Here is a 72,089-nt window from a genome sequence, read left to right as displayed (position 1 = left end):
ATGATCCTTGCTGGTAGAGATAACGTCCTTCATGGGAGCCGCTCTTTGAAAGTCTGTTTGACAAGGGGGTTAGAGTGCCCACTACCATTCATTGACAACAACAAACACCTCTCAAAACTATACTTTTATGCCCTCTATATGATTTCAAAACTTAAAAAGCTCTAGCACATGATTTAATCCCTGCTTCCCTCTGCGAAGGGCCTATCTTTACTTTATGTTGAGTCAGTAAACCTATTTCCCTCTATCTTAAGCAAGCAATTGAGTTGTTGTGATCCAACCATTTATATTGTGATCTATTTCATCATGTCTTTTATTCTTCCTTGTTTAGTACAAATTTTATCTGAATGAATATGACTTTGAAGGTTATCAATGATTATGAGGAGATTGTCATGATTTGGCGCGTAAGTTCTGCCATATAAGCTCTAATATAAAGGCTCTACTCGAAAGATAAGTACAATCTATTAATTGTTCTTTGATCTAGAACGAAATTTGCCATCACCAATTACGATTTCCTATGCACCTATATTTGTGATTTCCCTCTACTTGTTTCAAGTTGAGTTATATGAGGAAGTTGTTCACTAGAATGTCTTGTGTGAATTAATGTGATGCTTCTTGTCCGTATTTCATTTATCGACTCTTCACTCCATAAACATGTGGTCTTGTTTACTGAGTTCAGTTTCGCTTGGGGACAAGCGAGGTCTAAGCTTGGGGGCAGTTGATACGTCCATTTTGCATCACTATTTTATATCATAATTTACTGTTATTCATTGATATATTTCATATTTAGAGATGATACTTATGTTATTTCACCTATTTTGCATGTTTCATGATTATTGGAGAATTAGTCACCGGAGTCAGGATTCTGCTGGAAAAAGCACCGTCAGGTTACAATATTTCTGAAGATCAACAATTGACGGAAAATATACTAAAGCTCTTATTTTTCCAGAAGAAAGAGCCAGCCAAAAGGGGAGGCCGAGGAGGGCCGCCATGGGCCCTCCCCATAGGCCGGCGCGGCCACCAGGCCAGGCGCGCCGTCACGTGGGGAGGGGGCCCATGACCCCCCTCGGCCATCTCCCTTTCGCGTACTTCATCTACCTGAAACCCTAAGGTGCGGAGGAGCATCAAGAATAGACACAGCCGCCTCAGCGGGGCGGAAAACACCAGAGAGAAAAGAGCTCTCCGGCAGGCTGAAATCTGCCGGGGAAATTCCCTCCCGGAGGGGGAAATCGTCGCCATCATCACCGTCATCGAGCTGGACTTCATTGGGATCATCATCATCATCTCCATCACCGACACCGTCATCTCCACCGCTGCACATCGTCTCCGCTGTAACATCTAGGGTTGAATCTTGATTATTTCATAGGGGAAACTCTCCCGGTGTTGATTACTCCTTGTTATTGATGCTATTGAATGAAACCGTTGAACCAAGGTTTATGTTCAGATTGTTATTCATCATCATATCACGTCTGATCATGTTCCATATGATGTCTTGTGAGTAGTTCATTTAGTTCTTGAGGACATGGGTGAAGTCTAAATGTTAGTAGTGAACTATGTTGAGTAATATTTAATGGTTTGATATTTAAGTTGTGGTGTTATTCTTCTAGTGGTGTCATGTGAACGTCAACTACATGATACTTCACCTTTATGGGCCTAGGGGAGTGCATCTTGTATTTGTTTGCTAATTGTGGGGTTGCCGGAGTGACAGCAACCTGAACCCCCGTTGGTATATCGATGCATGAGGGACAGCAGGATCTCAGAGTTTAAGGCTGTGATTAGATTTATCTTAATTACTTTCTTGTATTTGCGGATGCTTGCAAGGGGTTTAATCACAAGTATGTATTAGTCCTAGGAAGGGTGGTGCATTAGCATAGGTTCACTCACACAACACTTATCAAAACAACGAAGATTAATCAACTATATGAAGCGAAAGCACTAGACTAAATCCCTGTGTGTCCTCAAGAACGTTTGGTCATCATAAGTAAACAAACCGGCTTGTCCTTTGTGCTAAAAAGGATTGGGCCACTCGCTGCAATTATTACTCTCGCATTTTACTTACTTGTATTTTATTTATCTGCTATATCAAAACCCCCTGAATACTTGTCTGTGAGCATTTACAGTGAATCCTTCATCGAAACTGCTTGTCAACACCTTCTTCTCCTCGTTGGGTTCGACACTCTTATTTATCGAAAGTACTACGATACACCCCCTATACTTGTGGGTCATCAGTAGCGGTTTGAAAAACTGTAAGACTCTTGTCCGAGCAGGGGAGTAACCCGGAGACGTATTGTAACAATATTGTCGATGGATGAAGTCCCGCGGGATAAAAGTATTCTCCGACTAAAAGTTGGGAAAGATGATAATGTGAAGTTGGTGTTCTTCAAGTTTCTCCATGTTGCCAAGATTGTCGGAAGCCATGAAGTTTTAGCAAGGCGGAAACAAGGGGTGAATCTCGGAGAACTCTGGGGGCTACTGTTGTGGGTATACTTCATGGGTGTACCATCGACAGTGCCTAGATCCGACAAGCCCAGGTGGCCCACAGACGGTGGTGTGGCATGTGGCCCATCGGGCGGCCCAGTTGCTGTTGATCATGAAGGATGAAGTCCAGCCCATCGGGAAGCCGGATCCTAACCAACCTCCGGAGGAGGCCGGATCCGTGAAGGCCCATGAGGAACCCCGATCCAGCACGACGTAGATGGAAGTCGGATCCTTGACGTACACGGCAAGATATTGTACCGTAGTTAGGCAACCTGTAATCTAGCTAGGACTCTCCATGTAAACTCTAGATCTGTGCGTCTTTATAAGCCGGATCCTGGGAGCCCTAGAGGCACAACCACAACTCATTGTAACAACGCGAAAGCGCCCAGATAATTCCAGACAAGCAATAGTAGATCCTGTCATCGAGCAGGTGTTCCGAAGCTGGGTAAATCGCGTATCACCGTCCCGAGGACTCTCCGCCCAATGGCCCCTACTTCTTCTCCCCTCCATGAGGATCCCTCCTCTGGAGTACCGTCGAATAGGCAACGACAATAAGAGTTGCACATTCTCAAGAAATATGCAACTCTAACCATGTATTAATCGGAGGGATAAATTACACTCAGAACACCTTCCGGCCGAGGCTGGCGCAATGGTGAACCTCACATCATCTCCAATCGCGTCCCCCAAGTTTTCGATTTGGGCGCGCCGGACGAAAAAACGGTTCTACCCACGTCTCCCAAAGCCGAACTTTGTCCGGCGCGGCCCGCTACGGTGTCCGGCGCTCCGAGCCCATCCCCGTCCCACAGGGGATGCACCGGACACGCCGGACACAACGAAAAGAGAGGCGAAGCGACGCGGGTCCGACGCGTCAGCAACTCGGATGCTCAACCGCCGCCTACATAGCGACGGTGCAGTTGCCGGGAAGCGGAACCGTCGCATTGGCAACCGCGTCGACCGACGCGCCAACTGCTGGAATGGAGCGTGGACTCCTCGAAAGAGCAACCGCCGCTCTCTTCGACTTCTCCGCCGCCGTTCATCCGCGCTCAATAAGACCCGTACGTAGGCTCTTTCGGATCTTCAACCGGCCGCCATTCATCCAAGCTTCCATCCGACACCTGCAGCGACGATGAGCTACACCTCACAGCTTCCATCCGACACCTCCAGCGAGGGCAAGTCTGCTGGATTTTGCCATTGGTGGGACATAACCCGGATGCTCAGCAGCGGCGACGATTCCCTGCCGGTACTTGACAGCGAGGAGGAATGGCTGGGCGTGGAGGAGGACGCGGAGGAGGAAGGTTCAGAGGAGGCGGCGGCGGCGGCCCGTGCGAAGGCAGAGGCGGACGCGAAAGCGAAGGCCAAGGCCAACGCCAAGGCGCAGCCGGTGAGCACCGGCGACAACGAGGAGGACACTAGTTCCTCCGACGAGTCGGCCGACACCACCTCTTCGGAAGAGGTGACGAGCAGGAAGCGCTACCGTGATGACGACGACGAGGTGTGGCCATCATCGAAGAAGAAGACGAAATAGTTTAAAATAATTTATATGTAATTTAATTATGTTTTTTCGAAGTTTTATATGTAATTTGTTCATGTTGAACCGATTTGAATATTAGTAAAGTGTTTTCTTCTATCTATTTAAATTATTTTTAATGTTTGGTGGCGGCGTTTGGAGGACGCGACTGGGGAGCGACGTCCCCCAAACGCACCACTAACAAAACACGTCCCCAAACGCTTGATTCGGCGAGCTTTGCGAGACGGTTTGGGAGAGTGACCGGAGATGCTCTCAGCACGGCGGCGTCATTCCTAGTGTCTGTGGTGGCCCTCTACTTCGCGCCGGTGGCCTCTTGTTGTCGACGCGGTCGCTATGGACGCGAGCCGCCAGCTGGGTGTTTGATCGATGGCGCCGCCACCAGGGAAAACGCGACACGGAGGCGGCGAAGCAAATCGATCGAGGCCACACGCGTGTGTACCATACAGTGATTGCGATACGGTGATGTATTTGAGGACAGGCTGCCTATTGGATTTGACATTTGAGCCAGACTCTGCTTTCAGGACAGGCTCGTATCGTTTTGGATACTAGCTAGCCGGGCTCTGTTTGCCGGTTCATCTGTACACATCGGCATTGCAGTAGTCGAAGGACGAAACATATGACGGACAACGATATAGTGACACCTTGTACGTGGTAGACGTATGACCTTAAATGCTTGTAGAGAGCAGCCGGACCTAAAGGAGACACGGTCGAGAAGAAACGAGCCAAAGGCGGGAGAAGACCAAATTGGTTCTGTTTGTGTTCGATGTCCATCACGCTACTGCTAATCCTTTCATTCATAAATAAATGACTCAATATTATGTAGATATGGTTGTATCTAGACACGTTTTTAGCTTGGATGGAACTTGGAAAACATTAGCAGTGCAAAGCAGTAGGGAAAACCAAATACTACATCACTTTTATACTGGAATTGAGAGGCATGCATAGAAAACGCTAGTCTCAGGTTCGGCAGCTTCCGCTTTACTTCTGCCAGGGAGTCATCAAGATCGACGGCTGCGTGCAGTCACGCAGAGACAAACAAACGTGAGGCTAATGAATTCTGGTACTAAATTGCTTCCTCCTGCAAGGCTGAAAAGAATAACATGATGCCAAGCTAGCTAGCTAGTTGCTGCCTTGATCAATTTCTTACACCAGACAATAGTTTTGCCCCAAAACAATACACCCTTGCCTGATGACGAATTCCGGACAAATACAGTGACCAACGAAGCCAGACTGCTAGAGAAAACAACCAGACGTTAGCATCGAATATTCTTTTTTTTTTTTTGCGAAGGTGCATCGAAGATTCGATCAGTACCAGCGACGCAGCGTCGGTCTTGAATGGCGGCGGACAATCAGATCTAACTTTCACCTGAAGAGCCACGAAAAAAACTCATGAGTAGGGACATGGAGATTGAAAGGTTCTGAAATTAGTAGAGGGAGAAGATTGTACCACTACAGGAATGGGCCGAGGTGCCGACGGCCTGGCCCTGCGCCGAGGGCCAAATGTTGGGGCCGTTGACGTACGGGTCGGCCAGGCCAGCCCATCGTAAAACCCCTCGGCGTATGCCGGGCTATGCCGATGGCTGCTCTCGACGTCTCTGTGGCCATCCGTAGGCCTGAGCACACAGCCCACACCTGCCAGGCCATGAGGGCCCTATAACGGCGTTAGGTCTATGTCGAGGGCTGCCGTCGGTATAGCATACCCCCCCTTTTTTTTTCTTTTTACTCCCGCTAGGTGACGTCACTGCCAAGGTCTATGCCGAGGGACACCGTCGGCATAACCTAACGCTATTTTTTCTTTTTCCCACCCGATTTCCCACCAAACTTTTCCGCTCTTTCTCTCCCGCTATTTTCTCCCGCCAAGTTTTTCTTACCGTTTCTCTCCCGCCAAACTTTCCCGCCCTTTCTCTCCCGCCCTTTTCTCACGGCAAGTTTTCGTTGTTTCTCTCCCGCCAAGTTTTCCTGCCATTTTCTCCCGCCCATTCTCTCCCGCCAAGTTTTCCCGCCGTTTCAGCCCCTCGCCTCCCTACATATAGCCATGTCTTCTCCTCCAACACAACACCACAAGCAGCACTTCTCTCCTCCAACACCACCACATAATTCTCTGAGCTTTGCTGCTGTTGAGATGGCTCCTCGTCGCCGTAGCAACACGGGCTTCATCGGAGTTCGCAAGCGGCATGCCGGCCATTTCGCGGCTGAAATCACCGCCGATGGTGTGCGTGTGTGGCTCGGCACCTTCTACATGAAGGAGGCTGCTTCCCGCGCATACGACGTTGCGGCATGGAGGTTTGCCCAACCGCGCAACGAAATGAACTTCCCGTAGGTCAAATCTCTGACGGAAGCCCAGAGTCTCGCTCCTGAGCCGCTACTTCGCTCAGAGGGGTAAGCGCGGCGGTACATTGATGGTCAACGGTGGATTGATGTCACCGAAGCGTACGAGCAGTTCATGGCGCAGTGGCGCAGAGACCACCCCGAAGACGTCTAGGCCACGCGCGCATTCTGGAAGGAGAAGCAGTCGGTGAGGAGAGAGAAGAGGGCGGGAAAGCGGCGGAGGAGGGCCGAATATGAAACGGAGTAAGCCAAGGGAGAGGCGTCGGCATGGTCACATGATGATGAACGGTGGTTGTACAACCTCTCAAGTATCGCTTCAGAGGACACCCCTGGCGAGGAGGAACATTTCGACAACTGATAAGTATGTGTGTGTCCAGTAATGGCAGTGTCGAGTCCGGGTGTCTAACCCATCGTGCGTCGACCGAGTGTTGAGTGTTTTGTTCGTGTGTGGGTCGCCCGAGTGATGTTGTGCCGAGGCGGGGGGGGGGGGGGGGGGCATCAGCGTAGAGGAAGGGCAGGGCTTGCCCGAGTGCATCTGCGCGTGGCACGTGGAAGTCTATGCCGAGGGGGGGCGTCGGCGTAGATGGTAACGTCCTTCAAACTTATGGCGCTGCTAGCCAGCCTACGCCGAGGGCCCATACGCCGAGGGGTAGATCCTGTCGTCGGCCTCTCGCATCTACGCTGAGGGCCACACTTACACCGAGGGCCGCGTGGTCTCTGCCGAGACCGACCTTTGCGGATGGTCTACGCTGACGGCTTCTCGCGTCTATGCCAAGGGCCCGCGGGCGTCAGCACCTTCAGCGATTCCTGTAGTGTACCGGAAAATAGAAGATCGAAGAGGAAAGACGATGGTAGAAAATAGTGTTGAATGTAGATGGGCTGCAGTCCAGTAAAGGCAGCCCATGTAATCTACAATTCTTGAAATCTCAAGGCCCATCACGTTGGCAGCTTGGGACAGCCTTGGGGGACAAAGTTTAGTCCCACATTGCTAGTTGCGAGTGAGTTGGAGTGGTATATAAGGGTTGTTGTTCTACTCCTTCCAAGTGAGTGAGACTAGAAGGAGCCCTCGCGCACTCCTCCTCCTCCGCCCGCCCCGCCTCGGCTCGGCACGTCACGTCACGATACGTCACGCACGTCGTGTTTCGTGACTCGAGTTCGAGTTCGAGACACACTCAAGGAAGCCTAAATTTTTGCTGGGTGCACCAACTGAGTTGGGTACGTGTCGACCTGCATGTGCATGCTCGCCGCGTGTCCCTAGCATCCTACACGTGGCAACGCGGTTCAGGGCGGCTCTCCTCCCAGGCTATACAAGGAGACCGATCAGATCTGGAGAACATTGCTCTTAGATCTCTCTCGCGAAGTTCCTTTTGCTGCGCTACTCTCTAGTCTTCCTCATCCCGGCGACTGCGTGCACGGCCGTCCGGGAGAGCAGGCCTCCGAAACCCCGTCCGTTGAGATCCTGCACCGGGAGACGGGCGATAAGGTTTTTGGAGAGAGTTTCGGCGTGACTGCTCGCTGCTGTTCGTGTTCATCTTCGTTGATTCGGCTGCTTCATCGACAGATCCGACTACACCATGGGCGACATCAACAACTCCCATGGTGGTGCTGGTGCGACCTTCCCGGTCGCGATGTACGTGGTTTTCCTCTTCTACCTTGCACTGCTACTTGTTCCATGTTCAGATCTGATGCATGTGCTTAGTCTGATGTGTATGGTTAAGTATGCTTGTGCATCTGTAATGTTGCTTTCGTTAATTAAACTCACACGGAAATTTCCTAATAATCCAACAATCCAAAAACCTTATTTGCTTAGGCAATTTTCACCGTATGGTTTTGCTGTTGCGCTCAAACCGAGCCCGTTTACGGGTTCTCATTTCAAGAGATGGCAGATTAAGACCCTCTTGTGGCTCACTTCTATGGGCGTGCACCGAGTTGCGGAAGGTACTCCCAGAGGTCCGCTTACTCCTGAAGAGGATAAAGCGTTCGGGGATGCCACCGTAATCTTTGTGGGTGCCGTCCTAAGTGTGCTTGGAGACAAGTTGGTTGATGCTTATCTGCACATCCAAAATGGGAAGGAACTGTGGGATGCACTGGACGCTAAGTTTGGTGTTGCCGATGCCGGAGGTGAACTGTATGCTATGGAGCAGTTCAATGACTACAGAATGGTTGAGAACCGATTTGTGGTAGAACAGGCTCATGAGATATAGATCATGGCAAAGGAACTTGAGCTCCTCAAGTGTGTGCTACCGGACAAGTTTGTCGCGGGATGCATTGTCGCTAAGCTTCCCCCTTCATGGAGGAACTTTGCCACTTCTCTGAAACATCAGAGGCATGAGTTCTCTATTGAGAATATCATGGGCTCTCTGGATGTTGAGGAAAAGGCGAGGGCAAAAGACAAACACACTAGAGGAACCGAGGGACGTTCTGCTGCCAATATGGTACAGAAAAACTCCCACAAGTCCAAGGGAAAGAACAAGGGAGTCTCCCAGACTACCAACTTCAAGAAGAAGGGGAAAACGGAGAAGAAAGATCCTTGCTGGGTGTGTGGCGAGATAGGCCATTGGGCTAATCGTTGTCCATGACGCAAATGAAAGAAATGTCAGGCTGGACAGAACTCAAACTCTGTCAGCATGGTCATTGGCAACACAGAGGAAGGAACTACAGGGTATGGTAATATATTACCTACTGTTCGTTCGGTGTTTCAGCCTACAGAATGGTGGGTTGATACAGGTGCCAATGTTCATGTGTGTGCTGACATCTCCATGTTTACCTCTTATCAGGCCCGAGGTTCCTCAGTAATGATGGGGAATGGGTTGCATGCTACTGTTCGTGGTGTTGGCACGGTAGATCTGAAGTTTACTTCGGGAAAGATCGTGCAACTGAAGAACGTGCTGCATGTCCCTTCTATCAAGAAGAATCTCGTTAGTGGCTCCCATCTTATGAAAGATGGGTTTAAGTTGGTGTTTGAGTCCAATAAAGTTGTACTGTCTAAGTATGGAACTTTTGTTGGCAAGGGCTATGAATGTGAGGGAATATTTCGCTTCTCTCTAGAAGACTTCTGTGATAATGTTGTGAACCATGTAAGCACTAGTGTTAATGAAACTAATGTTTGGCATTCACGACTTTGTCATGTTAATTTCGGTTGTATGACGCGGCTTGCTGATATGAGTTTAATTCCGAAATTCACTTTTGTCAAAGGCTCTAAGTGTCATGCTTGTGTGCAAGCAAAGCAGCCTCGCAAGCCTCACAAGCCTGCGAAGGAAAGAAACTTGGCACCACTAGAGCTCATACATTCAGATCTATGTGAGATGAATGGTGAGTTGACAAGAGGTGGAAAGAAATATTTCATGACTTTGATTGATGATTCCACTAGGTACTGTTATGTGTATCTACTGAAAACTAAAGATGAGACTCTTGATTTCTTTAAAATCTATAAGGCTGAAGTTGAGAATCAACTTGAAAGAAAGATAAAAAGGGTTCGGTCCGATCATGGTGGAGAGTACTTTTCTAATGAGTTCAATTTATTCTATGCGGAACATGGTATAATCCATGAGAGGACGCCACCCAATTCCCTGCAATCCAATGGGATTGCTGAAAGGAAAAACCGTACTCTAACAGATTTGGTTAACGCCATGTTAGATGTTTCGGGCTTATCCAAGGAATGGTGGGGGGAGGCTATATTGACTTCGTGTCATGTCCTAAACCGTGTTCCAACCAAGAATAAAGAGATTACCCCTTATGAGGAATGGGAAAAGAAAAGACCAACACTCTCCTACCTACGAACTTGGGGTTGTTTGGCTAAAGTGAATTCCTGAAATCTCAAGGCCCATCACGTTGGCAGCTTGGGACAGCATTGGGGGACAAAGTTTAGTCCCACATTGCTAGTTGGGAGTGAGTTGGAGTGGTATATAAGGGCTGCTGTTCTACTCCTTCCAAGTGAGTGAGACTAGAAGGAGCCCTCGCGCACTCCTCCTCCTCCACCCGCCCCGCCTCTGCTCGGCACGGCACGGCACGTCACGATACGTTACGCACACACGTCGTGTTTCGTGACTCGAGTTCGAGTTCGAGACACACTCAAGGAAGCCTAAATTTTTGCTGGGTGCACCAACTGAGTTGGGTACGTGTCGACCTGCATGTGCATGCTTGCTGCGTGTCCCTGGCTTCCTACGCGTGGCAACGCGGTTTGGGGCGGCTCTCCTCCCAGGCTATACAAGGAGACCGATCAGATGTGGAGAACAGTGCTCTTAGATCTCTCTCGTGAAGTTCCTTTTGCTGCGCTACTCTCTAGTCTTCCCCATCCCGGTGACTACGTGCACGACCGTCCGGGAGAGCAGGCCTCCGAAACCCCGTCCATTGAGATCATGCACCGAGAGACGGGCGATAAGGTTTTTGGGGAGCGTTTTGGCGCGACTGCTCGCTGCTGTTCGTGTTCATCTTTGTCGATTCGGCTGCTTCATCGACAGATCCGACTACACCATGGGCGACATCAACAACTCCCATGGTGGTGCTGGTGCGACCTTCCCGGTCGCGATGTACGTGGTTTTCCTCTTCTACCTTGCACTTCTACTTGTTCCATGTTCAGATCTGATGCATGTGCTTAGTCTGATGTGTGTGGTTAAGTATGCTTGTCCATCTGTAATGTTGCTTTCGTTAATTAAACTCACACGGAAATTGCCTAATAATCCAACAATCCAAAAACCTTATTTGCTTAGGCAATTTTCACCGTCTGGTTTTGCTGCTGCGTGATACGTCCAAAACGTATCTACTTTCCCGAACACTTTTGCTATTGTTTTGCCTCTAATTTGTGTATTTTGGAGGCAACTAACACGGACTAACGATGTTTTCAGCAGAACTATTTTGGTGTCTCGTTTTTGTGCAGAAATCTAACTTTCAGGAAAATCCTCGGAATTTATGCGAAAGGTCCTATTTTTCCAGAAGACTGACGGAGCCAGAAGGGCAAGCCAGGTGGAGGCCCGAGGGCCCCACACCCTAGGACGGCGCGGCCCAGGAGGGGGGCGCGCGGCCCTAGCGTGTGGCCCCCTCGGCCGGCCTCCGACGCCCTCCTTTGGACTACTTAACGCCTTCGACCTAAAAACGCACGAGGAGAAGTCGAAGTCGCCAGAAACCTCCCAGAACGCCGCCACATCGCGAAACTCCGTCTCGGGGACCAGAAGTCTCTGTTCTGGCACTCCGCCGGGACGGGGAATTGGAGGAGATCATCGCCGCCATCACCACCGACGCCTCTCCATCGACCAGCAATGTTTCCCCCATCCATGTGTGAGTAATTCCCCCGCTGTAGGCTGAAGGGGATGGTAGGGATTGGATGAGATTGGTCATGTAATAGCATAAGATTGTTAGGTCATAGTGCCTAGTGTCCGTAATTGGTACTTTGATGATATTGTTGCAACTTGTTATGCTTAATGCTTGTCACTAGGGCCCGAGTGCCATGATCTCAGATCTGAACATGTTATTATTTCATCATGATATGCATTGTTTTATGATCTTACCTGCAAGTTGTATACACATGTCGCTGTCCGGAACCAAAGGCCCCGAAGTGACAGAAATCGGGACAACCGGAGGGGATGGCGGTGATGTGAGGATCACATGTGTTCACGGAGTGTTAATGCTTTGCTCCGGTACTCTATTAAAAGGAGTACCTTAATTTCCAGTAGATTCCCTAGAGGCCCGGCTGCCACCGGCTGGTAGGACAAAAGATGTTGTGCAAGTTTCTCATTGCGAGCACGTACGACTAAATATGGAACACATGCCTATGGATTGCTTTGTACTTGGACACCGTTTTATTATTATCTGCAAATGCCCTGCTTTGATTGTTACATGAGTTTCTCTCATCCATGCAACGCCCGTCATCCATCCCTGTGCCTACAGTATTTTAATCCTGCTGTTTACTAAAATCACTACTGTTGTCTCTGTTACTCTCTTCTTTGTTATTTCACTACGCTCTTGCTATAAAAGCTGTTACTCTTGATAAACTCTTGCGAGCAAGTCTGTTTCCAGGTGCAGCTGAATTGACAACTCCGCTGTTAAGGCTTTCAAGTATTCTTTGTCTCCCCTTGTGTCGAATCAATAAATTGGGTTTTACTTCCCGCGAAGACTGTTGCGATCCCCTATACTTGTGGGTCATCAAGACTATTTTCTGGCGCCGTTGCCGGGGAGCATAGCTTTATTTGGAAGTTCACTTGGATTGATATTGTTCGCTGCAAATTCTCCATCATGGGTAAATCTCGCGATCCTAAAGTCGCCATATTACCATCCACTACAAGAAAAGGTACAACTCTGAGTACCTCTGCTGCTCTTGATTCACCATCTGTGATAAGTCAACTTGTTTCACCACCGCAAGCTTCACTTGCTGGTACTTCTGCTGAATCTGAAAACTCTTATAATATTGATAATGTTTCTGCTGTGCTAGATGATAGTGGTTCATTGGGATCTTTTCTAGATGCTACAATTGCTAGGTCTAGACAAATTGAAAATACTGAAACTCCTAATGCTACTACACCTGTTAGTTCACCTGAGTCTGTTGATTATTCTAGTGATGATCCTGATGAGGATTATGTGGAGCTTAATGATGATTTTATTGATAAATGCAATGCTATTACTGATGCAAGAAAAATTAAAAAGTTTCTCGCGCAACATACTGTTAGATATAAGATATCTCCTGATCCTAAATTTGCCACATCTCCTATAAACATTAAGGATAAAGATTATGATTTTTCTCTGGATCTATCTCATATAGCTATTGTGGAGAAAACACCCTTTTGTGGTACTGAAGAAGAAATTGCTGTAGAACACATGATTGAGCTGTCTACTCTGAGTAGCCTATTTTCTGATGATATCAAGATGCGTACTTATTTTGTTGCTAAAATTTTTCCTTTATCATTAAAGGATGATGCTAAAACTTGGTATAATAATTTGCCTCCTGGTAAAAGTCCAACTGATTTGCGTGATGTTTTCTTTCAAAAATATTTTCCTGCTAGTGCTCAACATATTGCTTTGCAGAGAATTTATAGATTTGACCAGGAAGATGGAGAGAAATTGCCTGAAGCTTGGGCAAGATTTTGCTCTCTTATCAGAGCTCGACCTGAACATGATCTGGAAAAGAATGATCTACTTGATATATTTTATAGTGGACTAACCATTGAGTCTAGAGCATATTTGGATAGTTGTGCTGGTTGTGTTTTCAGGAAAAGAACTCCAGACGAAGCTGAAGAATTATTGGCTAAAATAGGCCGGAATCATGATGATTGGACTACACCTGAACCAACTCCGACACCAATATTGAAGAAGAGGGGTTTGATTAAATTAAATGATGAAGATATGAGGGAAGCCAAGAAGTCTCTTAAGGAGAAAGGTATTAAATCCGAAGATGTGAAAAACTTACCTCCCATAGAAGATTTATGCGAGACAATTCCCCCTTCATCCATGATTGAGGTAAACTCCCTTCAACGCTTTACTAGGGAAGATATCCCGTATTCAAAACCTCCTGCTCAATGCTTAGATGAGTTTGATAATTATATTGTTAAGCAAAAAAAATTTAATATGAGAGTAGAGAATCATTTAATGGAAAATTCTCAAGCTATTAGTGAATTGCATGATATTGTGGAGAGAACCTCCAATGATGTTAAGATGGTTGTTAAACATTTTCATATGATTCAAACTCAAATTGATCAACTCACTAAAGTGCAAAATGACTTGTTAAAAAATAATTCTAAAGAAAAACATGCTTATGAAGTAACAACTAGAGGCGGTGTTTCTACCCAGGATCCTCTATATCCTGAAGGGCACCCCAAAAGAGTTGAACAAGATTCTCAACGAATTAAAGAAATTAGTGAACCTTCAAAGAAAAAGAAGAAGAAACATAAAAATGTTGTAGAATCCTCTGAACCTATTAATGATCCTAATAGTATTTCTATTTCTGATGCTGAAACTGAAAGTGGTAATGAACATGATAAAGATAATGATAAAAATGATACTTCTGATAAAGAAGAAGTTGAAGATGAACCTGAAAAGCATGCTAAAAATAAAAAGTATACTAAAGAAGATTTTATTGCTAAGAAACATGGTAATGAAAGAGAACCGTGGGTTCAAAAGCAAATGCCTTTTCCTGCTAAGAAACTAAAATCAAAGGAAGAAGAACATTATAATAAATTTTGCGATTGGATGAAACCTTTATTCTTGCAAATCCCTTTGACTGATGCTATTAAATTGTCTCCTTATTCAAAGTATATGAAAGATATTGTTACTAACAAAAGGAAAATTCCTAATGAGGAGATTTCCACTATGCTTGCTAATTACTCTTTCAATGGCAAAGTTCCAAAGAAGTTGGGCGACCCAGGTATACCTACTATTCCTTGTTCTATTAAGAATAATTATGTTAGAACTGCTCTATGTGATTTGGGAGCCGGTGTTAGTGTTATGCCTTTTTCTCTCTACAAGAGACTTTATTTAGATAAGTTGATACCTACTGATATATCTTTGCAAATGGCTGATAAATCTACTGCTATTCCTGTTGGTATATGTGAGGATGTTACTGTTCAAGTTACTACTAACTGCTTGATATTAACTGATTTTGTTGTGTTGGAAATGCCTGAAGATGATAATATGTCTATTATTCTTGGGAGACCTTTTCTCAACACCGCAGGGGCTGTTATTGATTGCAATAAAGGAAAGGTTACTTTCAATGTCGATGATAAGGAACATACCGTTTATTTTCCCAAGACGATTGAGAAAGCATGTGGAGTTAATACTATCTCTAATGTGAGAACTATCAAAGTTGGAACTATTGATTGTCCTATATATGAGCCTAAAGAAGAATATCAAACTCTTATGATTGGATCCATATCAATTCAATACAAGGTAACATGATTGATTTGAGGTTTATTTCTTCATATGTTATGTAAAATTTATTTGGTGACAAGACTTGGTCAACCTTGTTAACAAATACTTTTTATATGCATAGAGGAGTTAAACAACATCTCTTTCTTCCTCCATTTGCTCTACTTGTTGTAGCGCTTTTGTTTTGCAAAGTTCTTAGTTGCATAGAGATTTAAAAATCTTTTCCTGCCCAGTAATAATAAAATTAACACCCAGAAATGTGCATTTTTCAAAGTTTTCAAAAATTCACAAAAATTATACCGTTGGTCCTATTTTTCGAAGAGGCACCTGGGAACACCTGGGGATGACCAGTGGGGCACCCCAGGGTGGCACACACCTGGCTGGCGAGGCCAGCAAGGGGGGCGCGCCACCCTGGTGTGTGGGCCCCCCTTTGCCCCACCACTTCATCTCTTCCTCCCATTCTCTTCTCTCTCCCGAAAAAGCTCGCACCAGTTTCCTCCCACTCACGTTTCTGCTCAAGAACTCCAGATTTCTCGATCTCTTTGCTCAGCCCAGATTTCTTGCTGAAATTTGGCACATTTGCTCCTTGGTATGTGACTCCTCCGATTATCCAAGTAGAATTTTGTTTGGTTGAGTATATCTTGAATATTTTGCTGCTGTAGGTAACATGTTTAGTGAGCTTGCATGCTTGTTCTATGATGTAAAAACTAGTTTTGATGCATGATTAGTACTCTAGCAAGTTCCTATAGTAGTTTCCTTCAATTATATGTCACCAAATCAAATTTTATATTGCTTGTTGAAAATTTCAGAAAATGGAGTGGAATAGACATCAACTAAACCAACAAGAATTGGAGGTGCAACAAGTCATGAGAGTTCACCGGGAAGAAGGAGTATACCCCTCTTACTATCCGTGCACTGACTTCATGAGAAGTGCAGGAATCTTGGGAGATGTTCAGAATCTAATTTCGCGTGCAGGGTTGGATGATTTTGTTGTTGATGAACCATGCCAATATGCCAAACTGACTATGTCTGTAGTGCAGGACTTTGAATTCAATTGGTCTCAATCTAACCCCATGGTTCGGTACAAAATCTATAACAAAACTGTCAACTTGCCCTTCAGTGATTTTTGTGCAGCCATTAGAGTGCCTCAATGGGGATCGTGCGAGAAGATGAGGGGATCGCCGCAAGAGCTCTTGAATCTCTACAAGATGATTTGTCATGGAAGAAGCTTCTCAGAGGATAGTGGTAAAATCAGTAGTATTCAACTCCCAGCTATTCGTTACTTTGCTTATTTTATCACCAAGTGCGTTCTTGCCAGAAAGAATGGAAGTAAGTTATCTATCCAGGATATTGCCTTTCTAGCTGCTGCATTACAAGGTGATAGGACTTATAATTTGGGAGCTTTGATAGTCTATAGACTTGCTACTAACCGTGAGAAGGGAGGAATTTGTGGAGGTCTCATCGCCTCCCGTTTATTAGCTATGCATGGTGTAGAACCTCACCATCTTGATATTCCGCTCTCCATAGAGAAACTTGACATAGTCTCCATGATTAAGCATGAATTTGTTTCTGATACATCTAATTTGAATAACCTGTCTTACAAGATAACATTTTACAAGAAAACTTGGAGAACAACTAAGAAAACTGAAAGACTAGTAGGATTGCCTGCACCTGTTCTGTTTAACTTTGATTCCAGGAAGGATTGGTCAGTCACAGAAGGTGAACTGAATGCATACTTGGAGGGAGATGGCCATCATGCAAGAGGCGGCACGGAGGAGGCCGAGGAACACCTCGACTCGTCATCCGATGCAGCAAGTTCTTCGCATCAACATATTGGGCATGTGGAGCCTTCATCCTTTTCTTCTGCACCGGGACCATATTATGACTACGCCATATATGATCCACCGGCGTGGAACCCTGACCCTCGCTGGGGTTGATCTCCACTTAGGCCAAAAGCCTAAGCTTGGGGGGAGGTATACCGGCATCACTCATTCTTTGCATATTATGATTGCTGGATACTTGTATATACTTGTTTTGCTTCTTTGAGTGGTTTTCTAATGAGAGGGAGATGATATTTGGGGAAGTGCTGATTGAAAACAGATTCTGGACTGTTACCATAAAAATTCTCAAAAATAGCCAGAACGTTATTTTGCGAAGCCAATTTTTTAGCATGTTCCCCAGGTTGTTATCTAACTTTCATTAGTTGAACACTTTTCTATCTGAGCAGCGGAAGAATTTCTTAAAAATCGATTACTGTACTGCTGTCAAGTTTGACGAATTCCTGCTGCTTTGTGTTTATGTGACTTTTCTAGTTTTCATTTTCTTGTTTTTGCTTTGTTTCTTTCCTAAAACACAAAAAGACCAAAAATATTTCTGTTGTTTCTCTTCACCATTTGTTTATTTTGGTTTCTTGCTTTTATTTTGCTTTATTTGCTATCGTTGGTTTGCTATAAGAAAATCCAAAAAGATTTTGCTTTGTTTGCTTGTTTCCTTTTGTTCTTGTTCCCAATTCGAAAACACCAAAAATATTTGATGTTCTTCTTTGGTTTTATAAAGTTCATCATGAGTTCAATGGTATTCGGTGGCTGGAGCGTGGCTTTCATTTCATATTATCCAAGCTACACAAGTGAAAGGCAATAATGACGATCTACGACAATTCGACTGTGGTGAGAGGCTGGTATGAACTCTATTTGTTTTCATTTTTGTACATATACTCATCCATGTGAGCATGCTTAGTTGGTTCATGTGAGGTATATGTCATTTAAGAAAGTCTAGTAGTTCATGATCTCTCATGATTAGCTCCAATTTATTAATATGAGTAGCATGTCATGGATGTTTGCTTGCATTGTTTTATTCATAAATAGGTATGACATTGTGGTATCCTCCTCTGAATAATTCATTTGAATCGACTTGGCACATGCTCACGCATGCATATGACTGAACAAAAGTCAACTAAGCCTCGATGATTTAATTTGCTTCAGAGTTCTTGTATCACTTTTATGCTTCAGTTAATTTATTTTGCCGCAAGCGTGATTATGATAGTGACTGCTCTCTTGATTGTCACTCCCCAGTCTATTGCTAGCCTTCACTTGTACTGAGCGGGAACGCCGCTCGTGCTTCCAAACCCCTGAAAACCAAGTTGTTCCAAAGTGTCCACCATAAATACCTATGCATGGCATTTCAAACCATTCCAAGTAAATTCTCATGCGCTACCTTTAAACCTTCAAAATGCTTCTCAATTTGTGTTAACGTTTTATAGCTCATGAGGAAGTATGTGGTGTTTATCTTTCAACCTTGTCATTTACTCTTGACGGACTTTCATAATGGACTAGTGGCACATCCGCTTATCCAATAATTTTGCAAAAAGAGCTGGCAACGGGGTTCCCAGCCCCGATTAATCAAACTTCATTAATAATTCTCTTCACATGTTTTGCTCTGATTCATCAGTAAGCAACTTAATTTTGCAAACCTCCATGGTATGAGATTGATGGAAGGCACCCGAGGATTCGGTTAGCCATGGCTTGTGTAAGCAAAGGTTGGGGGGAGTGTCACCCATAATAAAACTAAAATACGTGTGTAAACAAAAAAGAAGAGGCATGATCTACCTTGCTGGCAGAAATAACGTCCTTCATGGGAGCCGCTCTTGAAAGTATGGTTGGCGAGGTAGTTGGTGTACCCATTACCATTCGTTGACAACAGCAAACACCTCTCAAAATAATTTTACTCCTGTTTAAAAAATGAAAAGCTCTAGCGCATGTTAATCCCTGCTTCCCTCTGCGAAGGGTCAATCTTTTATTTTTATGTTGTATCTCCATCCTTTCTTTGAGCACTTTCTTGAGAGCACAACTGTCATTCTTAGTATAATATGCTTGTCTCAAAATATGATTGATTGTGGTATAACTTTGATGCTTTTATCTTTGACAATCTCTATTTCTAGTCTTTCTATGAACTTCAGAGGTGCCTGAGCATTTATGTTTTGCTATTCAAATACAGGCAAGCGAGATACCACTCTATCATATCCTTTTATGAACATTGCAATCCTGCTTGTAGACATGATTCATGATGCTTATTATTAATTGTTGGTACCTTTTCATGATTGACATAGCTATTAGATGATTTTATTTGCATGTATCTTATTATGAACTGCCTAAGTGTTAGCCATATCATGAGAATATTTACATCATATGAACAAATGTGTTCATGAAAGTTCTTTTATCGCGTCAGTTGTTAACTGAATTGCTTGAGGACAAGCAATAAGCTAAGCTTGGGGGGAGTTGATACGTCCAAAACGTATCTACTTTCCCGAACACTTTTGCTATTGTTTTGCCTCTAATTTGTGTATTTTTGGATGCAACTAACACGGACTAGCGCTGTTTTCAGCAGAACTATTCTGGTGTCTCGTTTTTGTGCAGAAATCCAACTTTCAGGAAAATCCTCGGAATTTATGCGAAAGGTCCTATTTTTCCAGAAGACTGACGGAGCCAGAAGGGCAAGCCAGGTGGAGGCACAAGGGCCCCACACCCTAGGGCGGCGCGACCCAGGAGGGGGGCGCGCGGCCCTAACGTGTGGCCCCCTCGGCCGGCCTCCGACGCCCTCGTTTGGACTACTTAACGCCTTCGACCTAAAAACGCACGAGGAGAAGTCGAAGTCGCCAGAAACCTCCCAGAACGCCGCCACATCGTGAAACTCCGTCTCGGGGACCAGAAGTCTCTGTTCTGGCACTTCGCCGGGACGGGGAATTGGAGGAGATCATCACCGCCATCACCACCGACGCCTCTCCATCGACCAGCAATGTTTCCCCCATCAATGTGTGAGTAATTCCCCCGCTGTAGGCTGAAGGGGATGGTAGGGATTGGATGAGATTGGTCATGTAATAGCATAAGATTGTTAGGGCATAGTGCCTAGTGTCCGTAATTGGTACTTTGATGATATTGTTGCAACTTGTTATGCTTAATGCTTGTCACTAGGGCCCGAGTGCCATGATCTCAGATCTGAGCATGTTATTATTTCATCATGATATGCATTGTTTTATGATCTTACCTGCAAGTTGTATACACATGTCGCTGTCCGGAACCAAAGGCCCCGAAGTGACAGAAATCGGGACAACCGGAGGGGATGGCGGTGATGTGAGGATCACATGTGTTCACGGAGTGTTAATGCTTTGCTCCGGTACTCTATTAAAAGGAGTACCTTAATTTCCAGTAGATTCCCTAGAGGCCCGGCTGCCACCGGCTGGTAGGACAAAAGATGTTGTGCAAGTTTCTCATTGCGAGCACGTACGACTAAATATGGAACACATGCCTATGGATTGCTTTGTACTTGGACACCGTTTTATTATTATCTGCAAATTTCCTGCTTTGATTGTTACATGAGTTTCTCTCATCCATGCAACGCCCGTCATCCATCCCTGTGCCTATAGTATTTTAATCCTGCTGTTTACTAAAATCACTACTGCTGTCTCTGTTACTCTGCTGCTGTTATTTCACTACTGCTACTGCTATAAAACTGTTACTACTGATAAACTCTTGCGAGCAAGTCTGTTTCCAGGTGCAGCTGAATTGACAACTCCGCTGTTAAGGCTTTCAAGTATTCTTTGTCTCCCCTTGTGTCGAATCAATAAATTGGGTTTTACTTCCCGCGAAGACTGTTGCGATCCCCTATACTTGTGGGTCATCACTGCGCTCAAACCGAGCTCGTTTACGGGTTCTCATTTCAAGAGATGGTAGAGTAAGACCCTCTTGTGGCTCACTTCTATGGGCGTGCACCGAGTTGCGGAAGGTACTCCCAGAGGTCCGCTTACTCCTGAAGAGGATAAAGCGTTCGGGGATGCCACCGTAATCTTTGTGGGTGTCGTCCTAAGTGTACTTGGAGACAAGTTGGTTGATGCTTATCTGCACATCCGGAATGGGAAGGAACTGTGGGATGCACTGGATGCTAAGTTTGGTGCTGCCGATGCCGGAGGTGAACTGTATGCTATGGAGCAGTTCAATGACTACAGAATGGTTGAGAACCGATCTGTGGTAGAACAGGCTCATGAGATACAGACCATGGCAAAGGAACTTGAGCTCCTCAAGTGTGTGCTACCGGACAAGTTTGTCGCGGGATGCATTGTCGCTAAGCTTCCCCCTTCATGGAGGAACTTTGCCACTTCTCTGAAACATCAGAGGCATGAGTTCTCTGTTGAGAATATCATGGGCTCTCTGGATGTTGAGGAAAAGGCGAGGGCAAAAGACAAACACACTGGAGGAACCGAGGGACGTTCTGCTGCCAATATGGTACAGAAAAACGCCCACAAGTCCAAGGGAAAGAACAAGGGAGTCTCCCAGACTACCAACTTCAAGAAGAAGGGGAAAACGGAGAAGAAAGATCCTTGCTGGGTGTGTGGCGAGATAGGCCATTGGGCTAATCGTTGTCCACAACGCAAAGGAAAGAAATGTCAGGCTGGACAAAACTCAAACTCTGTCAGCATGGTCATTGGCAACATAGAGGAAGGAACTACATGGTATGTTAATATATTACCTACTGTTCTTTCGGTGTTTCATCCCAGAGAATGGTGGGTTGATACAGGTGCCAATATTCATGTGTGTGCTGGCATCTCCATGTTTACCTCTTATCAGGCCGAAGGTTCCTCAGTAATGATGGGGAATGGGTTGCATGCTACTGTTCGTGGTGTTGGCACGGTAGATCTGAAGTTTACTTCGGGAAAAATCGTGCAACTGAAGAACATGCTGCATGTCCCTTCTATCAAGAAGAATCTCGTTAGTGGCTCCCATCTTATGAAAGATGGGTTTAAATTGGTGTTTGAGTCCAATAAAGTTGTACTGTCTAAGTATGGAACTTTTGTTGTAAAGGGCTATGAATGTGAGGGAATGTTTCGCTTCTCTCTAGAAGTCTTCTGTGATAATGTTGTGAACCATGTAAGCACTAGTGTTAATGAAACTAATGTTTGGCATTCACGACTTTGTCATGTTAATTTCGGTTGTATGACGCGGCTTGCTGATATGATTTTAATTCCGAAATTCACTTTTGTCAAAGGCTCTAAGTGTCATGCTTGTATGCAAGCAAAGCTGCCTCGTAAGCCTCACAAGCCTGCGAAGGAAAGAAACTTGGCACCACTAGAGCTCATACATTCAGATCTATGTGAGATGAATGGTGAGTTGACAAGAGGTGGAAAGAAATATTTCATGAATTTGATTGATGATTCCACTAGGTACTGTTATGTGTATCTACTGAAAACTAAAGATGAGGCTCTTGATTTCTTTAAAATCTATAAGGCTGAAGTTGAGAATCAACTTAATAGAAAGATAAAAAGGGTTCGGTCCGATCGTGGTGGAGAGTACTTTTCTAATGAGTTCAATTTATTCTGTGCGGAACATGGTATAATCCATGAGAGGACGTCTCCCAATTCCCCGCAATCCAATGGGATTGCTGAAAGGAAAAACCGTACTCTAACAGATTTGGTTAACGCCATGTTAGATGTTTCAGGCTTATCCAAGGAATGGTGGGGGGAGGCTATATGGACTTCGTGTCATGTCCTAAACCGTGTTCCAACCAAGAATAAAGAGATTACCCCTTATGAGGAATGGGAAAACAAAAGACCAACACTCTCCTACCTACGAACTTGGGGTTGTTTGGCTAAAGTGAATTCCTGAAATCTCAAGGCCCATCACGTTGGCAACTTGGGACAGCCTTGGGGGACAAAGTTTAGTCCCACATTGCTAGTTGCGATTGAGTTGGAGTGGTATATAAGGGCTGCTGTTCTACTCCTTCCAAGTGAGTGAGACTAGAAGGAGCCCTCGCGCACTCCTCCTCCTCCGCCCGCCCCGCCTCTGCTCGGCACGGCACGGCACGTCACGATACGTCACGCACGCACGTCGCGTTTCGTGACTCGAGTTCGAGTTCGAGACACACTCAAGGAAGTCTAAATTTTTGTTGGGTGCACCAACTGAGTTGGGTACGTGTCGACCTGCATGTGCATGCTTGCCGCGTGTCCCTGGCTTCCTACGCGTGGCAACGCAGTTTGGGGCGGCTCTCCTCCCAGGCTATACAAGGAGACCGATCAGATGTGGAGAACAGTGCTCTTAGATCTCTCTCGCGAAGTTCCTTTTGCTGCGCTACTCTCTAGTCTTCCCCATCCCGACGACTGTGTGCACGGCCGTCCGGGAGAGCAGGCCTCCGAAACCCCGTCCGTTGAGATCCTGCACCGGGAGACAGGCGATAAGGTTTTTGGGGAGCGTTTCGGCGCGACTGCTCGCTGCTGTTCGTGTTCATCTTCGTCGATTCGGCTGCTTCATCGACAGATCCGACTACACCATGGGCGACATCAACAACTCCCATGGTGGTGCTGGTGCGACCTTCCCGGTCGCGATGTACGTGGTTTTTCTCTTCTACCTTGCACTGCCACTTGTTCCATGTTCAGATCTGATGCATGTGCTTAGTCTGATGTGTGTGGTTAAGTATGCTTGTGCATCTGTAATGTTGCTTTCGTTAATTAAACTTACACGGAAATTGCCTAATAATCCAACAATCCAAAAACCTTATTTGCTTAGGCAATTTTCACCGTCTGGTTTTGCTGCTGCGCTCAAACCGAGCCCGTTTACGGGTTCTCATTTCAAGAGATGGTAGAGTAAGACCCTCTTGTGGCTCACTTCTATGGGCGTGCACCGAGTTGCGGAAGGTACTCCCAGAGGTCCGCTTACTCCTGAAGAGGATAAAGCGTTCGGGGATGCCACCGTAATCTTTGTGGGTGCCGTCCTAAGTGTGCTTGGAGACAAGTTGGTTGATGCTTATCTGCACATCCGAAATGGGAAGGAACTGTGGGATGGACGCTAAGTTTGGTGCTGCCGATGCCGGAGGTGAACTGTATGCTATGGAGCAGTTCAATGACTACAGAATGGTTGAGAACCGATCTGTGGTAGAACAGGCTCATGAGATACAGATCATGGCAAAGGAACTTGAGCTCCTCAAGTGTGTGCTACAAGACAAGTTTGTCGCGGGATGCATTGTCGCTAAGCTTCCCCCTTCATGGAAGAACTTTGCCACTTCTCTGAAACATCAGAGGCATGAGTTCTCTGTTGAGAATATCATGGGCTCTCTGGATGTTGAGGAAAAGGCGAGGGCAAAAGACAAACACACTGGAGGAACCGAGGGACGTTCTGCTGCCAATATGGTACAGAAAAACGCCCACAAGTCCAAGGGAAAGAACAAGGGAGTCTCCCAGACTACCAACTTCAAGAAGAAGGGGAAAACGGAGAAGAAAGATCCTTGCTGGGTGTGTGGCGAGATAGGCCATTGGGCTAATCGCTGTCCACAACGCAAAGGAAAGAAATGTCAGGCTGGACAAAACTCAAACTCTGTTAGCATGGTCATTGGCAACACAGAGGAAGGAACTACAGGGTATGGTAATATATTACCTACTGTTCTTTCAGTGTTTCATCCCACAGAATGGTGGGTTGATACAGGTGCCAATGTTCATGTGTGTGCTGACATCTCCATGTTTACCTCTTATCAGGCCCAAGGTTCCTTAGTAATGATGGGGAATGGGTTGCATGCTACTGTTCTTGGTGTTGGCACGGTAGATGTGAAGTTTACTTCGGGAAAGATCGTGCAACTGAAGAACGTGTTGCATGTCCCTTCTATCAAGAAGAATCTCGTTAGTGGCTCCCATCTTATGAAAGATGGGTTTAAGTTGGTGTTTGAGTCCAATAAAGTTGTATTGTCTAAGTATGGAACTTTTGTTGGAAAGGGCTATGAATGTGAGGGAATGTTTCGCTTCTCTCTAGAAGACTTCTGTGATAATGTTGTGAACCATGTAAGCACTAGTGTTAATGAAACTAATGTTTGGCATTCACGACTTTGTCATGTTAATTTCGATTGTATGACGCGGCTTTCTGATATGAGTTTAATTCCGAAATTCACTTTTGTCAAAGGCTCTAAGTGTCATGCTTGTGTGCAAGCAAAGCAGCCTCGCAAGCCTCACAAGCCTGCGAAGGAAAGAAACTTGGCACCACTAGAGCTCATACATTTAGATCTATGTGAGATGAATGGTGAGTTGACAAGAGGTGGAAAGAAATATTTCATGACTTTGATTGATGATTCCACTAGGTACTGTTATGTGTATCTACTGAAAACTAAAGATGAGGCTCTTGATTTCTTTAAAATCTATAAGGCTGAAGTTGAGAATCAACTTGAAAGAAAGATAAAAAAGGGTTCGGTCTGATCGTGGTGGAGAGTACTTTTCTAATGAGTTCAATTTATTCTGGGCGGAACATGGTATAATCCATGAGAGGATGCCTCCCAATTCCCCGCAATCCAATGGGATTGCTGAAAGGAAAAACCGTACTCTAACAGATTTGGTTAACGCCATGTTAGATGTTTCGGGCTTATCCAAGGAATGGTGGGGGAGGCTATATTGACTTCGTGTCATGTCCTAAACCGTGTTCCAACGAAGAATAAAGAGATTACCCCTTATGAGGAATGGGAAAAGAAAAGACCAACACTCTCCTACCTACGAACTTGGGGTTGTTTGGCTAAAGTGAATTTGCCAATCACCATGAAGCGAAAGCTTGGACCAAAAACCGTGGACTGTGTCTTTCTTGGCTATGCTGCTCATAACATTGCTTATAGATTTCTTGTGGTGAAATCTGGATTGGACGACATGAATGTTGGCACCATCTTTGAATCAAGAGATGCTACATTCTTTGAGGATATATTCCCTATGAGAGATATGCATGGCATGTCTAGTTGGGAATCTGATCCAATTAATGAAACTCCTATGGAGTCTGATGAGGAATCTGATGATGAGAGTTCAGATTCTGATGAAGATGACAATGAAGCTCCCACAAGGAGTAAGAGACAAAGGAATGCAAAGTCTTTTGGTAATGATTTCATTGTGTATCTTGTGGATGATACTCCCACTACCATTTCAGAAGCTCTCGCATCTGCTGATGCAGACTACTGGAAGGAAGCGGTTCAAAGCGAGATGGATTCCATCTTGGCTAATGGAACGTGGGAGTTAACTGAGCGTCCTTATGGGTGCAAACCTGTAGGATGTAAATGGGTATTTAAGAAGAAGCTTCGAGCTGATGGTTGTCAACACCCGGATTTTTAAGTCCAGATGCCTATTATGCCATTCCTCGCAATCCCAGGAATATTGTTTTTGCGAGACATAATAGATTGATATCACAACACATCATTCATTACAACACATAATCGTCTTACAAATAAAGGATCACATGATCCAGTCTCATTACAATAATAGAAGTTCTATTGATCCATTACATAACACATAGCGGAAGCGAAAATAGCGTAGTAGTAGTCCATCTATTCCACAGGCAACTGTTGACGTCAGGAGTGATCCTAGTTGTCGTAGACGTCCTGCTGTCCTTCTTCCGGGTTCTGGTACTCGTCTTCATAGTCTGGCCATTTGAATAGCCAGGGACACAGCCATGAGTACTTTAAAGTACTCGCAAACTAATACTAAGGTAAATACTATCAACTATAGTAAGGGGATTCTAAGCTCTAGTTTCATTTGCACAAAGCCAGTTTTATTTCATAAACACTTTAATAATCAAAGCCTCTTCACTTGCTAACCTCAAGTGGGAACATTAGTGTCATTCCCACAACTCAGTTGTGATTCAAAGTCAAAGTCACCTTTCATTTCAAAATCACAAGTCACCATTCATATTTTTAGAAAAGTTCTGATGACGGAACAGTATGGCCTTTCCAACTGTCCATAACCGCGGACGCGGCTATTCGAATAGGTTTAAACTCTGCAGAGGTTGTACACTTGTGCCACAACAATTGCAATAGTTCGTCGAGTAATCGGCCCTGATTTATCGTACGCAGTACGCGAACTACCAATCCTAACCTTTCATTTACATACTCTAGTATAGGCACCTCTCCCCATGAGCTTGGCCTCCCGGTGAAAACCGCAGTCCACCCGGGAACTGCACAGGGCTTGGGCCGGACATTCACCTCATTTCACGTCATTTCACATCACTTCACCAGTACGGAGGCAGCCTCAAGCATAACCCCTATGACGCTTGTTCAGAGGGAACCCATACTAAAATACATAAGTTTCCAGCTAAGCCTTACCCAGATTCAGGTATTGTGGGGGTACTTGTAAAATTGGAATGGTATCGCATCCGAACCCAACCATCAGTGTTTTTGTAAAATTCACCAAGTCATTCACCAGTCATATTCACCTTCAAAATCTCTCAATAGAATGACTCATCATTCCAAGGTTTCCAAAGTCATTTCAATTCACAAGTTCCCAACTAGAGTAGTCACTTTTAATCTTGAGCACTAGCAACTAGTTATGAGGGGTGCTAAGTATCTTGGAGCTTGCTAGGCTAAGTGTGATTCTCTTGTACTACTCTATAATTTAACCCAAGTGAATCATAAACCAAAAAGTAAATTTGATAAATGAAATCAAGTAAAACTTGTAAGGTAAAAACTTGGGATAGTTTCATAAAGTAAAATGTAATGGTGCCTTGCTCTAGTAGAGCTTTGCACAAGGGAACCTTGCAAGAGTGTTAGCTTGCCTTGATTGGTGATGTGATCAAAATTTTCTTGCTCTTCCTCTTGGTAGAAGACCTCTTCCTCTTGATAGTCTCCGGTACTAGCGTCTATAAACGAATACGAGGATACAATCACCAAACAACACTTAAGTAGTCTTATTTAGCCTTAATGGCTCACACCATTGATCTAGCATCACTACTTACATTTATTCACAAATTATACTAGGGTTTCTTTATTTAACATTAGGAAAATAATTTCCTCTCATTGAAAATTGGAAGTAGGGTTTATCTTTGGTTTGGAGAAATAATTTCCTCTCATTGAATTCTTATTAAGATTTAATTTCTCTTATGAATAATATATGACCTAGGTTGACCAAAGTCAACCTCTTCATACTTATCATTTGAGAAAAATGATTTAAATGAGGTTCCATACCTCATGCAATTTAATACTAGCATGATAGTGATTTAATGCCACCAAATAACTCAATATGAGAGTATATAGACCATGGTCACTATCTCATGTTGAATTACTTGAGAACAAGATTTAAATGAGAGGAATACCTCTCATATGATTTAACACATAGTTGTAACTAATTTAATAAAAACTATTATTGAGGTGATTCAATATTCTCAAATAACCAGGGATGATCCCATGTTGACCAAGGTCAACACTTCACACTTAGTATTTGAGAAAATGGGTTTAAATGAGATTCATCATCTCATGTGATTTAAATAACCATGGCAATTGTGAATACTATTTAGATTTAAAAATCTACAAGTGAGCAAGTATGAGCCTAAGCATTTAAAGGTCGACACATTACTTCATATCACTTGTGAGAATGATTTAAATGAGGTGCTACACCTCATTGATTTAAAATTCTAAAATTTGGATATAGTTTAAATGAGCTAGTATTGACTACATAGCCAATATTTTGATTCTAGCCCATGATCATGTACAGAACACCTATCATATTTTTACATAGTAAATTAGGGTTTGTTAAATTTGAATTATTGAAATTGGATTCACTTCAAAATTCACAATGGTTGAATTTTAAGATTTATTTGAATATAGAAAAGTATCTGTGTTGTTATTTTTATCAGTTAAATTCTACAAATAAATTGGAAGTGAGGCCAGTGGCATTATTTAGATAAAACTCTAAGCTTTCCAAAACATTTCGAATCACTCAATTTGGGTTTCTAGATTTTAAACTATTCAAATTTGAAGTGGGAAGCAGTATTGGATTTTGCTAAATAGATTAAATCGAATTTGAATGAACTGGGCCGCACGGGAAAGTAACTGGGCCGATTTGGTTTGAAAAGAGGAAACCCAGCCCAGCAGCGTTTCGCAGCCGCAGGCTAGCTGACATGTGAAGGGCCACCCGTCAGTGGCTTAAACTCCCGAAGCGGTAAGGGCTCACCTCGTCCGTTAGATTAGATGAGGATCGGGTGGTCGACAGTCGTCGTCGTCGACGGGGGAGGAGGCTTGCTGCGCCGGCGAGGTAGGGGGTCGGCGGCGTGACGGAGGTTCCCGCGGGGCTGGCGCGGAGGCTAGGCGACGTTGTCGATGATGAGACGTCGACTGGTACCGGCGGCAAGGCTCGGGGCGGCGCGAATCGGCGACGGCGATCTGCGGGCTCCGGCGGTCGTCGGCTTCAAATTGGAGCGGCTCCGGTGAAATTGGGGCGAGAGAAGTGTTCGAGGAGGTCAAGGAGGAGGAGGGGAGCAAGTTTGGTGTGGAGCTTGAAGCACGGGAGGGGCTCTATTTATATGACGCGAGGTGACCGAGGGGTGCGGAAGAAGTCGATCATGGCGACGGCGTTCTGAGGCGCGAAGAGGCAAGCTACGATGCGCGTCGGGTAGGCGACTGCTAGGCGGTGCTAGCGCGCTTGAAGGGACGGCCAATGATGGTCTGTGGCGTGCTAGCGACGGTGGCGTCCTCGCGGTACGGGCACGGCAGAGATTGATCATGGCGACGGCTAGGGTGTTCCCGCGTGCTGATGAGGATGTCTAGGAGGACGCAGGAGTGTAGGCGCGTGCGTGTGCAAAGGGAGAAGGCGAGGGAAGGGCGAGAGCGTGCTGGCGAGTGGTTGCACTGCGGCGTCCAGTGTCGTGCCAGGGCGCTCACCGCGTGCACGGCACGGTTCTCGTGTCCGGGCGCGAGGTGTCCCGGCCAATGCCGTGCTCGTTTCGATCTAGGGAGGGTACTGGCATGCGTAGAGTAGTGCAGGCGAGCTAGTTGACAAGGAGAAAGGGCTCAGAGGGAGATGGAGAGGATGAATGGCATGGTGGCCGGCATGGGTACGGCATGAGCTTTCTCTCCACTTTTCTCACTTTAATCAACCAAGGCAGTACATGTAGAGATGCAGGGGAGGTAGGGGAGTGATGATCACCTCTGACCATGCAAGGTTTAGTCGAAAATCCAGTGTGTAATAGCATGTGTTGTCCAAACCAGAAATTGCCCGCAAGGTGTTCGGAGAAATGGCCGCAAGAACATTTTTGTCGAATTTTTGGAAATCTTTTTGGTACATCTCAAACATATTAATTATAGGTTAGTTTGGTGGTGGTGGGGTTCAATTTGGAAAAGGATTGCAAATTTTCAAAAGTGAGGTGATCTTCTTCTCTCTCTCGGGTTCCATCTTTGCACACTTATTCTGGTCAACCTAGTCAACTTCAGCAGTGATGGTCAACATGAAAGTTGTTGACCTTGACATGGTCTTGGATGACATGGTCATAGTTGACCAAGTTTAGTTTAGGAAGATTCAAATGCAGGGGGGTAAAGTAGTGAAGATTTTATAAATGGGTCATATGACCATTATCACATGTATGCCAAATTTGAAATTTCCCTTGATTTGAATCTGGTTTCTTTTATGCATTTGTGTTTGTTTTTGTTATATAAGAGTTTTAGAAACCATAAATCAAGCAATGGTGGCCTTGGTTGAAGATTTGCAAATTTGGCTAAGTGTATGTGAGTGAATTTTGGGGAATTTCTCCCTATTTGATTTCTCCCCAATTGAGTTGACTTTTGTTGACTCTAATGTGGTTCTTATTTGTTTAGAAACATTTTAAGACCATTGAAACCAATTCAAATGGTCTTGTTCAAAGATTTGCAAATTTGGCCATAACACATAAGAGGTGATGTGTCACTTTTCATTATTTTTGTAAAGTGTTGATCTTGCTTTACTTGGGCATGGGTTAGGGTCAATTTAGTGTTATATGAAGTTTAGAAATGGTTGCACACCATTTGGTCAAGGTTTAAAGTCATAGGTCAAAAATTGGGTATTATGGCTATGTGTCACATATGCCTCTATGCATATGTTGCATTTGTGTTTTACTTTGACTTGGCTTGACTTAATTGGTGTTGTTGAGTGTTGAAATGGTATATAGGAGTGATCCAACCATTCACCACATACCTTAGAGTCAATATTCTTAAAATCACTAATTTGCACTTTTGCTCTCATATGCCTCTATGGCATTTTTAGTTTCTTTTTAATTTCTTTGGAAAACACTTGGATTTGGTTTGATAAGCCTTTGGTAAGGTGTATGAAGGTTTTCCAAATCTATAAGCAAGGTAGAAAAGCTTAGGGTAAAGTTTTATAAATATAGCCATAGGCACATATGCCTTTTTCTTATTTATTTTCCTTTTATTTTATTTTAACTAGGAGGGTGAAAAGAGGGGTGAGGTTTAGGGTTTAAGATCACTTCAAATACTAATAACAAGCAATCATAGCAATAACACAAGAATTAAGCAAGATCACTATGTATCATACTCTATTTAATAAAAGTTTTTGTTGGTTCCAAAATTTGGAACTAGAGAAATTCATTTGTTTATTTTGAAAATCTTGGGATGTTACAAACCCTTCCCCCTTAAACAAATCTCGTCCCGAGATTTTAAGAAAAGTTAGGTTCCTAAGAGAGATTGAGCATTTTATTAACAGGAGGACATACTTGGCGTGGTCTGGGGTGCTTCCTGAGCTTCAGTGGCAGTCATGTGGTAGAAACGGCCGTTGTTGTTGGTCTGGTTCCTTCTACCTGCGAAGCGGCGCTGTTGCTGAGCAGGTGCTGCGGTATTGGCGGCAATCCTGGCAAGCTTCTTGGGGCACTCATTGGAGAAGTGACCCACAACTCCACATTCATAGCAGTTGACGGTGGACTTGTCCTTGGGAATGACGGGGGTAGCATTGCTTCCAGTCCTTGGGGCAGTATTGGTGTTGTTGTTGTTTCCATTGTTGTTGCTGTTGTTGGGGTGGTTGTTGTTGTTGTTGCTGTTGTTGTTGTTGTTTCCTCCGGGCTTCGGGGGTCCTCCGTTGTTGTTGGTGTAGTTGGGGCGATAATTCTGGGCAGGGGGCTTGTTGTATCTTGGGGTGAATCCTCCAGAGGAGTTGTTGCGGTACTTCTGGGTATGGTGGGGTCCACTCTGGTTCATCATCCTTCGCTTGCGGTTCTCATTGGCCTGATGTAGCTTTCCTTCCATCTGTATGGCTGAGTCCACGAGGGCTTCCAAGTCAGCGAACGGAATGTTCACTAACACTGTTTGCATCTCGTCATGCAGTCCGTTCAGAAATCTCTCCTTCCTTTTCTCATTGGTGTCGGTCTCATCCGGGGCGTACCTTGACAGCGTTAGAAACCTGTCGCGGTATTCCACCACGGACGTTCTTCCTTACTTGAGTTCACGGAACTCGTCTCTCATCTTCTTGATCAGTCCTTGGGGCACATGGTATTTGCTGAACTTCAGCTTGAAGTCTTCCCATGTCATCATCTGTCCCGCATTCATTGCACGGGCACTTGTCCACCAGGCTCTGGCAGGTCCTGACAGATAGTGGGTGGCGAACAGTACTTTTTCTGCGGCTTCAACTCCCACAACTTCAAGGTTGTTCTCCATGGTCTGGAGCCAGTCATCAGCATCAAGGGGCTCTTCAGTCTTGTTGAACATCGGTGGGTTGGTATGCTGAAAGTTCTTTAGCTTCGATCCAGGGTGATCGTTGTTTCCGTGGCCTTGATTGTTCTGAGCTATCTGTTGCAGTGCGGTAATGTTGGCTTGGCGTTCAGCTCTCTCGACTTCTCGGTCTGCCATCATCGTCTGCAGCAGTTGCATCATGGCATCCTGGGTGGCGTTGCGGGTTGGTGGGGCCATCTAAACATTGATGTAGATGATAAGATAAGAGGGAAATTTCTATGGTTTGTTTTGTTAAAGTTTAAAAAGTTCATAATATTGAAAACTTGAGTAGTGTTGCGGGGGTAAAAACCAACAACACTTTTTCATTCATACCAAGCATCATACATTACAATTCTAACACACCGTTGGTTTGAAGAACCATTCATCGCTCTACGATACAAGGGGATCCTGATACAACTCACACCTACTTAAGTGCTGGGGTGATACTACTCTTCCGGGTGGATTCTTCTTCTTCACGGGTGATGTGCTTGGTGAGAGGCGAGGGCGTTGTCCAAATCCCTGCGGGTTTTGTACTGCCTGAAGTCCTGAGGTGCTACATAGGGGTTCATCTCCGGGGGTGGGGGCATGGTCATCGGTCTTCCCATGGAGTCATGTCTTGGGTAGTAGATGAAGCGAGTGTTCTTGATCTTGTCCTCATTTTGTCCACACAGACGAGAAATTGCTTCTTGCATAGCTCTAACTAGTCCTTCCTTCCAAGTGTTTCCCGTTACAGAAAACCAGATGGTTTCCCATACCGGGGCATCATGCCTTCTTCTTAGATCAGTAGAAACGTCCCACCGAGGTGGTTCTCCTAACTGAGCTTTGAGGGGTATTCCGAAGAATTCGGGATAAGGGTGTCCTAGATATTCCACCAGTTGTTTCAAATCCTTTTCGAACCGCAGTTCTCCGCCGTGACCAAGCTGATAGCACTCCCAATTGTACTCCATCTGTGAAGAATTATGATGAGTAAGTTAGAGAAGTGTGTCAAAATTTTAGGTAATAGTATAAGAAGAATAGAGCATAACTTTCTTATTTGAAAAAGATCTCAATGATAAGAGGGAGAATAAGTTTTCTTAAATAGTCATTTCATTTGTTTTGAAACTAAAATTTTCAGACGTCCATTCTAACTAGGGTCTCCTAAGGTCAACAATGGCTCTGATACCAACTTGTCAACACCCGGATTTTTAAGTCCAGATGCCTATTATGCCATTCCTCGCAATCCCAGGAATATTGTTTTTGCGAGACATAATAGATTGATATCACAACACATCATTCATTACAACACATAATCGTCTTACAAATAAAGGATCACATGATCCAGTCTCATTACAATAATAGAAGTTCTATTGATCCATTACATAACACATAGCGGAAGCGAAAATAGCGTAGTAGTAGTCCATCTATTCCACAGGCAACTGTTGACGTCAGGAGTGATCCTAGTTGTCGTAGACGTCCTGCTGTCCTTCTTCCGGGTTCTGGTACTCGTCTTCATAGTCTGGCCATTTGAATAGCCAGGGACACAGCCATGAGTACTTTAAAGTACTCGCAAACTAATACTAAGGTAAATACTATCAACTATAGTAAGGGGATTCTAAGCTCTAGTTTCATTTGCACAAAGCCAGTTTTATTTCATAAACACTTTAATAATCAAAGCCTCTTCACTTGCTAACCTCAAGTGGGAACATTAGTGTCATTCCCACAACTCAGTTGTGATTCAAAGTCAAAGTCACCTTTCATTTCAAAATCACAAGTCACCATTCATATTTTTAGAAAAGTTCTGATGACGGAACAGTATGGCCTTTCCAACTGTCCATAACCACGGACGCGGCTATTCGAATAGGTTTAAACTCTGCAGAGGTTGTACACTTGTGCCACAACAATTGCAATAGTTCGTCAGGGGTAACTGGCCCTGATTTATCGTACGCAGTACGCGAACTACCAATCCTAACCTTTCATTTACATACTCTAGTATAGGCACCTCTCCCCATGAGCTTGGCCTCCCGGTGAAAACCGCAGTCAACCCGGGAACTGCACAGGGCTTGGGCTGGACATTCACCTCATTTCACGTCATTTCACATCACTTCACCAGTACGGAGGCAGCCTCAAGCATAACCCCTATGACGCTTGTTCAGAGGGAACCCATACTAAAATACATAAGTTTCCAGCTAAGCCTTACCCAGATTCAGGTATTGTGGGGGTACTTGTAAAATTGGAATGGTATCGCATCCGAACCCAACCATCAGTGTTTTTGTAAAATTCACCAAGTCATTCACCAGTCATATTCACCTTCAAAATCTCTCAATAGAATGACTCATCATTCCAAGGTTTCCAAAGTCATTTCAATTCACAAGTTCCCAACTAGAGTAGTCACTTTTAATCTTGAGCACTAGCAACTAGTTATGAGGGGTGCTAAGTATCTTGGAGCTTGCTAGGCTAAGTGTGATTCTCTTGTACTACTCTATAATTCAACCCAAGTGAATCATAAACCAAAAAGTAAATTTGATAAATGAAATCAAGTAAAACTTGTAAGGTAAAAACTTGGGATAGGTTCATAAAGTAAAATGGTGCCTTGCTCTAGTAGAGCTTTGCACAAGGGAACCTTGCAAGAGTGTTAGCTTGCCTTGATTGGTGATGTGATCAAAGTTTTCTTGCTCTTCCTCTTGGTAGAAGACCTCTTCCTCTTGATAGTCTCCGGTACTAGCGTCTATAAACGAATACGAGGATACAATCACCAAACAACACTTAAGTAGTCTTATTTAGCCTTAATGGCTCACACCATTGATCTAGCATCACTACTTACATTTATTCACAAATTATACTAGGGTTTCTTTATTTAACATTAGGAAAATAATTTCCTCTCATTGAAAATTGGAAGTAGGGTTTATCTTTGGTTTGGAGAAATAATTTCCTCTCATTGAATTCTTATTAAGATTTAATTTCTCTTATGAATAATATATGACCTAGGTTGACCAAAGTCAACCTCTTCATACTTATCATTTGAGAAAAATGATTTAAATGAGGTTCCATACCTCATGCAATTTAATACTAGCATGATAGTGATTTAATGCCACCAAATAACTCAATATGAGAGTATATAGACCATGGTCACTATCTCATGTTGAATTACTTGAGAACAAGATTTAAATGAGAGGAATACCTCTCATATGATTTAACACATAGTTGTAACTAATTTAATAAAAACTATTATTGAGGTGATTCAATATTCTCAAATAACCAGGGATGATCCCATGTTGACCAAGGTCAACACTTCACACTTAGTATTTGAGAAAATGGGTTTAAATGAGATTCATCATCTCATGTGATTTAAATAACCATGGCAATTGTGAATACTATTTAGATTTAAAAATCTACAAGTGAGCAAGTATGAGCCTAAGCATTTAAAGGTCGACACATTACTTCATATCACTTGTGAGAATGATTTAAATGAGGTGCTACACCTCATTGATTTAAAATTCTAAAATTTGGATATAGTTTAAATGAGCTAGTATTGACTACATAGCCAATATTTTGATTCTAGCCCATGATCATGTACAGAACACCTATCATATTTTTACATAGTAAATTAGGGTTTGTTAAATGTGAATTATTGAAATTGGATTCACTTCAAAATTCACAATGGTTGAATTTTAAGATTTATTTGAATACAGAAAAGTATCTGTGTTGTTATTTTTATCAGTTAAATTCTACAAATAAATTGCAAGTGAGGCCAGTGGCATTGTTTAGATAAAACTCTAAGCTTTCCAAAACATTTCGAATCACTCAATTTGGGTTTCTAGATTTTAAACTATTCAAATTTGAAGTGGGAAGCAGTATTGGATTTTGCTAAATAGATTAAATCGAATTTGAATGAACTGGGCCGCGCGGGAAAGTAACTGGGCCGATTTGGTTTGAAAAGAGGAAACCCAGCCCAGCAGCGTTTCGCAGCCGCGGGCCAGCTGACATGTGAAGGGCCACCCGTCAGTGGCTTAAACTCCCGAAGCGGTAAGGGCTCACCTCGTCCGTTAGATTAGATGAGGATCGGGTGGTCGACAGTCGTCGTCGTCGACGGGGGAGGAGGCTTCGCGCCGGCGAGGTAGGGGTCGGCGGCGTGACGGAGGTTCCCGCGGGGCTGGCGCGGAGGCTAGGCGACGTTGTCGATGACGAGACGTCGACTGGTACCGGCGGCAAGGCTCGGGGCGGCGCGAATCGGCGACGGCGATCTGCGGGCTCCGGCGGTCGTCGGCTTCAAATTGGAGCGGCTCCGGTGAAATTGGGGCGAGAGAAGTGTTCGAGGAGGTCAAGGAGGAGGAGGGGAGCAAGTTTGGTGTGGAGCTTGAAGCACGGGAGGGGCTCTATTTATATGACGCGAGGTGACCGAGGGGTGCGGAAGAAGTCGATCATGGCGACGGCGTTCTGAGGCGCGAAGAGGCAAGCTACGATGCGCGTCGGGTAGGCGACTGCTAGGCGGTGCTAGCGTGCTTGAAGGGACGGCCAATGATGGTCTGTGGCGTGCTAGCGACGGTGGCGTCCTCGCGGTACGGGCACGGCAGAGATTGATCATGGCGACGGCTAGGGTGTTCCCGCGTGCTGATGAGGATGTCTAGGAGGACGCAGGAGTGTAGGCGCGTGCGTGTGCAAAGGGAGAAGGCGAGGAAGGGCGAGAGCGTGCGGCGAGTGGTTGCACCGCTGCGGCGTCCGATGTCGTGCCAGGGCGCGCTCACCGCGTGCCTGGCACGGTTCTGGCGTGTCTGGGCGCGAGGTGTCCCGGCCAATGCCGTGCTCGTTTCGATCTAGGGAGGGTACTGGCATGCGTAGAGTAGTGCAGGCGAGCTAGTTGACAAGGAGAAAGGGCTCAGAGGGAGATGGAGAGGATGAATGGCATGGTGGCCGGCATGGGTACGGCATGAGCTTTCTCTCCACTTTTCTCACTTTAATCAACCAAGGCAGTACATGTAGAGATGTAGGGGAGGTAGGGGAGTGATGATCACCTCTGACCATGCAAGGTTTAGTCGAAAATCCAGTGTGTAATAGCATGTGTTGTCCAAACCAGAAATTGCCCGCAAGGTGTTCGGAGAAATGGCCGCAAGAACATTTTTGTCGAATTTTTGGAAATCTTTTTGGTACATCTCAAACATATTAATTATAGGTTAGTTTGGTGGTGGTGGGGTTCAATTTGGAAAAGGATTGCAAATTTTCAAAAGTGAGGTGATCTTCTTCTCTCTCTCGGGTTCCATCTTTGCACACTTATTCTGGTCAACCTAGTCAACTTCAGCAGTGATGGTCAACATGAAAGTTGTTGACCTTGACATGGTATTGGATGACATGGTCATAGTTGACCAAGTTTAGTTTAGGAAGATTCAAATGCAGGGGGGTAAAGTAGTGAAGATTTTATAAATGGGTCATATGACCATTATCACATGTATGTCAAATTTGAAATTTCCCTTGATTTGAATCTGGTTTCTTTTATGCATTTGTGTTTGTTTTTGTTATATAAGAGTTTTAGAAACCATAAATCAAGCAATGGTGGCCTTGGTTGAAGATTTGCAAATTTGGCTAAGTGTATGTGAGTGAATTTTGGGGAATTTCTCCCTATTTGATTTCTCCCCAATTGAGTTGACTTTTGTTGACTCTAATGTGGTTTTTATTTGTTTAGAAACATTTTAAGACCATTGAAACCAATTCAAATGGTTTTGTTCAAAGATTTGCAAATTTGGCCATAACACATAAGACGTGATGTGTCACTTTTCATTATTTTTGTAAAGTGTTGATCTTGCTTTACTTGGGCATGGGTTAGGGTCAATTTAGTGTTATATGAAGTTTAGAAATGGTTGCACACCATTTGGTCAAGGTTTAAAGTCATAGGTCAAAAATTGGGTATTATGGCTATGTGTCACATATGCCTCTATGCATATGTTGCATTTGTGTTTTACTTTGACTTGGCTTGACTTAATTGGTGTTGTTGAGTGTTGAAATGGTATATAGGAGTGATCCAACCATTCACCACATACCTTAGAGTCAATATTCTTAAAATCACTAATTTGCACTTTTGCTCTCATATGCCTCTATGGCATTTTTAGTTTCTTTTTAATTTCTTTGGAAAACACTTGGATTTGGTTTGATAAGCCTTTGGTAAGGTGTATGAAGGTTTTCCAAATCTATAAGCAAGGTAGAAAAGCTTAGGGTAAAGTTTTATAAATATAGCCATAGGCACATATGCCTTTTTCTTATTTATTTTCCTTTTATTTTATTTTAACTAGGAGGGTGAAAAGAGGGGTGAGGTTTAGGGTTTAAGATCACTTCAAATACTAATAACAAGCAATCATAGCAATAACACAAGAATTAAGCAAGATCACTATGTATCATACTCTATTTAATAAAAGTTTTTGTTGGTTCCAAAATTTGGAACTAGAGAAATTCATTTGTTTATTTTGAAAATCTTGGGATGTTACAATGGTACTATTGAGAAGTACAAAGCTCTGCTTGTAGCCAAAGGCTATACCCAAAAGGAAGGCGAAGATTTCTTCGATACCTACTCACATGTGGCGAGATTGACCACCATTCGAGTACTATTGTCATTGGCTGCCTCACACGGTCTTCTCGTTCATCAAATGGACGTTAAGACGGCTTTCCTAAATGGAGAGTTAGACGAGGAAATTTACATTGAACAGCCTGATGGTTTTGTACTAGAAGGTCAAGAAAGAAAGGTGTGTAAATTAAAGAAATCTTTGTATGGTCTTAAACAAGCACCCAAACAATGGCATGAGAATTTTGAAAGAACTTTGACATCTGTGGGCTTTGTTGTTAATGAAGCTGACAAATGTGTGTACTACCGCCATGGTGGGGGTGAGGGAGTTGTCCTATGCTTGTATGTGGATGACATGCTAATTCTTGGGACAAGTCTCAAAGTGATTGAGGAGGTCAAAACCTTCTTATCTCAGTGTTTCAAGATGAAAGATCTTGGAGAAGCTGATGTTATATTGAACATCAAGCTACTGAGAGATGAGAATAATGGGATTACACTTGTGCAATCTCATTATGTTGAGAAGGTGTTGAACAGATTTGGCTATGCTGATTGCAAATCTTCTCTCACACCTTATGATCCTAGTGTCTTGCTTCGAAAGAATGAAAAGACAACTAAAGATCAATTGAGATACTCTCAAATCATTGGTTCACTCATGTATTTAGCTTGCGCTACGAGGCCTGGTATCTCGTTTTTTGTATGCAAACTTAGCCGGTTTGTGGCCAACCCGGGAGATGATCATTGGCATGCTCTTGAGAGAGTAATGCGCTATCTAAAGGGAACCATGAGTTATGGAATTCATTATACCGGGTATCCAAGAGGACTGGAAGGGTATAGTGATTCCAATTGGATTTCAGATGCTAAGATGAAGGCCACAAGTGGATATGCACTCTTGGTGGTGGCGCTGTTTCCTGGAAGTCTTGCAAGCAGACCATCTTAACGAGGTCAACTATGGAAGCAGAACTCACAGCATTAGATACAGCTACTGTCGAAGCGGAATGGCTTCGTGAGCTCTTGATGGACTTGCCTATGGTTGAAAAACCAATACCGGCCATCCTCATGAAATGTGATAATCAAACTGTGATTATTAAAGTGAAAAGTTCTAAGGAGAATATGAAAAGTTCCAAACATATCAAGAGGAGATTGAAGTCTGTCAGAAAACTGAAGAACTCCGGAGTGATAGCATTGGATTATGTCCAAAGTGCTAAAAATCTGGCAGATCCTTTCACAAAAGGACTATCAAGAAACATGATAGACCTTGCATCGAGGGAGATGGGTTTGAGACCCACTTGAGTTGCCGAGGGGGTAACCCAACCTATGTGATCGGAAATTCCGTGAACTGGGACCTGTGAAAACAAACCGGAGCAACTGAGTTGAGAGAAAATTTAATACTCCCACTCCGCTGCACATGCAATTCTCTCATAGCTACTGTAAGGCAGGTTGACAATGTCTTAATGTGTTCTGAGCGGCTCTTGATGAGCGAAGACGCCGTCCTACAGGGCGATCTTTAAAGAACACACCTATACGAGTGACACTACTGGTCATAGTGTGGGAGATTTGGGTGAATCTCTAGTAAGCTCATGAAGGGCCGAGGAGTATGACTTATAAGCTCCACCCAAGGGGAAGGCTATGGTAGCCTAGTACCGTGCCGACATTGAGTGAAACTTGCTGCACAAAGACTGACAATTCAAGGCATAGTCCATTGTTCAGTTGTAGTCAAGCGTAACTCCTTGTCTAGGTGGAAGTTCAACTTAACAGTCTCCACTGAAGTGCAGGTATATTAAACAGGAATGAAACTAATGTGTCATCTGATGTGCATATGAGATCTGGTGGGGGATTGTTGAATTTAGATGGCTGACAATTCCTGAAATCTCAAGGCCCATCACGTTGGCAGCTTGGGACAGCCTTGGGGAACAAAGTTTAGTCCCACATTGCTAGTTGGGAGTGAGTTGGAGTGGTATATAAGGGTTGTTGTTATACTCCTTCCAAGTGAGTGAGACTAGAAGGAGCCCTCGCGCACTCCTCCTCCTCCGCCCGCCCCGCCTCGGCACGGCACGTCACGTCACGTCACGCACGCACGTCGCGTTTCGTGACTCGAGTTCGAGTTCGAGACACACTCAAGGAAGCCTAAATTTTTGCTGGGTGCACCAACTGAGTTGGGTACGTGTCGACCTGCATGTGCATGCTCGCTGCGTGTCCCTGGCTTCATACGCGTGGCAACGCGGTTCGGGGCGGCTCTCCTCCCAGGCTATACAAGGAGACCGATCAGATCTGGAGAACAGTGCTCTTAGATCTCTCTCGTGAAGTTCCTTTTGTTGCGCTACTCTCTAGTCTTCCCCATCCCGGCGACTGCATGCACGGTCGTCCGGGAGAGCAGGCCTCCGAAACCCCGTCCGTTGAGATCCTGCACCGGGAGACGGGCGATACAGTTTTTGGGGAGCGTTTCGGCGCGACTGCTCGCTGCTGTTCGTGTTCATCTTCGTCGATTCGGCTGCTTCATCGACAGATCCGACTACACCATGGGCGACATCAACAACTCTCATGGTGGTGCTGGTGCTGCTGCTGGTGCGACCTTCTCGGTCGTGATGTACGTGTTTTTCCTCTTCTACCTTGCACTGCTACTTGTTCCATGTTCAGATCTGATGCATGTGCTTAGTCTGATGTGTGTGGTTAAGTATGCTTGTGCATCTGTAATGCTGATTTCGTTAATTAAACTCACACGGAAATTGCCTAATAATCAACAAATAGTGTGGACATGGAGAGAGGTGAAACGTTTCGGTGCTCGCCTGATCATCTCCTTTGATGCCATGGGAGTACGCAAAGTGTAATCGAACTTGGAGGGAAAACACAACTAAGCTATCATATTGAAGATGCAATTGGCGTTATGAAAGTAAATACCTAGCTGTTAGTCGCATCCAAGTTTGGTATAGCGAGTATCCACACTAGATACATGCATGGTAACTAATGAGGTGGAGCTTAATCAATTGGTCTCTGCATGTTACTCCTATTGGTTGTAAACTACGCCACGTAAGCTTTGGTTGAGTTTACGCCAAACTCAATTAAAAATTAAAGAAATGATAGCCCTTGCATTTTCGCTCTTCAAAGCAAACTAAAACCCTGTTTATTAGAGGTGGACATTTACACCCTCCGTTCACAATTACCTAGTGTTTTAGGTTCAGTTAAAATTAAACTTTGTAGAGTTACTAATCAAATAATTATAAAAATACATGAACATCTACAATATAAAATTTTATTGTACTATAATAGAATTGTCATAAAGTATATATTTAAATTATATGCATTTAATATTATGAATGTTAATATGTTTCTCCTATTTTTAATCAAACTTTACAAATTTTAACTTTGATTACATTCATGAGTTTCGACGTAACTATGAATGGAGGGAGTATCCGTTTATCTAGCCGCTGTCGCCTGTCGGACTTTGCCAAGTCATGATGTCAAAGAGTTGATGAATACTAGAGCACGGTACCAGATCCAAGGCCTAGGAAGAATGGCACCGGTACACACCCACGGTCGGTATCAAGTTTCAGTAGTGGCGGCTTAACAGTAAGACTAGTCACAATGTATAGTGTCATATGGAAGTATCATGCGTATGATACTACTACATGTTACTATCTTCACAATGCATGATATCATATACAAGTATCATAATCTTCATATATTAATTGTTTTGTAGAATCTCAATGCAAATATATGTACAAGATTTACTTGATATTAATTTTTCTAGTAGTATGTGCTATGATACAGTATCTACCTATGATACTAGTACCCTCTCTCTCCTCCTTAATTGCACTGCCAAATCAGCATTTTGAATGCATGAAATGCATGATACTACCTATGATACTCCCATTGTGGGTAGTCTAAATATCAAGACTAGGTACCCCACGGCCGGCTAGCCTTCTATAAATGCTCCTTGTCCTGTTCTCCGCTACAGTATAAGAGTGATAACACCCACCGGCCGAGGCTGGCGTAATGGGATATGCCACCTCCCATCAATAAAGTTGGAGAAGAACAGTATATCCACCATTTCCGTACCAACATTTTCACTTCAGAAGAACCACCTCACCTTTATTGGAGACGAAAATATACTCCCTTCAATCATAATTACCTCGCGTTTTAAGTTTAGTCAAAATTAAATTTTGTAAAGTTTGACCAAATATTTAGGAAAATACATCAACATTTAAATTAAATTTATAACAAAAATTATCATCAAGTATATATTTAAACTATACGCATTTGATATCATGATATTTTTTCTTCTATTTTTGATCAAACTATAAAAAAAATTATTTTAACGAAATTTAGAACACAAGGTAATTGTAAAGGGAGGGAGTAACCGTTTAGCTGGCGGCTGTTGGACTTTGTGAAGTCATGATTTCAAAGAGTTGACATTACATTATTGAAATATAGTACTACTCAAGATCCAAGGTCCATGGAGAATGGCACAGGTACTACCCACGGAAGGGATCAATTTTCAGTAGTGAACACTAGGTAGTAGGTACCCCCTGGCCGCCCCCTGGCCAGCCTTCTATAAATACTGCTTGTCCTGTTCTCCGCTATAGCACATTCAAAGCACCCACTGGCCGAAGCTGGCGCAATGGTGGAAGTGGACTTCCGCACGGCGGCGTCGTTCGTGGTGGCTGCGGTGGCCCTCTACTGCCTGGTTGAGCAGCTGTCCTACCACCGCAAGAAGGGGGCGCTGCCAGGGCCGCCGTTGGTGGTGCCTTTCCTTGGCAGCGTGGTGCACATGGTCCGCGATCCAGCGCGGTACTGGGAGGTGATGGCGGCCCAAGCAAAGGAGTCGGGCATCGGGCTCGCCGCCGACTGGTTGTTCGGCTACTTCATCGTCTTCATCCGCGACTCGGAGCTGTCCCACCGCGTGTTCGCAAACGTTCGCCCCGACGCCTTCCAGTTAACGGGCCACCCTTTTGGGCGTAAGCTCTGGGGGGCGGACAACATCATCTACAAGTTCGGCGACGAGCACAAGGAACTGCGGCGCAGGATCGCGCCCAACTTCACGTCGCGTGCGCTTTCCACCTACGCGGCCATCCAACAGCGCGTCATCCTCGCCCACCTCCGGAGGTGGCTCGATCGGAGCGCCGCGGCTGGCAACAAGTCCATGCCGCTGCTTGTGCCCTTCCGCGACATGAACCTAGAGACCTCGCAGGCGGTGATCGTAGGGCCGTACCTCACCGAGGAGACGACAGAGATGCTCCACAAGGACTACAGCATCTTCATTGGCGGGATCGTGGCCGTTCCCGTGGACCTGCCAGGGTTTGTGTTCCGGCGCGCGAGGTTGGCCGGGGAGCGACTCAGGCGCCTACTGGCGGAGTGCGCTCGGGAGAGCAAGGCCCGTATGCGCGCCGGCGGCGAACCGGAGTGCCTCGCAGACTACGGGATTCAGGAGATGGTTCGACACATAGACGAGGCCGCCAACGCAGGGCTGCCTCCGCCGGCCAACACCGCTGACGAGAACGTCGCGTCCTACCTCTTCGACTTCCTCTTCGCCGCCCAGGACAATGTTACCTCCTTGCTTTGCTCGGCAGTCTCCGCCCTGGAGACCCACCCGGACGTACTCGCCCGCGTGCGTGCCGAGGTTGCGACAATCTGGTCGCCCGAATCCGGTGAGCTCATCACAGCGGAGATGATTCAGGAGATGAAGTACACGCAGGCGGTGGCGCGCGAGGTGGTCCGGCACCGCCCACCAGGGCCACTGGCACCGCACATCGCCCTCCAGCCCTTCCAGCTGACGGAGTGGTACACGGTGCCCAAGGGCGCCATGGTGTTCCCGTCCGTCTACGAGTCCTCCTTCCAGGGCTTCCACTCGCCGGAAACCTTCGACCCAGATCGGTTTTTCTCCGAGTCGCGCAGGGAAGACGTGGCATACAAGCGCAACTTCCTTGCCTTCGGTGCCGGAGCGCACCAGTGCGTCGGCCAGAGGTACGCACTGTACCACCTCACGCTCTTCATTGCCTTGTTCGTGACCGTCGCAGAGTTCCAGCGAGACAGGACTGAGAGGTGCGACGAGCTGTTGTACGTGCCCACCATCGTGCCCAGGGATGGCTGCGCTGTGTACCTGAAGCAGCGCTGCGCTAGCTAGCTAGGTTCCCATCCTTGTGAAACATATCCTTTCTATGGCTTGTTTGTGGAGTTATGTGTTGAGCGTCCAAATAAGTGATATGTATGGTTGAAACATGTAATGTCAGGAAAGTCTATTTGGAGTTATATGATTATTAATTTTGCATGTCATCCAAAAGTATATTCACAGGTTTTAGATAAGGGCTTGTTCGGTAGACAGGGATTATAGTGTAATGAAGAGTATTATTAGTAGTGTTTTGGGTGAAAACACGTGTTTCGTGTTTCGCCCCAGGTTTGCATATCTCACAACAAGATTTCTGTCGGGAGCGATGACATCCTGCGTCCCGAGTACAGGCTTCGATGTGCAGTACGTTTGGATCTTCGGCAGTAAGAGCATCTCCACCTGTTGTGGCTCCCCAGAAAATCCATCGCTATTTAGCGCCAGATTGGATGAAAGTTTGACCTGGAAAGCTCATTTCTCAGCGGCGAGTTCAGGGCGGATGAAATTTTTTTCACAAAATTCGGTGAATTCGGACAGAAGTAGGCGAAACTCGTGCAAATATAAACGAAATTTAGTGATATTTAACTTATATAAGCGAAATTTAGTGATATTTAACTTATATAAGCGAGTTCGTACATATATAGGCCGAATTCGTACATATATTTGAATTCGGCGACAGGGAAACATTAACTTAAACTAACAGCCGCCTCCTACATGCCGAGACGGGCCGTGTAGTCCGCGTCGTCGTCGTCATCGCTCGAGCTGGCGGCGTCCTGGGGCGGCGCCGCCTCGTACCAACGGCTCGAACCCTGGCCAGGGTCGCCGGCGCGTGGCGGTGTTGGCCGGTACATGTCGTCGTCGCTCCTCTCCTCGAGCTTGATCAGCTCGACGGGCATGGGCGCGGCGTTCGCTGCCGCAGACGGTCCGGCGGCGGACGGTGCGTTGCCGCGCGGCGGCCATGTCCAGCAGCCGATGCTGCTGCTCCACCTCCTGGCGCTCCCAGTCCCGCCTGGACCACTCGAGGGCAGCGTCGATGGGGAGGGTGTTGTCGGCGGGCACCTGGTCGTTCAGCGACCTGGCGATCGCCTCCTCCATCGCGGCCTCCTCCGCGCGCTTGGCCTCCTCCTGGGCGAGCTGGTTGGCGGCGGCCTCCTTCTTCGACGTCTTCCTCTTCCACCCGCGCGAAGGAATGGAGGGCTGGTCGCGGATGACGAGCATGCCGCTCCTGCGCCCTCTGGTCGGCGGCGGAGATGTCGGCTCCTTCTTGACGAAGACCGGTGTCGACGGAGACGTCGGCTCCTTCTTGATGAAGACCGGGGGCGCCGATCCGCCGGACCTGGACGCGGACCTCGACCCAGACGAGGAGGAGGACACCGTCATCCTCCTCGGCGTCCAGGAACTACCGTGTCGGCACGACACGGTAGCCGCCTCCGGCAGCGGCATCCCCAGATGGGGGGGGAGTTCCCACCCTTGATGTGCGCGAGCACATTCGCGAGGGTGCGGTTAGGCGCGCTCCACCACCGGCGGCGGCCAACGGCGTTGTTCCTAGCGGGAGGGGGAGGAGGCCCATCGTAAGCGGCGAGTTCACGCTCGTACCTGCGCAGGAAGAAGGCAGTCCATGCCTCGTAGTTGTCGGGGAAGAAACGCGGCTCCGCGTGCTGCTCGTCACTCAGAGTGACGAGCACCGCGTCGATCTCCGACTCCAGGGCGGCGCGACCCATCAGCGGCGGCGGGATCGGGACGCCACCCGCGCTGAGTCGCCATCCTCCCGGCGCGCGGAAGTCCGGCGACGCCGGGTAGCCCGCCATGTGGAGAAGCCGGCCCTCCCATTGGTGGAGAGCGCGGCGGCCGAAGCTATTGTTGGCCGCACCGTCGTTCGCCATTGTTTGATCGCCGCTAGCTCGCTCGAGATTGGAGAAGATTGGGGAAGATTGAGCACAGTGAGTGTGGTGAATGCGGCCAGACGCGGTAGTTCGGCGACAAATAGAGGTCAACGCGCGTGAAACCGAGGCGACGTCATTAACTCGCTGCGTGGAAATGACGTGTCCGGCGAAAACTGACTGGCGGCAGGCTTTTTCAGCGCGCGGAAGACGATGCGATGAGGACGACGATCAGTGTCTCTCGCCGACAAGTTGGGGCCACTAGCCGCGCGGGGAACTTTCTCGGCGTTTCTGTGCTTTCGTTTCGTTCGGAGTCCACGAGCGCTCCCCGGGGGCGGGGACGGCCTGGGCTCCCCAGACGGATGAAAGGCCTAATCCGGACGAAATCGAGGAACCGGGGGAGCGACTGAGCCATTTTCGTCCATCCGAATGAAAAAAAATACGTCCTTGGAGCCTCGTCGGGGAAACGGCTGGGATGCTCCAACCGAGGGCTCCGCTATTTCCAATATGGCACGACAAGGTCGCGAGAGAGGAAAACGCGAGGGGTATCGAGCGGTCCGATTCACACGTGTTTTGACAGGTTTCTCGGAAATAATTAAGACCCAGCCCTTTCAAACCGCTAAAATCCCAGCCTGCCGAACAATTTAGCTGGTGTTTCGCGAGATTTTGTGCTGGCCCAGAAAACTTAAACACTTCAATCTCCTTTAAAACCTCCGTGCCGAACGAAGCCTAAGAGCATCTCCAGCCGCGTCCTCCAAAGCGTTCCCCAAAGGGATTTGGGGCGCGCGGAACCAAAAAACCTTTCCAGCCGCGTCCCCCAAAGCCCATTTTTGTCCGGCGCGGCCCGATACGGTGTCCGGCGCCCCGAGCCCGTCCCCGTCCCACAGGGGACGCACCGGGGACGCCGGACACACCGAAAAGCAAGGCGGGCTCCCACATGTCGGCGACTATTTGCATAAACCGTTGGTTCGCGCCTCTTTTCTCGTCGCTCCTTCGTTCCCGCGCCTCCCACCACCGCCGCAAGATTTCCCGGCCGGTTGGGCGTCTGATCTCTGCTGAGAGTCGGCACCGTTGTCGCGGCTGGGGCTCCCGCGGGTCGTGCCGCCGCCACCGCTTCGCCAGCGCGTCCCAGAACGTGCCGTCAAATCTGCCCCACCTCCGCGCACAGAAGGTGCTCGACGACTTGCCAGGTAGGCGCGATTGGTCGCTGTTTGTTGCGTCGTCTGCCTCGGCGCAATTTTAACAATTGATTTTGCTTTAGCCATGGACAACGACGATGAGATGCTTGCCCTGCTGCTAGAGGACGAGCAAGCCTTCGATGACGACCTGCGGGAGCATTTGCTAATCATCGCGTCCCTCCAGGACATGGTTGACGTTGAGGCAGAGAAGAGGAAGAGGCCGCACCGCGGAGGATCAAGGTCGGGAAGAAGGAAGTCGAAGCCCCGGCAGAGGATGGAGGGGCATGCCATGCTGCACAACGACTACTTCACCGATGATGCAACACATGCCGACAATTTTCGGCGCCGGTACAGGATGAGCAAGGGGCTGTTCATGAATATCCTCCACAGCGTTCGAGAGTTCGACCCCTACTTCAAGCTCAAGCTCGACGCTGTAGGCGTTGTCGGGTTCTCGTACATTCAGAAGTGCACCGCCGCCATGAGGATGCTTGCATACGGAGCACCTGCCGATACACAGGACAACTACCTTCGCATGAGTGAGTCTACTTCCATTGAGTGCATGTACAAGTTTTGCCGAGCTGTGGTGGGAAAGTTTGGCAAATACTATTTGAGAGGGCCAACTGAGGAAGAGACTGCAAAGATCATGGCACAAAATGCTGCCAGAGGATTCCCTGGAATGCTTGGAAGCATCGATTGCATGCACTGGGCATGGAAGAACTGCCCGTTTGCTTGGAAAGATATATACAAAGGGCGTCATGGATATTGCAGTGTGGTGCTTGAAGCTGTGGCAGATTATGACCTGTGGATTTGGCATTCTTTCTTTGGCATGGCGGGATCACACAATGACATCAACGTGTTGCAGCAGTCTCCGGTGTTCAGCAGACTAGTGGAAGGGCATGCTCCACCATGCAACTATGAGATCAATGGCCACGAATATACCAAAGGCTATTATCTATCCGATGGTATATATCCAAAATGGGCCACTTTTGTCAAAACAATCTCGAATCCATCAGGTCTGAAGAATTCCCACTTTGCTACGCGACAGGAGGCTTGCAGGAAGGATGTCGAGCGGGCATTTGGTGTGCTTCAAGCACAATTTGCCATTGTCTGGTACCCTTCTCTAAGCTGGTCTCACAACCAAATGTGGGAGGTGATGCAGCCTTGTGTGATCATGCACAACATTATCATCGAGGATGACCGCAAGAATCATGCTAGGTCACATGTTGGTCCCAATGAGTGTGAAGGTCCTCTTGCGGAGGTTGATCATGAGTTGCCTGCAGATTTTGCTGATTTTCTCGCCATGCACGCAGAGATCCGTGACAGGAATGTTCATGAACAACTTCAAGCTGATCTCGTTGAGCATTTGTGGAGGATCAAAGGAAATACCGTGGCACCTTGATCTAGCATCTAGCCATATTATATTTGTTTACTTGTTTGTTGTAATTTAATTTGAAAACAATCCTCGCAAACATTTTTATTCATATGCTATATTTGATAAATGGTTCTATGTCAAAAAAAAGTATTTTAAATGTTTGGGGGAGGCGTTTGGGGGACGCGGCTGGGGAGCGACGTCCTCCAAAGGCGGCACGAATAAAACACGTCCCCCAAACGCTTAATCCGGCGCGGTTTGAATGACGCTTTGGGGGACGTGGGTGGAGATGCTCTAAGGTGTAAAATATTTATCCGGTGGAGATGGCCTAACCCATGACATATCCCATTTTAGCTTAGAAGGTGTCTTGGGTATGCGACATGTCTCCTGTTCTTATACTAGTAGAAAAAATATTATAGTACCTCAAAAAAAAATTTATAGGATCCAGCACACTATTAGCGGGCCCGCTTTTTAGCACGCGGCTGCTATTGCTGGCCGTGTGCGGTAAAGCCGCACACAGCTAGTATGACCTCACTAGTAGCACACCAGGGAAAAAAGGCCAGTCCTATACACCGACCAGGTCGGTGCCGATGCGGTTGCCGCACACCCTGGTCGGGTATTGGGCCTGGCCCATTTAACGTTTTTGCTTTCGTTTTCTCTTTTTTTTCTTATTTTGTTTTTCCGTTCTCTGTTTTCTTTTCTTTTCTTTATTTTTTATTTTTTCTTTTGTTCAAATTGGAAAAGTCTATATTCGAAAAATGTTTAAATTCGAAAAACGTTCAAATTTGAGAATTACTAAAATTCGAAAATTGTTAAATATGAAAACTGTTTAAATTCAAAAATTGTTCAAATATGAAAATCGTTCATATTCAAAATTTGTTCAAATTTAAAAATTATTCTAATATGAAAATCGTTCAGATTCGAAAATTGTTCAAATATAAATTTTGTTCAAATTCGGAAATTATTCATAGAAAAAAATACATTTTTGTTCAAAGGCTAAGTGTGATTCTCTTGTACTACTCTATAATTCAACCCAAGTGAATCATAAACCAAAAAGTAAATTTGATAAATGAAATCAAGTAAAACTTGTAAGGTAAAAACTTGGGATAGGTTCATAAAGTAAAATGTAATGGTGCCTTGCTCTAGTAGAGCTTTGCACAAGGGAACCTTGCAAGAGTGTTAGCTTGCCTTGATTGGTGATGTGATCAAAGTTTTCTTGCTCTTCCTCTTGGTAGAAGACCTCTTCCTCTTGATAGTCTCCGGTACTAGCGTCTATAAACGAATACGAGGATACAATCACCAAACAACACTTAAGTAGTCTTATTTAGCCTTAATGGCTCACACCATTGATCTAGCATCACTACTTACATTTATTCACAAATTATACTAGGGTTTCTTTATTTAACATTAGGAAAATAATTTCCTCTCATTGAAAATTGGAAGTAGGGTTTATCTTTGGTTTGGAGAAATAATTTCCTCTCATTGAATTCTTATTAAGATTTAATTTCTCTTATGAATAATATATGACCTAGGTTGACCAAAGTCAACCTCTTCATACTTATCATTTGAGAAAAATGATTTAAATGAGGTTCCATACCTCATGCAATTTAATACTAGCATGATAGTGATTTAATGCCACCAAATAACTCAATATGAGAGTATATAGACCATGGTCACTATCTCATGTTGAATTACTTGAGAACAAGATTTAAATGAGAGGAATACCTCTCATATGATTTAACACATAGTTGTAACTAATTTAATAAAAACTATTATTGAGGTGATTCAATATTCTCAAATAACCAGGGATGATCCCATGTTGACCAAGGTCAACACTTCACACTTAGTATTTGAGAAAATGGGTTTAAATGAGATTCATCATCTCATGTGATTTAAATAACCATGGCAATTGTGAATACTATTTAGATTTAAAAATCTACAAGTGAGCAAGTATGAGCCTAAGCATTTAAAGGTCGACACATTACTTCATATCACTTGTGAGAATGATTTAAATGAGGTGCTACACCTCATTGATTTAAAATTCTAAAATTTGGATATAGTTTAAATGAGCTAGTATTGACTACATAGCCAATATTTTGATTCTAGCCCATGATCATGTACAGAACACCTATCATATTTTTACATAGTAAATTAGGGTTTGTTAAATGTGAATTATTGAAATTGGATTCACTTCAAAATTCACAATGGTTGAATTTTAAGATTTATTTGAATACAGAAAAGTATCTGTGTTGTTATTTTTATCAGTTAAATTCTACAAATAAATTGCAAGTGAGGCCAGTGGCATTGTTTAGATAAAACTCTAAGCTTTCCAAAACATTTCGAATCACTCAATTTGGGTTTCTAGATTTTAAACTATTCAAATTTGAAGTGGGAAGCAGTATTGGATTTTGCTAAATAGATTAAATCGAATTTGAATGAACCGGGTCACGGGAAAGTAATCGGGCCGATTTGGTTTGAAAAGAGGAAACCCAGCCCAGCAGCGTTTCGCAGCCGCGGGCCAGCTGACATGTGAAGGGCCACCCGTCAGTGGCTTAAACTCCCGAAGCGGTAAGGGCTCACCTCGTCCGTTAGATTAGATGAGGATCGGGTGGTCGACAGTCGTCGTCGTCGACGGGGGAGGAGGCTTGCTGCGCCGGCGAGGTAGGGGGTCGGCGGCGTGACGGAGGTTCCCGCGGGGCTGGCGCGGAGGCTAGGCGACGTTGTCGATGACGAGACGTCGACTGGTACCGGCGGCAAGGCTCGGGGCGGCGCGAATCGGCGACGGCGATCTGCGGGCTCCGGCGGTCGTCGGCTTCAAATTGGAGCGGCTCCGGTGAAATTGGGGCGAGAGAAGTGTTCGAGGAGGTCAAGGAGGAGGAGGGGAGCAAGTTTGGTGTGGAGCTTGAAGCACGGGAGGGGCTCTATTTATATGACGCGAGGTGACCGAGGGGTGCGGAAGAAGTCGATCATGGCGACGGCGTTCTGAGGCGCGAAGAGGCAAGCTACGATGCGCGTCGGGTAGGCGACTGCTAGGCGGTGCTAGCGCGCTTGAAGGGACGGCCAATGATGGTCTGTGGCGTGCTAGCGACGGTGGCGTCCTCGCGGTACGGGCACGGCAGAGATTGATCATGGCGACGGCTAGGGTGTTCCCGCGTGCTGATGAGGATGTCTAGGAGGACGCAGGAGTGTAGGCGCGTGCGTGTGCAAAGGGAGAAGGCGAGGGAAGGGCGAGAGCGTGCTGGCGAGTGGTTGCACTGCGGCGTCCAGTGTCGTGCCAGGGCGCGCTCACCGCGTGCCTGGCACGGTTCTGGCGTGTCTGGGCGCGAGGTGTCCCGGCCAATGCCGTGCTCGTTTCGATCTAGGGAGGGTACTGGCATGCGTAGAGTAGTGCAGGCGAGCTAGTTGACAAGGAGAAAGGGCTCAGAGGGAGATGGAGAGGATGAATGGCATGGTGGCCGGCATGGGTACGGCATGAGCTTTCTCTCCACTTTTCTCACTTTAATCAACCAAGGCAGTACATGTAGAGATGCAGGGGAGGTAGGGGAGTGATGATCACCTCTGACCATGCAAGGTTTAGTCGAAAATCCAGTGTGTAATAGCATGTGTTGTCCAAACCAGAAATTGCCCGCAAGGTGTTCGGAGAAATGGCCGCAAGAACATTTTTGTCGAATTTTTGGAAATCTTTTTGGTACATCTCAAACATATTAATTATAGGTTAGTTTGGTGGTGGTGGGGTACAATTTGGAAAAGGATTGCAAATTTTCAAAAGTGAGGTGATCTTCTTCTCTCTCTCGGGTTCCATCTTTGCACACTTATTCTGGTCAACCTAGTCAACTTCAGCAGTGATGGTCAACATGAAAGTTGTTGACCTTGACATGGTATTGGATGACATGGTCATAGTTGACCAAGTTTAGTTTAGGAAGATTCAAATGCAGGGGGGTAAAGTAGTGAAGATTTTATAAATGGGTCATATGACCATTATCACATGTATGTCAAATTTGAAATTTCCCTTGATTTGAATCTGGTTTCTTTTATGCATTTGTGTTTGTTTTTGTTATATAAGAGTTTTAGAAACCATAAATCAAGCAATGGTGGCCTTGGTTGAAGATTTGCAAATTTGGCTAAGTGTATGTGAGTGAATTTTGGGGAATTTCTCCCTATTTGATTTCTCCCCAATTGAGTTGACTTTTGTTGACTCTAATGTGGTTCTTATTTGTTTAGAAACATTTTAAGACCATTGAAACCAATTCAAATGGTTTTGTTCAAAGATTTGCAAATTTGGCCATAACACATAAGACGTGATGTGTCACTTTTCATTATTTTTGTAAAGTGTTGATCTTGCTTTACTTGGGCATGGGTTAGGGTCAATTTAGTGTTATATGAAGTTTAGAAATGGTTGCACACCATTTGGTCAAGGTTTAAAGTCATAGGTCAAAAATTGGGTATTATGGCTATGTGTCACATATGCCTCTATGCATATGTTGCATTTGTGTTTTACTTTGACTTGGCTTGACTTAATTGGTGTTGTTGAGTGTTGAAATGGTATATAGGAGTGATCCAACCATTCACCACATACCTTAGAGTCAATATTCTTAAAATCACTAATTTGCACTTTTGCTCTCATATGCCTCTATGGCATTTTTAGTTTCTTTTTAATTTCTTTGGAAAACACTTGGATTTGGTTTGATAAGCCTTTGGTAAGGTGTATGAAGGTTTTCCAAATCTATAAGCAAGGTAGAAAAGCTTAGGGTAAAGTTTTATAAATATAGCCATAGGCACATATGCCTTTTTCTTATTTATTTTCCTTTTATTTTATTTTAACTAGGAGGGTGAAAAGAGGGGTGAGGTTTAGGGTTTAAGATCACTTCAAATACTAATAACAAGCAATCATAGCAATAACACAAGAATTAAGCAAGATCACTATGTATCATACTCTATTTAATAAAAGTTTTTGTTGGTTCCAAAATTTGGAACTAGAGAAATTCATTTGTTTATTTTGAAAATCTTGGGATGTTACAATGGTACTATTGAGAAGTACAAAGCTCTGCTTGTAGCCAAAGGCTATACCCAAAAGGAAGGCGAAGATTTCTTCGATACCTACTCACATGTGGCGAGATTGACCACCATTCGAGTACTATTGTCATTGGCTGCCTCACACGGTCTTCTCGTTCATCAAATGGACGTTAAGACGGCTTTCCTAAATGGAGAGTTAGACGAGGAAATTTACATTGAACAGCCTGATGGTTTCGTACTAGAAGGTCAAGAAAGAAAGGTGTGTAAATTAAAGAAATCTTTGTATGGTCTTAAACAAGCACCCAAACAATGGCATGAGAATTTTGAAAGAACTTTGACATCTGTGGGCTTTGTTGTTAATGAAGCTGACAAATGTGTGTACTACCGCCATGGTGGGGGTGAGGGAGTTGTCCTATGCTTGTATGTGGATGACATGCTAATTCTTGGGACAAGTCTCAAAGTGATTGAGGAGGTCAAAACCTTCTTATCTCAGTGTTTCGAGATGAAAGATCTTGGAGAAGCTGATGTTATATTGAACATCAAGCTACTGAGAGATGAGAATAATGGGATTACACTTGTGCAATCTCATTATGTTGAGAAGGTGTTGAACAGATTTGGCTATGCTGATTGCAAATCTTCTCTCACACCTTATGATCCTAGTGTCTTGCTTCGAAAGAATGAAAAGACAACTAAAGATCAATTGAGATACTCTCAAATCATTGGTTCACTCATGTATTTAGCTTGCGCTACGAGGCCTGGTATCTCGTTTTTTGTATGCAAACTTAGCCGGTTTGTGGCCAACCCGGGAGATGATCATTGGCATGCTCTTGAGAGAGTAATGCGCTATCTAAAGGGAACCATGAGTTATGGAATTCATTATACCGGGTATCCAAGAGGACTGGAAGGGTATAGTGATTCCAATTGGATTTCAGATGCTAAGATGAAGGCCACAAGTGGATATGCACTCTTGGTGGTGGCGCTGTTTCCTGGAAGTCTTGCAAGCAGACCATCTTAACGAGGTCAACTATGGAAGCAGAACTCACAGCATTAGATACAGCTACTGTCGAAGCGGAATGGCTTCGTGAGCTCTTGATGGACTTGCCTATGGTTGAAAAACCAATACCGGCCATCCTCATGAAATGTGATAATCAAACTGTGATTATTAAAGTGAAAAGTTCTAAGGAGAATATGAAAAGTTCCAAACATATCAAGAGGAGATTGAAGTACGTCGAAAAGCCGAAGAACTCCGGAGTGATAGCATTGGATTATGTCCAAAGTGCTAAAAATCTGGCAGATCCTTTCACAAAAGGACTATCAAGAAACATGATAGACCTTGCATCGAGGGAGATGGGTTTGAGACCCACTTGAGTTGCCGAGGGGGTAACCCAACCTATGTGATCGGAAATTCCGTGAACTGGGACCTGTGAAAACAAACCGGAGCAACTGAGTTGAGAGAAAATTTAATACTCCCACTCCGCTGCACATGCAATTCTCTCATAGCTACTGTAAGGCAGGTTGACAATGTCTTAATGTGTTCTGAGCGGCTCTTGATGAGCGAAGACGCTGTCCTACAGGGCGATCTTTAAAGAACACACCTATACGAGTGACACTACTGGTCATAGTGTGGGAGATTTGGGTGAATCTCTAGTAAGCTCATGAAGGGCCGAGGAGTATGACTTATAAGCTCCACCCAAGGGGAAGGCTATGGTAGCCTAGTACCGTGCCGACATTGTGTGAAACTTGCTGCACAAAGACTGACAATTCAAGGCATAGTCCATTGTTCAGTTGTAGTCAAGCGTAACTCCTTGTCTAGGTGGAAGTTCAACTTAACAGTCTCCACTGAAGTGCAGGTATATTAAACAGTGAATGAAACTAATGTGTCATCTGATGTGCATATGAGATCTGGTGGGGGATTGTTGAATTTAGATGGCTGACAATTCCTGAAATCTCAAGGCCCATCACGTTGGCAGCTTGGGACAGCCTTGGGGGACAAAGTTTAGTCCCACATTGCTAGTTGGGAGTGAGTTGGAGTGGTATATAAGGGCTGTTGTTATACTCCTTCCAAGTGAGTGAGACTAGAAGGAGCCCTCGCGCACTCCTCCTCCTCCGCCCGCCCCGCCTCGGCACGGCACGTCACGTCACGTCACGCACGCACGTCGCGTTTCGTGACTCGAGTTCGAGTTCGAGACACACTCAAGGAAGCCTAAATTTTTGCTGGGTGCACCAACTGAGTTGGGTACGTGTCGACCTGCATGTGCATGCTCGCTGCGTGTCCCTGGCTTCATACGCGTGGCAACGCGGTTCGGGGCGGCTCTCCTCCCAGGCTATATAAGGAGACCGATCAGATCTGGAGAACAGTGCCCTTAGATCTCTCTCGTGAAGTTCCTTTTGTTGCGCTACTCTCTAGTCTTCCCCATCCCGGCGACTGCATGCACGGTCGTCCGGGAGAGCAGGCCTCTGAAACCCCGTCCGTTGAGATCCTGCACCGGGAGACGGGCGATACAGTTTTTGGGGAGCGTTTCGGCGCGACTGCTCGCTGCTGTTCGTGTTCATCTTCGTCGATTCGGCTGCTTCATCGACAGATCCGACTACACCATGGGCGACATCAACAACTCTCATGGTGGTGCTGGTGCTGCTGCTGGTGCGACCTTCTCGGTCGTGATGTACGTGTTTTTCCTCTTCTACCTTGCACTGCTACTTGTTCCATGTTCAGATCTGATGCATGTGCTTAGTCTGATGTGTATGGTTAAGTATGCTTGTGCATCTGTAATGTTGATTTCGTTAATTAAACTCACACGGAAATTGCCTAATAATCCAACAAATAGTGTGGACATGGAGAGAGGTGAAACGTTTCGGTGCTCGCCTGATCATCTCCTTTGATGCCATGGGAGTACGCAAAGTGTAATCGAACTTGGAGGGAAAACACAACTAAGCTATCATATTGAAGATGCAATTGGCGTTATGAAAGTAAATACCTAGCTGTTAGTCGCATCCAAGTTTGGTATAGCGAGTATCCACACTAGATACATGCATGGTAACTAATGAGGTGAAGCTTAATCAATTGGTCTCTGCATGTTACTCCTATTGGTTGTAAACTACGCCACGTAAGCTTTGGTTGAGTTTACGCCAAACTCAATTAAAAATTAAAGAAATGATAGCCCTTGCATTTTCGCTCTTCAAAGCAAACTAAAACCCTGTTTATTAGAGGTGGACATTTACACCCTCCGTTCACAATTACCTAGTGTTTTAGGTTCAGTTAAAATTAAACTTTGTAGAGTTACTAATCAAATAATTATAAAAATACATGAACATCTACAATATAAAATTTTATTGTACTATAATAGAATTGTCATAAAGTATATATTTAAATTATATGCATTTAATATTATGAATGTTAATATGTTTCTCCTATTTTTAATCAAACTTTACAAATTTTAACTTTGATTACATTCATGAGTTTCGACGTAACTATGAATGGAGGGAGTATCCGTTTATCTAGCCGCTGTCGCCTGTCGGACTTTGCCAAGTCATGATGTCAAAGAGTTGATGAATACTAGAGCACGGTACCAGATCCAAGGCCTAGGAAGAATGGCACCGGTACACACCCACGGTCGGTATCAAGTTTCAGTAGTGGCGGCTTAACAGTAAGACTAGTCACAATGTATAGTGTCATATGGAAGTATCATGCGTATGATACTACTACATGTTACTATCTTCACAATGCATGATATCATATACAAGTATCATAATCTTCATATATTAATTGTTTTGTAGAATCTCAATGCAAATATATGTACAAGATTTACTTGATATTAATTTTTCTAGTAGTATGTGCTATGATACAGTATCTACCTATGATACTAGTACCCTCTCTCTCCTCCTTAATTGCACTGCCAAATCAGCATTTTGAATGCATGAAATGCATGATACTACCTATGATACTCCCATTGTGGGTAGTCTAAATATCAAGACTAGGTACCCCACGGCCGGCTAGCCTTCTATAAATGCTCCTTGTCCTGTTCTCCGCTACAGTATAAGAGTGATAACACCCACCGGCCGAGGCTGGCGTAATGGGATATGCCACCTCCCATCAATAAAGTTGGAGAAGAACAGTATATCCACCATTTCCGTACCAACATTTTCACTTCAGAAGAACCACCTCACCTTTATTGGAGACGAAAATATACTCCCTTCAATCATAATTACCTCGCGTTTTAAGTTTAGTCAAAATTAAATTTTGTAAAGTTTGACCAAATATTTAGGAAAATACATCAACATTTAAATTAAATTTATAACAAAAATTATCATCAAGTATATATTTAAACTATACGCATTTGATATCATGATATTTTTTCTTCTATTTTTGATCAAACTATAAAAAAAATTATTTTAACGAAATTTAGAACACAAGGTAATTGTAAAGGGAGGGAGTAACCGTTTAGCTGGCGGCTGTTGGACTTTGTGAAGTCATGATTTCAAAGAGTTGACATTACATTATTGAAATATAGTACTACTCAAGATCCAAGGTCCATGGAGAATGGCACAGGTACCACCCACGGAAGGGATCAATTTTCAGTAGTGAACACTAGGTAGTAGGTACCCCCTGGCCAGCCTTCTATAAATACTGCTTGTCCTGTTCTCCGCTATAGCACATTCAAAGCACCCACTGGCCGAAGCTGGCGCAATGGTGGAAGTGGACTTCCGCACGGCGGCGTCGTTCGTGGTGGCTGCGGTGGCCCTCTACTGCCTGGTTGAGCAGCTGTCCTACCACCGCAAGAAGGGGGCGCTGCCAGGGCCGCCGTTGGTGGTGCCTTTCCTTGGCAGCGTGGTGCACATGGTCCGCGATCCAGCGCGGTACTGGGAGGTGATGGCGGCCCAAGCAAAGGAGTCGGGCATCGGGCTCGCCGCCGACTGGTTGTTCGGCTACTTCATCGTCTTCATCCGCGACTCGGAGCTGTCCCACCGCGTGTTCGCAAACGTTCGCCCCGACGCCTTCCAGTTAACGGGCCACCCTTTTGGGCGTAAGCTCTGGGGGGCGGACAACATCATCTACAAGTTCGGCGACGAGCACAAGGAACTGCGGCGCAGGATCGCGCCCAACTTCACGTCGCGTGCGCTTTCCACCTACGCGGCCATCCAACAGCGCGTCATCCTCGCCCACCTCCGGAGGTGGCTCGATCGGAGCGCCGCGGCTGGCAACAAGTCCATGCCGCTGCTTGTGCCCTTCCGCGACATGAACCTAGAGACCTCGCAGGCGGTGATCGTAGGGCCGTACCTCACCGAGGAGACGACAGAGATGCTCCACAAGGACTACAGCATCTTCATTGGCGGGATCGTGGCCGTTCCCGTGGACCTGCCAGGGTTTGTGTTCCGGCGCGCGAGGTTGGCCGGGGAGCGACTCAGGCGCCTACTGGCGGAGTGCGCTCGGGAGAGCAAGGCCCGTATGCGCGCCGGCGGCGAACCGGAGTGCCTCGCAGACTACGGGATTCAGGAGATGGTTCGACACATAGACGAGGCCGCCAACGCAGGGCTGCCTCCGCCGGCCAACACCGGCGCGAGAACGTCGCGTCCTACCTCTTCGACTTCCTCTTCGCCGCCCAGGACAATGTTACCTCCTTGCTTTGCTCGGCAGTCTCCGCCCTGGAGACCCACCCGGACGTACTCGCCCGCGTGCGTGCCGAGGTTGCGACAATCTGGTCGCCCGAATCCGGTGAGCTCATCACAGCGGAGATGATTCAGGAGATGAAGTACACGCAGGCGGTGGCGCGCGAGGTGGTCCGGCACCGCCCACCAGGGCCACTGGCACCGCACATCGCCCTCCAGCCCTTCCAGCTGACGGAGTGGTACACGGTGCCCAAGGGCGCCATGGTGTTCCCGTCCGTCTACGAGTCCTCCTTCCAGGGCTTCCACTCGCCGGAAACCTTCGACCCAGATCGGTTTTTCTCCGAGTCGCGCAGGGAAGACGTGGCATACAAGCGCAACTTCCTTGCCTTCGGTGCCGGAGCGCACCAGTGCGTCGGCCAGAGGTACGCACTGTACCACCTCACGCTCTTCATTACCTTGTTCGTGACCGTCGCAGAGTTCCAGCGAGACAGGACTGAGAGGTGCGACGAGCTGTTGTACGTGCCCACCATCGTGCCCAGGGATGGCTGCGCTGTGTACCTGAAGCAGCGCTGCGCTAGCTAGCTAGGTTCCCATCCTTGTGAAACATATCCTTTCTATGGCTTGTTTGTGGAGTTATGTGTTGAGCGTCCAAATAAGTGATATGTATGGTTGAAACATGTAATGTCAGGAAAGTCTATTTGGAGTTATATGATTATTAATTTTGCATGTCATCCAAAAGTATATTCACAGGTTTTAGATAAGGGCTTGTTCGGTAGACAGGGATTATAGTGTAATGAAGAGTATTATTAGTAGTGTTTTGGGTGAAAACACGTGTTTCGTGTTTCGCCCCAGGTTTGCATATCTCACAACCAGATTTCTGTCGGGAGCGATGACATCCTGCGTCCCGAGTACAGGCTTCGATGTGCAGTACGTTTGGATCTTCGGCAGTAAGAGCATCTCCACCTGTTGTGGCTCCCCAGAAAATCCGTCGCTATTTAGCGCCAGATTGGATGAAAGTTTGACCTGGAAAGCTCATTTCTCAGCGGCGAGTTCAGGGCGGATGAAATTTTTTCACAAAATTCGGTGAATTCGGACAGAAGTAGGCGAAACTCGTGCAAACATAAACGAAATTTAGTGATATTTAACTTATATAAGCGAAATTTAGTGATATTTAACTTATATAAGCGAGTTCGTACATATATAGGCCGAATTCGTACATATATTTGAATTCGGCGACAGGGAAACATTAACTTAAACTAACAGCCGCCTCCTACATGCCGAGACGGGCCGTGTAGTCCGCGTCGTCGTCGTCATCGCTCGAGCTGGCGGCGTCCTGGGGCGGCGCCGCCTCGTACCAACGGCTCGAACCCTGGCCAGGGTCGCCGGCGCGTGGCGGTGTTGGCCGGTACATGTCGTCGTCGCTCCTCTCCTCGAGCTTGATCAGCTCGACGGGCATGGGCGCGGCGTTCGCTGCCGCAGACGGTCCGGCGGCGGACGGTGCGTTGCCGCGCGGCGGCCATGTCCAGCAGCCGATGCTGCTGCTCCACCTCCTGGCGCTCCCAGTCCCGCCTGGACCACTCGAGGGCAGCGTCGATGGGGAGGGTGTTGTCGGCGGGCACCTGGTCGTTCAGCGACCTGGCGATCGCCTCCTCCATCGCGGCCTCCTCCGCGCGCTTGGCCTCCTCCTGGGCGAGCTGGTTGGCGGCGGCCTCCTTCTTCGACGTCTTCCTCTTCCGCCCGCGCGAAGGAATGGAGGGCTGGTCGCGGATGACGAGCATGCCGCTCCTGCGCCCTCTGGTCGGCGGCGGAGATGTCGGCTCCTTCTTGACGAAGACCGGTGTCGACGGAGACGTCGGCTCCTTCTTGATGAAGACCGGGGGCGCCGATCCGCCGGACCTGGACGCGGACCTCGACCCAGACGAGGAGGAGGACACCGTCATCCTCCTCGGCGTCCAGGAACTACCGTGTCGGCACGACACGGTAGCCACCTCCGGCAGCGGCATCCCCAGATGGGGGGGGGAGTTCCCACCCTTGATGTGCGCGAGCACATTCGCGAGGGTGCGGTTAGGCGCGCTCCACCACCGGCGGCGGCCAACGGCGTTGTTCCTAGCGGGAGGGGGAGGAGGCCCATCGTAAGCGGCGAGTTCACGCTCGTACCTGCGCAGGAAGAAGGCAGTCCATGCCTCGTAGTTGTCGGGGAAGAAACGCGGCTCCGCGTGCTGCTCGTCACTCAGAGTGACGAGCACCGCGTCGATCTCCGACTCGGGCGGCGCGACCCATCGGCGGCGGGATCGGGACGCCACCCGCGCTGAGTCGCCATCCTCCCGGCGCGCGGAAGTCCGGCGACGCCGGGTAGCCCGCCATGTGGAGAAGCCGGCCCTCCCATTGGTGGAGAGCGCGGCGGCCGAAGCTATTGTTGGCCGCACCGTCGTTCGCCATTGTTTGATCGCCGCTAGCTCGCTCGAGATTGGAGAAGATTGGGGAAGATTGAGCACAGTGAGTGTGGTGAATGCGGCCAGACGCGGTAGTTCGGCGACAAATAGAGGTCAACGCCGAGGCGACGTCATTAACTCGCTGCGTGGAAATGACGTGTCCGGCGAAAACTGACCGGCGGCAGGCTTTTTCAGCGCGCGGAAGACGATGCGATGAGGACGACGATCAGTGTCTCTCGCCGACAAGTTGGGGCCACTAGCCGCGCGGGGAACTTTCTCGGCGTTTCTGTGCTTTCGTTTCGTTCGGAGTCCACGAGCGCTCCCCGGGGGCGGGGACGGCCTGGGCTCCCCAGACGGATGAAAGGCCTAATCCGGACGAAATCGAGGAACCGGGGGAGCGACTGAGCCATTTTCGTCCATCCGAATGAAAAAAAATACGTCCTTGGAGCCTCGTCGGGGAAACGGCTGGGATGCTCCAACCGAGGGCTCCGCTATTTCCAATATGGCACGACAAGGTCGCGAGAAAGGAAAACGCGAGGGGTATCGAGCGGTCCGATTCACACGTGTTTTGACAGGTTTCTCGGAAATAATTAAGACCCAGCCCTTTCAAACCGCTAAAATCCCAGCCTGCCGAACAATTTAGCTGGTGTTTCGCGAGATTTTGTGCTGGCCCAGAAAACTTAAACACTTCAATCTCCTTTAAAACCTCCGTGCCGAACGAAGCCTAAGAGCATCTCCAGCCGCGTCCTCCAAAGCGTTCCCCAAAGGGATTTGGGGCGCGCGGAACCAAAAAACCTTTCCAGCCGCGTCCCCTAAAGCCCATTTTTGTCCGGCGCGGCCCGATACGGTGTCCGGCGCCCCGAGCCCGTCCCCGTCCCACAGGGGACGCACCGGGGACGCCGGACACACCGAAAAGCAAGGCGGGCTCCCACATGTCGGCGACTATTTGCATAAACCGTTGGTTCGCGCCTCTTTTCTCGTCGCTCCTTCGTTCCCGCGCCTCCCACCGCCGCCGCAAGATTTCCCGGCCGGTTGGGCGTCTGATCTCTGCTGAGAGTCGGCACCGTTGTCGCGGCTGGGGCTCCCGCGGGTCGTGCCGCCGCCACCGCTTCGCCAGCGCGTCCCAGAACGCGCCGTCAAATCTGCCCCACCTCCGCGCACAGAAGGTGCTCGACGACTTGCCAGGTAGGCGCGATTGGTCGCTGTTTGTTGCGTCGTCTGCCTTGGCGCAATTTTAACAATTGATTTTGCTTTAGCCATGGACAGCGACAATGAGATGCTTGCCCTGCTGCTAGAGGACGAGCAAGCCTTCGATGACGACCTGCGGGAGCATTTGCTGATCATCGCGTCCCTCCAGGACATGGTTGACGTTGAGGCAGAGAAGAGGAAGAGGCCGCACCGCGGAGGATCAAGGTCGGGAAGAAGGAAGTCGAAGCCCCGGCAGAGGATGGAGGGGCATGCCATGCTGCACAACGACTACTTCACCGATGATGCAACACATGCCGACAATTTTCGGCGCCGGTACAGGATGAGCAAGGGGCTGTTCATGAATATCCTCCACAGCGTTCGAGAGTTCGACCCCTACTTCAAGCTCAAGCTCGACGTTGTAGGCGTTGTCGGGTTCTCGTACATTCAGAAGTGCACCGCCGCCATGAGGATGCTTGCATACGGAGCACCTGCCGATACACAGGACAACTACCTTCGCATGAGTGAGTCTACTTCCATTGAGTGCATGTACAAGTTTTGCCGAGCTGTGGTGGGAAAGTTTGGCAAATACTATTTGAGAGGGCCAACTGAGGAAGAGACTGCAAAGATCATGGCACAAAATGCTGCCAGAGGATTCCCTGGAATGCTTGGAAGCATCGATTGCATGCAGCCCAGGCATGGAAGAACTGCCCGTTTGCTTGGAAAGATATATACAAAGGGCGTCATGGATATTGCAGTGTGGTGCTTGAAGCTGTGGCAGATTATGACCTGTGGATTTGGCATTCTTTCTTTGGCATGGCGGGATCACACAATGACATCAACGTGTTGCAGCAGTCTCCGGTGTTCAGCAGACTAGTGGAAGGGCATGCTCCACCATGCAACTATGAGATCAATGGCCACGAATATACCAAAGGCTATTATCTATCCGATGGTATATATCCAAAATGGGCCACTTTTGTCAAAACAATCTCGAATCCATCAGGTCTGAAGAATTCCCACTTTGCTACGCGACAGGAGGCTTGCAGGAAGGATGTCGAGCGGGCATTTGGTGTGCTTCAAGCACAATTTGCCATTGTCTGGTACCCTTCTCTAAGCTGGTCTCACAACCAAATGTGGGAGGTGATGCAGCCTTGTGTGATCATGCACAACATTATCATCGAGGATGACCGCAAGAATCATGCTAGGTCACATGTTGGTCCCAATGAGTGTGAAGGTCCTCTTGCGGAGGTTGATCATGAGTTGCCTGCAGATTTTGCTGATTTTCTCGCCATGCACGCAGAGATCCGTGACAGGAATGTTCATGAACAACTTCAAGCTGATCTCGTTGAGCATTTGTGGAGGATCAAAGGAAATACCGTGGCACCTTGATCTAGCATCTAGCCATATTATATTTGTTTACTTGTTTGTTGTAATTTAATTTGAAAACAATCCTCGCAAACATTTTTATTCATATGCTATATTTGATAAATGGTTCTATGTCAAAAAAAAAGTATTTTAAATGTTTGGGGGAGGCGTTTGGGGGACGCGGCTGGGGAGCGACGTCCTCCAAAGGCGGCACGAATAAAACACGTCCCCCAAACGCTTAATCCGGCGCGGTTTGAATGACGCTTTGGGGGACGTGGGTGGAGATGCTCTAAGGTGTAAAATATTTATCCGGTGGAGATGGCCTAACCCATGACATATCCCATTTTAGCTTAGAAGGTGTCTTGGGTATGCGACATGTCTCCTGTTCTTATACTAGTAGAAAAAATATTATAGTACCTCAAAAAAAAATTTATAGGATCCGGCACACTATTAGCGGGCCCGCTTTTTAGCACGCAGCTGCTATTGCTGGCCGTGTGCGGTAAAGCCGCACACAGCTAGTATGACCTCACTAGTAGCACACCAGGGAAAAAAGGCCAGTCCTATACACCGACCAGGTCGGTGCCGATGCGGTTGCCGCACACCCTGGTCGGGTATTGGGCCTGGCCCATTTAACGTTTTTGCTTTCGTTTTCTCTTTTTTTTCTTATTTTGTTTTTCCGTTCTCTGTTTTCTTTTCTTTTCTTTATTTTTTATTTTTTCTTTTGTTCAAATTGGAAAAGTCTATATTCGAAAAATGTTTAAATTCGAAAAACGTTCAAATTTGAGAATTACTAAAATTCGAAAATTGTTAAATATGAAAACTGTTTAAATTCAAAAATTGTTCAAATATGAAAATCGTTCATATTTAAAATTTGTTCAAATTTAAAAATTATTCTAATATGAAAATCGTTCAAATATAAATTTTGTTCAAATTCGGAAATTATTCATAGAAAAAAATACATTTTTGTTCAAATTAAAAAATGTTCAAATCTGAAAATGTTCAGATTTTTAAAAAGTAATTTCTTTTTAATTTGATTTTTTTAAATTTTTTACAAATGTTCAGGTTTTTAAAAAAGATTCTTTTAAAAAAGAAAACCAACAATAGAAAAAAGGAACGAAAAAGAAAAAACCGGCTTACCTGATGTTGGGCCGCGCGGCTCAGTTAGTAATTCGGGGCGGGCGGGGTGTGCGGCGACCGCTTCGGCACCGACCAGCTCGGTGGATAGCATCTCCCGGGAAAGAACGCACGATCACTACATGGGCCTCAGCTAGACTTGGGGCGGGAACACTAGGGTAGAACACACGATCACTGCATGGGCCTCAGCTAGACTCAGGGCGGGAAATTACCCGCAACGTGCATCCCTGACCGCACGCAGGTAGTATCTCATTATCGGTTACGTATGACCTACCGTGCATGCTGCTAATATATTTAGACCGGGGAGTGCTAGCAAGGCAAACTTAATGGTCATGTGCTAGCAAGGCAAACTTGAGAGATTCACATGTTAATTGTGCGACTAGCCACCTACCAAACCACATATTTAGTTGATCATGTCGATTCAGTGGAACCGGCCGTGATCCACGCGCGGGTGGCAACACTGTACAAGACGATAAGGATGGTGCGCACGGCGCCCTGCTGGGAGAACAAGACAGGGCAGGAAAGGAGTGGTGCATCGTGTATAAACGCCTTCCTCCCTCGTTGGACTCCTTCCACAGGCCTCCACCACAGAGAGCGTTGATCATGTCATCAAAGAGGGCCTCACCATTGTTCTCCATGAATTCCTACACACATAGTGTCCATGACAAGCCATAGGCAGGACCAACTAGCACCAGGAAAGAATTATAAGGTCAAGTTGACATGCGGGGCAATGAGCAAGAAATTACCATCTTGATCGTCGACGATAGCTTGCTAGTCATTCTGTCGAACATGTTGACTGGTGGTGGCATATCAGCATCAGAGATTCGTCGTTGCTTGTTCGCTGGCGTCGGCAATGATTGTACGGCCTAGGGAGTGCGGTTGAGGCCGATGCCTTCCCTAGAATTCTCCAACGACGCCGCGCCGGGATCACCAAGCCGGGACAACATGCATCCAGCGCTCCCGTGGCCGCCTCCCTGGGATGGCGTATGCGGGCCTGGCGGACTGGGTTCAAGGGGAGGTCGGACGCTCGGCGTAGATGTGATGGACCTTGTCGACGACGCGCTTGCCACGGCATGGCCGGGCGGGAGCCAGAGGGATAACCACACCATGGCCGAACGTCCCGTTCAGCGTCTCCGACTTCATTATCATGACAGCCTGCTGGGCTGCTTTCTGCGCCAGCAGCTCGCCGTTGGCCTCTATACGTTGGGCGATGATGGGCTTGTTCGCCTTAAGCCGCTCTTCTTCGGCCTCTCTGGCCCGCGTGCTTCTCCGTCTCGACTCGACTCTTGTCCGATGTGAAATTCTTGGCGAGCTTCTTCGGGTCCGCCGACTTCTTGCGGACGGTACCCAGGGCAGCAGGCATGGCGGGGGGATCCATCGCTTCCGCTGAATTTCTACGAAAGAATTTTTGGAGGAAATTGTGCGCCACTAGCTGGAGGGACCGTGATGTTCTAGGGAGGACAAGGGTGGATGCGTGCACGATCTTCCCGGATGCATCAACGGCCCAAATGCGATGAACAGATGGATCAATCCTCGTGAATCCATTTGATTGGTTCGCGCCGCTGGAGCGTGAGAAGTCTGTCTGCTAGTTCACACGGACCGTTTCGAACTACCTAGACTAGAATGGATCTGCCCGTCACAAGATGAGAAATGCTATTTCTAATGTAAGAAGGTCCCCCGGCATGTTGGTTTGTTGGAGATTCGTGCTCCAATTTTTACAGAACGACCCTCCCACCTCAGTTCTTTCAGCCACGGTGTTTTTGCATATCACCCCTTAGCTTTTCAGATTTCTACATGATCCATACCTATTAAACATGACTTGCTTTTTCTATGCAGTTTTTTTCTCCCACAATATTTTCTTCACGGAGTTTGGACAGGATTACCAACAGAAAAAAGAAGCTGCGTTTTTTGGAGGACAATCCTTTACAAGATTCAGAAGATTTGCAGAAGATCTACAATTTTCCTTACTTTTTCGAGTAACAGTATAACAAATCTATACAAGATTTACAAAAATTCAGATTAAATGCACAAAAATCAACAATTTCAGATTCTGGTAAGATCCATACAAATCCAACCAAATTTCAAAGATCCAGACAAGTTTCATGTCAATATCACCCCAGATCCATAAAAGTTTAACATTAATAACAGTAGAATCACACATATCCATAAGAAAATCACACACTCGCATGAGATTTGCACATCCATAATTTCATGGATCATGAGCTCGTATATTTTGGGCTTCCATCTTTTTTTGTACCAAGTTCATGGACAGAAAACACATCGGTTTCATATGTATCATCAAGAAAATATACACAAATTTATTAGATGAATATTTATAGAAATTCATATCATTTATTAGAAGAACAAATAGTTTAATTCACAAAAATTAATACTTCCAATTTTTCTGATTACTTCATAATATTGATAAAACATTTATCCATTTATAATGATCCACTATGAAACTTGATTTTACTGACAAGTTTCATTGAAGATTAACAATAGATGCATGCAAGATCCATCGAAAATATGAAGATAGATACAAGAGTCAAACAAGTTTCATACACTCCCACATTTTATGGCTTCATACATAGTTCACATATCAATTTTAAAGTTCCACAGGAACAAGATCCAAACAGTTTTGAAGAGGTATCACAACAATGTAGTGATTCATAACAGTATGAACCCAGATAAAATAAAGAGAATTAATAAAGAGAGAATGAACACAAATCTCAAGAAAAAATGAATCACAGAAAAACTTCAGATAAAATAAATAGAATTAACAAGAAACTAGAAACAACAAAGAAACAATGGATTTGGAGGCGCTGCAGCTCTGGTGAGGTCCTCCATACCCAGATCTGGGTAGGGGGTCGGGCTCGGCGCAGGGGTGTGAGATGTGGGGTTGATGGTGCTTATCGTAACGCCGACTTCACACTGTTGGGGAACCCCAAGAGGAAGGTATGATGAACACAGTAGCAAGTTTTTCGTCAGTAAGAAACCAAGGTTTAATCGACCAATAGGAGAAAGGCGTGACTTTTGAAGGTGTTGATGGCTGACTAGTGAAGAGCGCACTACCGACGTCAGCAACAACGTGGAACCTGCACACAACACAACCTCAATACTTTGCCCCAATTTGCAGTGAGGTTGTCAATCTCACTGGTTTGCTGAACACAAAGGATTGTACGCATCGAATGGAAGGAGATGTTTGCAGAAAGTAAACAGAACAAGATGGTAGTTGAATTTATCAATAAAGGAAATAGGACTGGGGTCCACATGTAAATAGAGGTGTCTTTCCATAAAAAATAGCATGTTGGGTGAGAAAATTACAGCTGTGCAATTGACAGAATATCGATCGATACATGACAAGATGATTACTATGATAATTTGGTAATGGGCATTAAAACATAATACATAGACCGTAATCCAACTGCGTATATTACTAATAATCCACCTTCATGTTAGCGTCTGCACCCCTTCCAGTATAAAGTTGCAAGCAACAGACTATCGCATTAAGCAATGTGTGTAAAGTAAACAATAGAATTACCCTTGGATAAAATATTGTTGAGTTATCCCTAGTAGCAAAAGCACATCTACAACCTTAGAAGTTATAAAGTCACTCTCCCAGATTACTAGAGGCATGAACCTACTATCGAGCATAAATACCCCCTCTTGGAGTCACAGGTATCCACTTGGCCAGAGTTTCAACTAGCAACGGAGAGCATGCAAGATCACAAATAACATATGAAATGAATATATAATAAATCTTAACATAGTACACAATATTCATTGGATCCCAGCAAACCCAACATAGATGATTACATAAAGATGATCTTGATCATGTAGGGTAGCTCACAAGATCGATACATGAAGCACAAAGTGGAGAAGAAAACCATCTAGCTACTGCTATGGACCCATAGTCCAGGGATGAACTACTCACGCATCACTTCGGGGGTGGAAATGGCGATGTAGATGCCTGATACGTCTCAAACGTATCTATAATTTCTTATATTCCATGCTACTTTTATGATGATACTAACATGTTTTATACACACTTTATGGCATTATTATGCATTTTCCGGCACTAACCTATTGACGAGATGCCGAAGAGCCAGTTGCTGTTTTTTGTTTCAAAAATCCTACAAAGGAAATATTCTCGGAATTGGACGAAATCAACGCCCAGGATCCGATTTTCCACTGAAGGTTCCAGAGCACCGAAGAGGGACCAGAGGGGAGCCAAGGGGCCCCACCCCACATGGCGGCGCGACCAAGGGGGGCGCCCCTATGGTGTGGGTCCCCCAGGACCCCTCTGAGGCTGCCCTTCCGCCTACTTAAAGCCTCCGTCGCGAAAACCCTAAAAACATAAGCCACGATACGAGAAAAGTTACGCAGCCGCCGCCATCGCGAAGCCAAGATTCGGGGGACAGAAGTCTCTGTTCCGGCACGCCGCCGGGACGGGGAAGTGCCCCCGGAAGGCATCTCCATCGACACCACCGCCATCTTCATCGCCGCTGCTGTCTCCTATGATGAGGAGGGAGTAGTTCTCCCCCGAGGCTGAGGGCTCTACCGGTAGCTATGTGGTTCATCTCTCTCTCCCATGTGATCTTTATGTGATCATGAGCTTTGTATCACTATTACTATGTGCTACTCTAGTGATGTTATTAAAGTATTCTATTCCTCCTCCATGATGTAATGTTGACAGTGTGTGCATCATGTAGTACTTGGTGTAGGTTATGATTGTAATCTCTTGTAGATTATGAAGTTAACTATTACTATGATAGTATTGATGTGATCTATTCCCCCTTTCATAGCTATTGTTGACAGCGTGTATGCTATGTTAGTACTCGGTCTAAATTGCAACGGTCTATTATGCACTCTAGAGGTTACTTTAATATGAATTCCGGATGTTGTGGAGCTTGTTTACTCTGGCTTGAGGTGTGCTTTTATAGCCCTACACAATGAATGGTGTTTGTTATCCAACAAGAGAGTGTTTGAAGTAGCACAAGTGAAGAGGAGTTATTTATTTATGTGATCATTGTTGAGAGTGTCCACTAGTGAGTATGATCCCTAGGCCTTGTTTCTAAGCATTGAAACACCGTTTATTTACTGTTCTACTGCATGTTTACTTGTTGCCGTATTTATTTCAGATTGTTATTACCACTCATATGCATCCATATCACTTGCATTTTACTATCTCTTCGCCGAACTAGTGCGCATATACATCTGACAAGTGTATTAGGTGTGTTGGGGACACGAGAGACTTCTTGTATCGTAATTGCAGGGTTGCTTGAGAGGGATATCTTTGACCTCTACTTCCCTGAGTTCGATAAGCCTTGGGTGATTCACTTAAGGGAAACTTGCTGCTGTTCTACAAACCTCTGCTCTTGGAGGCCCAACACTGTCTACAGGAATAGAAGCGTGCGTAAACATCAAGCTATTTTTTGGCGCCGTTGCCGGGGAGGTAAGGTAAAAGGTATTCACATCCTCCGACTACTAAGCTATTTCCTAGCACTGTTGCCGGTGTGTGAGTGCTCGAAGCTATTTCCTTTAGATCCTGCACTTGCATCTTTTTGTTTCTTGTTTTTATTTCACTAGTTAGGCTTAATGGAAAACAACAAAAAAATTAGAGATATTTATGAACTTTATATTGAATTAGGACATGATGTGTTTGAAGAGAGAA

The 72,089-nt window shown here is 46.0% G+C and overlaps 1 protein-coding gene and 1 pseudogene across 1 annotated transcript; both read left to right on the top strand.

Moving 5' to 3' along the window:
• Window positions 1–43,773: 43,773 nt before the first annotated feature.
• Window positions 43,774–45,276, top strand: LOC127323133 (cytochrome P450 710A1-like). Its single transcript, XM_071818223.1, has one exon. The coding sequence runs from the start codon at window positions 43,774–43,776 to the stop codon at window positions 45,274–45,276; it is 1,503 nt and encodes a 500-aa protein (XP_071674324.1).
• Window positions 45,277–59,379: 14,103 nt separating this feature from the next.
• On the top strand, window positions 59,380–60,881 carry LOC127296148 (cytochrome P450 710A1-like; annotated as a pseudogene).
• Window positions 60,882–72,089: the final 11,208 nt, after the last annotated feature.

This window comes from Lolium perenne, chromosome 4 (assembly GCF_019359855.2).
Source record: "Lolium perenne isolate Kyuss_39 chromosome 4, Kyuss_2.0, whole genome shotgun sequence".
Classification (NCBI taxonomy): domain Eukaryota; kingdom Viridiplantae; phylum Streptophyta; class Magnoliopsida; order Poales; family Poaceae; genus Lolium; species Lolium perenne.
Note: the sequence above shows the minus strand (reverse complement) of the source record. Positions and strands in the feature narration are given on the sequence as shown.

What these genes read in the sequence shown, in the direction of transcription:
- LOC127323133 (XM_071818223.1), top strand. Translation starts at nt 43,774, where the DNA reads ATGGTGGAAGTGGACTTCCGCACGGCGGCGTCGTTCGTGGTGGCTGCG.